Source organism: Nuphar pumila, chromosome 11, assembly GCF_984573655.1.
Source record: "Nuphar pumila chromosome 11, dmNupPumi1.hap1.1, whole genome shotgun sequence".
Taxonomy (NCBI): domain Eukaryota; kingdom Viridiplantae; phylum Streptophyta; class Magnoliopsida; order Nymphaeales; family Nymphaeaceae; genus Nuphar; species Nuphar pumila.
Genome location: NC_143259.1, coordinates 34007400 through 34079488, shown reverse-complemented (window position 1 = coordinate 34079488; position 72089 = coordinate 34007400). Strand labels below are relative to the sequence as shown.

The following is a 72089-nucleotide window of genomic DNA, read 5'->3' as shown; positions in this document are numbered from 1 at the left end:
CTCTGTTGCTCTTCGGCAGGGGGTTCTGTCCCCCTGCCTCCTGCATCGTGCCAGCAGGGGGTGAAGCCCCCTGCTTTCCTGTGTGCATCTTTGTTCTTCGGCAAGGGGCTTTGCCCCCTTGCCTTGTTCTTGCTGCCGGCAGGGGGCTGCGCCCCTGTCTCGTGTTCTGACAGAGGGTGTTTCCCCCCTGCCTTGTTGCGGCAGGCATGGCAGGGAGCCTCTGCTCCCTCCCCTGCCTTTCTTTGTACTGGCAGACAGGGAGCTCCTGCTCCCTGCCTCTGCTGCCCTTGCCAAGCAGGGCTGAGGCCCCTGCCTATGGCACCCCTGTCTGCAGGATGCAGAGTTTCTGCATCTGCCTCCTGCAGGCAAGGAGGCCTTGCTGCCTTGTTGATTCTTGTTTACCTTCGGCATATACTAACGTTCTAAGCTCTCCAGGTTGAACGGTGGATCCAGCTCGCCCTCTGTGGCTCGAGTTCTTGTTTGCCTATGCTGCATGGGTACGAGGACCTGCAACCCCTTAAGGTAGGGGATTCTTGTGTGAAAGGACAATGAACTGATAAATGCTAAAATAAGAAAGATAACTAAAAGAGGACGATATATGTATACGTATAATATATATACGCATGTCTTTACCTTCAAGGACGTAGTTTCGAGATCCTTGTCATCTTTACTTTCTCGCACTTTCTTTTCTATCGTCTCCGCGCTATATGTGCCCAGGCTTTCCATTCCTGTCTTTACATTTCATGTCTTTTAATTCAAGGACGTGGTTTTGCGATCCTTGTCCTCTTTACTTTCCCGCACTTTACTTTCTTGTTGCCCCGCGCTTTGCGCCCTGGCATTTACTTGTACATGTCTGTCTTTACTCCAGGACATCCTGGTCCTCCTTTACGTTCTTGCACTTTACTTCCTGCATTTACTTGTTGCCCCGCGCTTTATGTGCCATGGCCTTGTTTCTTGCTTTACTCATCGTACTTCGCTTTCTGTGCTGTCGTGCTTGCTCTTACCCTTACCTTTTGTATGTGTTTGTCTTTATCTTGTTGCTGCACTTCGTGCATATGCCTTGCTCATGCATGTATTCTATCTTCGTCGTATGTTTTTTCACTTGCTTACGCTTATTGATCTATCGAGGTGCAACCCCATGCCTCGTGAGTCGTCCTTTACACTTGCGTAGTCAGTATAGGATCTCCTACCTCACGAGTTGCTTACGTAGTTGCCTGCTTGTGCGTTACGATGATCGAGGTATGATCTCATACCTCGTGAGTAGCCCTAGCGTTCTACCCTCGCGGTGCAGCTCCGCCCAACGAGTCTTGCCCCTTGTTTTGCCTTTGTATTAGTATGTGCATGAGTTTGCCTCTTGTCAACTTGCACTCCCTGAGTGCAGCTTCGAATGTATAGTGTATATCGTTTCACTTGTCTTACAAGCCACGACACACACTTATGCACTTCGGTTCTCCAAAGACATCGTCTTAGGTGCAAACCTATTTTCAACATGTATAGCTTGTAAAGCAGAGGTAGCGGTCGGACCTCCCAAATCGATGTATTTGGGATAAATGTGTACAACCTTAGTTTACCTATTCGATACGACTTAGATGACCTTGTTTAGGATCCTGTGCACGAGTAGGGCGGGGATCCTAGCGAGGTACTTGCGCCATCACTAGATCGACGTTACCTCACCTCTGATGCGAGACCTAGTTTCTAGGCTTTCTGGTTCAACCAAGATTGTAGCGCCTTCCCTCCTTCATGAAGGTATTGTTGGATCTCTTACAAAGGATCCATGTTCCTTCTCTTGTAGTTGTACCCTTAGTCACGTACGATATGTTTGGACTACGAGAGCAGGATGAGAGGTTTATAGTAACCTCTAAGCGTGCATTGACACGTTAAGCTAATCTTGTTATATTGATTTCGCCTGATAGGCAGATTGCTTGTGATTGTCTAAAGGACCCAAGCACGATCAGTTGGAACTGGAATGAGTTCACTGTGGGGCTTCTGTAGCGTACTACGATGAGTAGGATGAGAGGTCTATGTCTGCATCGAACATGCAATGGCATGTGTTTAAGATCACAAGAGTGATGTTTCCACCCTCACTGAGGATTGACCCTTTTCATCGTGATTATATATTTGAATAGGTACGATGCGTACTGCGGTGAGTAGGATGAGAATTGTGTGGTTGCCTCGAACGTGCAATGGCGTGTATTACTCACCTAAATAATAATCATGCGCCTTCACAGGCAAGATGCTCGATTGGGTTGAAAGACCAGAGCATGAGAATGGGACGGCAGTTAAGAAACCCTTCGTCGTACTCATTCGGGACGGTTCATCAAGAGAGATGATAGATGGTACAAAACTCTGATGGACAGTCATTAATGGCAATCTCGGGCAAAGATCCGACATTCCCCAGTCATCGGAGGTTAGGGGAAATCCTTTAGGCCACTTCTGCAGAAGTTCGGATGCGCATCCATTGGGCCTTTGTTTGCCTTTGGGGATTTACTCTCTTGGTCACAGACCGTCCCCTTAGGAAGCGGACTCAATCAGTTATTCGAAGTATAATAAAATACATAGCATAATAGACTCCCGAATCGATCTCGGTTGTTTCTACGTTTTGCCTTGTGCGTACCCACAACGGCCTGCTCAGTAATGAGACAAGATATAACTTATACACATTATCATGAGATATGCATGTTGTGACGTGCATTGCTTGCTTGCTTGTTAGCTCGGTAGTTCGGTATGCTACTCATTGAGCTAGGTACGTTTGTCGAGGCATTACCCTTGTTGGTTAAACTGCTTACGCAGTTCCTTGCTTAGTAATAACTAGCTTCTCCTACTAATTGATTGTTTATCCTGTGTAGCTTATGAATTGCTTGTGATGCAATAGCTTGTGCCTCACGATTAATGTAATCATTTGTCGATGGACTGAGCCATCCTATGTTACTTGTATATGTATTACGAGTGTTGTTATGAATACTTGTCTTATGCAATTGCTTTGCTTGGCTGGAGGATAGAGTCAGTTACTCTTCACCTATTATATCTGTGGGATTGCTATAGTTGTTTGTTTAGCACTCTGATCCTTATTGCTCTTGTACATAGTTGTTTGCCTTACTAGAGTCTTGCTTACTCTACAACACATTTGGTTAGATCTGCTAGTCTTGCTTGTTCCTCCTTGAGCTAGCGTTTATCTTGCTTATTGCAGCCTTTGCTCTTTTATGTCCTTTGCACCCCTATTAGTCTGTTGTGAGACTGACCCATTTCATAGGCAGGTGGTGAACAGGATTTATAACTTGCGATGGCACGATGACGCGATGCATTCAAGGCAATGCCCTTTCCTGACGTTACACTCCTGGGGACACTTTTGATAGATGTGGTATAAGGTTTCTTGAAAGCATCTCTTCTGGTTTAAACCCTGGATTTCTAAAACTGTATTACCAAAACTTGGTTCTTCTTTTCATTTCAATAAAATATATATTTGAACTGCAAATCGGTTTGTAAGGGGGAATCTGCTTTTGGTTGTAATGCGCCCACGGTCTAGGGACTTGTTGTTTTGAACCTGATCTTCCGCTAAACTTCTGTTTTAAACTCTGATAAATGATTGATTTCAAAGCTTTCAACCTTTTTTATAAAAGGTTTCAAGTCCACGATTTTGGGACGTTGCACTATCGACTCATATTCAGGCGCAAACTGCAAAACCCATGGCTTGTGTGCACCCTGCATCAGTAGTAACAGTGAACACTGGTATAGTGACATATGAGAAGATTTTGAAGTTGGATTTGCCAGCTTTCTCTAAGAAAGCTGACCCTGAAGCCGCTGAGAGTTGGGTCGAGGAAACCGAGCGTGCATTTTGTGTCCTACCTGTGCCAGAGGACCGACAAACTGATTTTGGCATGTACCATATAAAGGGCAATGCCAAGAAATGGTAGGACACCCTGTAGAGGGTAAAGTATGCTACTGTGGAGACCTTCCGAGATGAGTTCTTAAAGACATATTTTTTCTCTTTCGTTAAGAAAAGGATGCAACAACAGTTCCTCAAGCTGATGCAAGGGAACATGAGTTTGGTGGACTACACCACCAAATTCAGGAGCTTGGAGAGTTATTGCCCCAACCTTTTTCTTGATGATAAGATGAGGGCAGTCAAGTATGTGTGAGGTCTCAAGAATGGGCTACGGGTTCATATTATGACTATTCACCCGACGATGTTTAGCGATGCCATTGAGTTGACTTACATCATAAATGAAGAGTGAGGAATTCAAGGGTGGACAGTCGAAGAAGGGTAGCGGCAATGATGGAGCTTACAAGAACCGACATGCGAGTGGCAAGACGAGGGGGCGCAAAGCAAGAAGCAGAAGACCCAGTAGGGAAACCATCAGGGTCATCCTCAGTAGAGGTAGCAGCAGGTATGCAAGAGGTGTAATAAGAGTCATGCAGATGATTTTTGTCTTCTCTTCAAGGGGCTCTGCTACCAGTGCAAGCAGCTCGGACACATTGCCATGTACTGCCCAAACAAGCTTGTAGCTCAAGGTAGGTAGCTAGCAGCAGCAAGAGAGACCTTAGTAGCAGCAGGCATAGAGGAAGACGAATGGGTGGGCATACATTGCCACATCCATAGAGCAGAATGATCAGAGCGACCTGATCGAAGGTATTATCGTAGTTGTTAACCATCTTGCTTGTGTCATGTTTGATTCTGGGGTAACTCATTCTTTTATATATTTTTTTACTGGATTTTTTGATATTGTACCCTCTAGCTTAGAGAATGCACTAGATGTTATGTCTCTGATGGGTGTGTTCACTCGATATAGGAAATACCTTTCTACAGTCTGAGTAGTCATTGAGGGACATGAGTTGTCTGTCGATCTTATTGTACTCGACATAACATTTTACAATGTCATTGTAGGTATTGATTGGTTGTCTCAACATAATGCAACTTTTCAGTATCGGGGTAAAAAGGTCTGCTTGGAGCGCCCCAATTTGTCAACATTGGTGTTTTAGGCGATTAGGTCAGTGGGTGAGGTGAAGATTGTATCAGCGAAGAAGATCGCAAAGTACTGCAAGCATGGTTATGGGGTGTTCTTAGCCAGTATGTTCACTACGAACAGTCAAGAGACACCTTTAGAGTAGTTGGGCGTGGTTCACGAGTTTTCTGATGCCTTTCTAGAGAACTTACAGGGTTTACCACCTCACAGGGAGAACGAGTTTTCGATCAAGCTAGTGCCTAGTACAGCACAAGTGTCTCAAGCGCATATCGTATAGCACCTGTTGAGCTTGTTGAGCTGAAGAAGTAGTTGCAGGAACATTTTAACAAGGAATTTATCAGGCTGAGCGTGCCATCTTGGGGTGTACTAGTATTATTTATCAAGAAGAAGGATCCATGAGACTCTGCATTGACTATCGCATACTGAATTAGGTCACCGTGAAAACTAAGTATCATTTGCTTATGGTTGATGACTTGTTTGACCAATTGTACACCGCGAAGGTGTTCTAAAAATTTGACCTTCATTCAGGTTATCATCAGTTGCAGATCAAGGTAGATGACATCCTGAAGATAACATTAAGGTCCAAATACGAGCATTGTGAGTTCTTGGTGATGTCTTTTGGACTCACAAATATCACTGCAACATTCATGAATTTGATGAAAAGTCTTTCGGTTGTGGCTGGATTAGTTTGTCATCATGTTCATTGATGACATCCTGATATATTCTGAGAGTATGAGTATAGAGAGCATTTAAAGGTTGTGTTATAGACACTCAAGAAACATAAGCTTTAGGATAAGTTCTCTAAGTGTGAGTTCTGGCTCGACAAGGTAATGTTCCTCAGACACGTCATATCAAAAAAGGGTGTTAAGGTGGATCTAGCCAAGGTGAAGGTAGTGTTGTCATGGGAACAGCCGACGATAGTTTTAGAGATCAGAAACTTCTTGAGGTTGATGAAAAATTATTGTTGATTTAACCAGAACTTCTCACATATGGTTTCCCTGATGACAAAGCTATTGTAGAAAGGGGTGAAGTTTGTTTGGTCACCTCGATGCGATGAGAGCTTTCAGGAGATAAAGAAGAGGTTGACCTCAACTCTAGTTTTGACCTCGCCTTCTGAGTCAGGAGGGTTTGTGGCATATAGCGATGTCTTGGGGACCGACCTGGGTTGTGTCTTGATGCAGCACGAGCTAATGAGTGAGGCCCATAGGTCGAAGTATTTTGTTCATCCAGTTAGTACTAAGATGTTCAAAGACCTTCAGAGCATATATTGGTGAAACGGGATGAAACGAGATATTGTTGAGTTTGTGTCGCGATATCTTACTTGCCAGTAAGTTAAGATCGAGCACCAGAGACCTGGTGGACTATTGCAACCTTTGGACATCTCTGAGTGGAAGTGGGACGACATATCGATAGACTTCATCAAGGGTTTGCCGAGTACCCATTGTCATCATGATGTCATCTGAGTCATAGTAGACAGACTGACGAAGAGTAGTCATTTTTTGCCAATCAGGGTGAGTCAAAGTTTGGAGAGCCTGACAGACTTATATATAGACGAGATTGTTCAACTTTATGGGGTACCACTTTCTATCGTGTCAAATCAAGATCCTCGCTTCATGTCTCTTTTCTGATGCCAGTTGCAGAAAGCCTTGGGTACCAAGTTGAAGTTCAGTACATCTTTTCATCCGCAGACCAATGAATAGACAACATATGATCCAAACTCTCAAGGACATGCTTAGAGCATGCATGCTGGATTAGGCAGGAGATTGGGACAGGCATGTGAAGCTTGCAGAGTTTTCATACAATAACAATTATCATGCCAATATTGATATGACCCCGTATAAAACTTTGTATAGTGTGTTGAGATAAGGTTAAAGTTAAAGCAGTGGAGTCTCCAAAAGCAAACCAACATTATTTAAATCAGGTGTGGATGATTCGCATGTGATTAGTTGTTGCGCAAAGCTGATAGAAGAGCTACGTCGACCAACAACGTAAGGAGCTTAGCTTTGCAATGGGAGATCATGTGCTTGTTCGGATATCGCCTATAAAGAGTGTGTTCAAGTTTGGGAAGAAGAGAGTTTAGTCCTCGATACGCTGAACCTTTTGAGATCTTCGAGCGAGTTGGAAAGTCAACATACCGAGTAGTACTTCTGCTTCAGTTTTATTATATCCACAATATTTTTCATGTCTCGATGTTGAAGAAGTATGTACCTGACCCCTTACATGTTATTTAGTATAAGGCGGTTGAAGTATAACCTGATATGATGATGGAGGAGAGGCCGGTGGAGATTGTAGATCGTCAGGAGGGGATATTTCAAAATATAATGATTTTATTCATGAAAATGCATTGGCAATATCATGGGTTGGACGAGTGCACCTAAGAGCCAAGACCGATATGCGTAAACACTACCCACACTTATTCGATACATTATAATTTCGTGGACAAAATTATTTTAAAGGGATAGGGATGTAATATCTCATAGCTTTTCATAATTTATAAGCTCAAAAATATATTTTTAAATTAAATATTTATATTTAATATGACAAAATTATGAAAAATATTTAAATATGGGATGGTCCAGGGTGCATTGACAAAATCTTTATGTGCTAAGAAAAAATTTGCGAACTTATTTATTTTTAACCTTTAAATTCAAATAAAATTTGGTTTAAAATCATGTTAAATTTAGGCAAAATTCAGGAGCGAAATAGATCTAAGACCATAATTAGATCTGTTTCAGAAAGTAGATCATGTAGGAGATCTGTTTTATCGATTTCAGATATTGGTTGGTTTAAAAAATGCATTTTTCTAAAATGAACAGTCTCTGTTTTTTGGTCTTTTTTAGTTTGGATCAAACTCGACCTGCTCCATTGGATTGATGTTAATATAGATCTGGACCCAATACAGGATCTATATTGACTAGTACTCAGTTTAGGTTGAGATCCAATTAGAATTAGATATGGATTTGGATTATGGGTCCAACCCAGACCCATAATCCATCCACACTTTAAAAAAAACTAATATGAATTTAAACTTTAAAAATATAAATATGAATTTAAAAAAAGGATGAGGTAGAGTTCTACATGGGGTAGAACTCTACCCCACTTAATATATCTAGAAGGGGGTGTCCCCCCTAGTGTGGATTATTCTACTGGATCAAAATTTAAACAAAATAATAATAATAATAATGATAGTTAGAGGTAGAGTTCTACCATACCCCTTTGTCACCCCTCCTCTAGAGGCCTCCTTAATTATAAAAAAGGGAATGAGAGTCTCTCTCTAAAAACTATTCATTAGAGAGAGAAAGAGAAGTCTTCCTCTAAATTTATTTTTTTACGAATCTTTGAATCAAGGTACGAGTTTCTTTTCTTTTTTTATAAAACAAGGGTTTAGCATGTCTTAGATCATGTGGGTTTAAGGGCAAATCATATCTAAAAAAAATCATGCATATTTCATGTTTTTTTATGTTTTTGATGCTTAAATTCATGTTTTTGCATCCATCAACATGTCTAAAAATTTTCACATGCATATTTTATGTAATTTTGATGTTCTTGATGCTTCAATCCATGTTTTTTAATCCATGAACATGTCTGAAAAATTTTGAAAGCATATTTCATGTATTTTTTATGTTCTTGATGCTTAAATCCATGTTTTTGCATCCATGAATATGTCTGAAATGTTTTTATGCATATTTCATGTATTTTTTATGTCCTTGATGCTTAAATTCATGTTTTCGCATCAATGAACATGTCAAAAATTTTATGCATCTATATTTCATGTATTTTTGAGGTTCTTGATGCTTTAATCCATGTTTTTGCATCCATGAATATGTCTAAATTTTTTTGCATGCACATGTCATATATTTTTGACGTTCTTGATGCTTAAATCTAAAATGATGAAGCTCTAATCATGTCTGCAAATTTTCAGCATGTATGTTTATATTTGCAATGTCTTGATGTTTAAAAATATATTTTTCTGCATCTTTAACCATGCCTGCGTTTTGGATTTGGTTATCTTTGGGCTATGACAATAATCATGTTGTCGGCATGATGTTGTTCACACTCACGATATGACAGCATACATGCCGCCAGCATGATGTTGTTTACGCGTGTGCAATGACAGCAATATGCTGCCAGCATGTTGCTGGTCATACAAGTATTATCTTTTACCTGTTGTGGTTCACACATGCAGCAGTTATACATGTGTTGATCACACACTTGTGCATTACATGTTATGGTTCATGTACATACTGTTGTTTATACGTGCAACCCATCATGCATAGTATTGTTTATACCTATTATTATTGTTCATGCATATCGTTGTGCATAAATATTATCGATTATTCATGCAAATGTTCACACCTATTATTGTTCACAATGATGTTGTGAATGATGCTGTCCACAGTTGTGTTGTGACAGCGCCAGCATGTTGTCCACGCTTGTGTAGATGTTGTTGTCCACACTTGTGTGGTGGACAGCAAACATGTTGCCAGCATGTGTAGCTCACATGCGTATGCAGCAACAACAGGTGTATATATATATATATATATATATATATATATATATATATATATATATATATATATATATATCATTGTAGTAATCTTTGTGCTATAATTGTGCATTGAGGCTGCAATTGATGCATTCAAAAATATGATTTTTGTTGTATATTCATCTAAATCTGAGATGAATAGATGCTGAAACTGATCGATTCTAAAAGTTGGGTTTTTGGTTAATGTGATGAATTTTGTAAGATTGCATTCATTTGCCAAAAATATGCATTGATGATTGTGCATTGTAAACATAAGTTTGTATATCTGTATGTGATTTATGTTCAATGAAATTTTGCAATGACATGAATTAATTATGAGATTGATTAGTAGTTGATGAGCCTACGTAGGCTAGGAGCATGTATTGCACATGTGTTAATGAATCTGTTTATGCATTGCAAAATAATTTTTTGAAATATTAGTTTTTTCAAAATTAATTAGATTGTTGAATTGTTAGGCCTGAATTTGTTATTGCATATAATTTGCATAACTATTCTTGTGTAAAAAACTTTTAATTGATTAAGATGATAAAATAGATTAGATGGTGTAATAATGTTATTCTTTAATGTTCCTTTGATAGTATGAGAATCTTGAATGACGGTCGTGAGGAAAATTTTGAATGACAATCGTGAGAGACCGTGAAAATACTAAAACTCTATATGCAATTATTGTCCTCAAGAACCCGATGTGAGGTTCTTGTTCTCGGCCACGATTTTAGAGAACTTTCAACCACTTTGCATGAAAGTGATGTTGACTCAATTGTAGTTATCGGTATACCAAGAAAGTGGCATCAATGGATGCTGATGTCTTTGATGTTCCGACATTAAGTGTTGATGCCTAATGTTTCGATGGATGGCACTAATGTCAGATATCGATCCGAGAACAAATGTGAAACTCAGTAATTAAAATACAAATTATGTGTTAAGCTATAACTGAAATTTATCTTATTACTCATAAACGTTACCCGTTTTGAGTATATACAGGTTTGTAAGGCAAGTAAAAATTAAAATTGTGTGCATCTCTGATAATTAACTTAAGAAGTTATTTATGCATATGCATTAATTCATACATCATTTATAATTCAACATTAATTCCATGCATTTCTAAATATTTGATTTAGCATGATATTGTTGAATGCTTGTTTAAAATACTTGAATGATAACTTAGTTATGATAAATTATTGTTTGTAATTTTCTCTTAAATTTGTGCTTGATTTAATTTATATTACTTTGTTACAGTTGGATTCATATGAGGACTTGATTGGCTGGCTAAAAGACTTGAGGTTTTATGATTCAATGGCTTTGATATGCATGGGGTGAACAGAGTTAATTTTTGAATTCTAAATTTTATTGGCTTATTTGATTAAATAAATAAAATTAAATTCATTGTTTTAAATTGACCCTTGAATGGTTGGTAAAATGGGTATATTAAATCTGTGAGAGAGGTTTTTCGCAATTTAAAAAAAAATCCCCATTTTTTAGTGTGGCCGTTACATTGCATGTCCATAATCTATACTTTTAAATAATTCAACTTAGACTAGGAATCAATGTTAAAGGGCGCACCTTATATTTTGACTGTTTACAACTTCAAAAGGCCCAATCCCAGCTGATCTATTTTTCAATCCGCTGAATGCAAAGATTAAATTTTTTTAAACTATTTCCACTTGGTTTGGGCATCCATTTACCCATTGATGAGTGGTAAGCACTACAAAAATCTAGCTTAGTATTCCAAAAACCAACCATACACCACATAAAACAACAGCCACTTTTCTATATGCAAACTTGCTGAAATACCTCGTCAATTTTACAAACACATTTAAAGATGAAGAATCTAAGGGTATTCTGTAATGGACAATTGAATTCCCGGGACTATTTAAGATGCTATTGTCCGAGTCCTAAGGGAAATAAATAGAAAAATACATTTTTAAGGCACAGTTGTATTGAAGAAAAAGGTCTCAAAGATCAAACAATGTCCTGATCACATCTGAAATTATATTGTAGTGATGTGTGATTTTGAGCAATGCATCCAGTAACAAGGTACAGTGACAAGACTGCTGACACAACATGACATGCTGGACATTGTTAATGTGATTGATGGGTTTTTTCACGTTTTTTAATAATTTCGTGTACATGCGTTAATTTGCACATCTATGTTTTTGAGGAATTTGTAAGTTTGATAGTTATAACCATGTTTTTATATATATAAAAAGAAAACAAATTTTTATATTTAATAATTCTCATATTAATCACATACCTATGTCTCATGACTATTTTATGTCTGTCTACATGGCATAGATATGAAAGTAAAGCATATTCTTTCTTAAGGAACATCTTCCCCTAGCATTGCACGTGGTAGCAAAATCTTGCCTCAACTATTAGGACCTATGAGCAATCATGTTGCTACTCATGTATGACACAAGATAGTATCCAATAAGAACTCTAGTGTAAAGAGATGAGATGCATTACATTAGGCAAACCATCCATATCACAACATGGAAACGATTTTTTGCTTAAGCAGATGGTACAAAAAATCTGATACAGGTCTCACCAAGATAAGCCATTTTTAGAACTTTGAACCTTTGCATTGTATGAACCTTCCATCTCAGCCTGCATCATAGTCAGAAATGGTACATGAATGACATAGAAAACAATAAGACCATGAAAGAACAAAAAACAAAAAAAGTAAAAGAAAATATACCATTTCTATCAAACTAGGAACCACTATATTGTTCTATCATGCGTTATGTAGTCCTCTATTATAAGAATACTGTTATGGTCTAACGGTAATGGAAACACAAAATGCAGAAAGACGATGCCACACTTGTTCCAATTTCAAGGCAATATATGCCATTTCCGTACAGCCATGATAATTGGTATATCCTGCCAATGATCATTTAGTCTCATGTGTCACTAGCGTAATGACATGATTTTTTTGGGAAAACATTGGCAGCCAAAACCTCGTGAGATTTTGAAATTTTTATAAATCTCACATTTTTTTCAGAAAAAAAATAGCAAAATATTGAATAGACATAAAAACCAATTTTTAATTAACTTTTACAAATAAAAAAATAAAAATTCAGAAAATTTAATTTCTGCTGATATTTACCGAAAATGACTAGGTAATTTCTCACAAATTTTCACAAATTTTTCCAAAATGTCACCAATATCTATCACACCAGTCACCAGAGCTACAGAGTAATAGGTCAAATGCAGGAGAGACCCACAGAAGGTGCTTTGGATACCATCCTTCCTCACAAGAAGTAGCCCTCAACAAAACTATACTTTGAAAGCCTCTTGCATGGGTCATATCGCTTTGATGGATGTGGAAGGATGGCTCCAAGGCCTTGATATCTTGAGGTGTTTTGGATGGCATTCACTACAAGGAATGGATGGTGCCCAAAGCATCTTGAACAGACTAAATTTGTCCTATGAAATGAAGTGTGCATAAATAGAGGTATTTTTACATTCCAAATTGCAAGCACAAAGAGAGAGAGAGAGAGAGAGAGTATGTTCAATGCAAAACTTAAGAAGCTTCCTTTCTCTGCTACACATTTTTAGTATATCATTCTCTAGAACATTTTATTTAATTAAGCATAAAAAGATATCATTTCCTTTCAACCAAAGTACCCTGCAGCATGCTGAAATAGAAGCATTTGCATCACTAAGCAGATCAAACACAAGAAATTTTTACACTCAAATTTCTGAGAAAACATGTTCACATCTTGCAGCAACATTTTGGTGCATAATATACTCAAATCACCAGCAAGTGCATGCACGCACACACATATACCTTGCACGATTTTAGCAGTAGCTGCAAGAATGAAGATCTGAAAAAATTTATTGACTCATCCAGAGAAGTTCCTTCCCATCCTGAAGAAAGCACACATTAACAGGAAAAAAGTTTAGTGCTGCCAGAGAAGAAAACTCAAGTGGCTATGCACTGAATGGCTACAACGGTGGTACCATTTTCAATATCTGCTCCATGGCCTCTCAAGTTCAGCTCTTCCAAAAGCTGCAGGTTTTCATAATCTAATTTAGAAATTATTATAATGAAATATCCTAAATATGATGATTAGTAATGTACCCATGGATATTTTGTTTCCTATATGTTTGGCAATGTCAAAATGACTGCAGAAAAAATATAAAAACATTGATAAATTGGGAAAAAAGAAAGGATCATCTGGCAGGTAAGCGAAGGGATTTGAAATCTGACAATTTGAACACAATGAAAAGAAGAGATTTCCCTGCACGACAAAGCAAGTTGGGAATTCCAAGAGCATGACCAAATATGAGAGACAGAGAGAGCAGTATGACAAATATATTAAATTTTCAATAATTTAAGATGAAAAAGAGGATAAATCACATGTAATTGAAGGGATTCAAGATTCAACCATCAAAAACCATTTCAAAAGGAAACAAATTCTTCTACAGCAAAGCAAGTTAAACAGAAAAAATAATAATAATAAAGGTGAGGTGGAGAGTTAGGGAGTGCAGATGTGCCGTTACAGATGTAAAACCCAGTTAAAAATAAATAAATAGATCAAACCCGGGTTGGGTCTGGACCGTACCCGGGTCGGGTCTGGACCGGACCCGGGTCGGGTCTGGACCGGACCCGAATCCAACCTATGCCCAGCCCCTCGAAAAAGAGCCTTTGAGGGGCTGGTAGCACACAGGGGGGGGGGGGGTCGCCGGCAACTCAGGGGGCGAACCCTGTGTGCACCTCCCCTTACAAAAGGGCGAGAGAGAGGAGGGGAGGGCTTACGAGCTTCGTCCCTCTTCCGCATCTCTCTCTCTTCCACCCCCGACCCCGAGCTCCCTCTCCCCCTCTGCATCTCTTCTCTCCCCGACTCCATCTCTCTCTCGTTGTCGACGCCGGCGAGCTCCTCTCTGTCGAGGCAGCCCGACGACCTCCCTCCTCTCCGGCAGACCCCAGGTAAGCCCCCCCTCCTCTTTTAAAGACCAGCAGGGGTCGATGGCCCCTGCCCTTTTTCTCCATGAACGACAGGGGCCTTTGGCCCCTGCGCTCCCTCTCTCTGCTCATTTTTCCGGTAGGGGCCATCGGCCCCTGCCCTTTCTCTTTCTGGTAGGGGTCGATGGCCCCTGCCCTTCCTTTAAAGCCAGCAGGAGCCTTCGGCTCCTGCCTCCCTTTTTGGAAACCCAGCAGGGGCCGGCCCCTCTCTTAGTCGTCTGGCCCCTTTTTTTTTATATAAACCCGACAGGGGCCGATGGCCCCTGCACCTGTTTCCCTTGGCGGCATGGGTCATTGGACCCTACCCCGTTCTGTTTCAAATCAGCAGGAACCGTTGATCCCTGCCTTGTTTTGCAGAGAAGCCGAGACCCCAGTCCTTTGTTGTCGTTTTCCCTATTCATTTAAATGCATACTAATAACGTACCTTTGCAGCTTACGCAACGGAGCCCGTTCGCGCCCCGCAAACCGAACAAACAATTACTTACGTTCGCAGGCAACCTCTTTCTCGCAATACCCCGAGGTAGGAGAATTTGCACAAGAACTTAAATAACTGAAGCTAACTTAAATAATTAAAGACCGAAAGAACAAAAATATATATTTATATACGTATAAGTATATAAGTATGTTTTTAGCTCAAGGACGCGGTTTCGCGGTCCTTGTCCTTTACTTACGCATTTTCCTGCTTTCTGACTTTAATTTGCCGCCACGCTTTGCGCCCAGGCTTTTGCTTTCACATTTCCTGCTTTCTGTCTTTAATTTGCCGCCGTGCTTTGCGTCAAGGCTTTTGCTTTCGCATTTCCTGCTTTCTGTCTTTAGCTCAAAGACGCGGTTTCGCGATCCTTGTCATTTGCTTTCACATTACTTGATTCATGTTTGTCGTCGCGCTTTGCGCCCAGGCTTTTGCTTTCGCATTTCCTGCTTTCTATCATTAAAATTTGCAACCACGGTGGATGAAAGGAGTACTTTTGTATCAAACATACGATTCTGCAAATAATGTTGGTTTTGAAGCATCGCAGTGGGTCATCCTGAATCAAGCATTCTGAAGGAGTAGTTTTTCTACTCTGTTTAGTATTTTTGGCGCAGCTCGAGTTTTCCCAAAATCCGGGACTCGAGCAAGCTTGTGAGCGTACTTTTCTCATGTGAAATCCGCATTCACCGTTTATCGTTATCAGTGTCAAAATTGGTGTTGCATGTTGACACTACGATAACGAATGTGAGATTCGAGAAAATCACATGCCATAAGTTGGCACATGATATTGGTCATTTCAAAAGTTTAGAATGATGACATTATATCTTTGCAAATTATGTTGTTGAGGCTCCTATTGAGGACCTAGAACCCTTCCACGTAACGTGCTCATAGACAAGAATGGCATGCGAGTAATACAACGGATGTTGAGACGGTCATTCGACCTCGACCAGTGCTATGAGCACATTGGTAAACCACATTACAGATTGATTGATTATCGCCTTCACAGGTAAGATGCTCGATTGGGTCAAAAGACCAGAGCATGTAGAATGGGTCGTTGGTTAAGTAACCCCTGACACACCCATTCATTTTCTTGTTGTCTGTCAAGGGAGAGGACGAATTGGTACACACAATTCGATGGATAGGTTGTTAACAATCATTCTATGAGCAAAGACTCGGTGTCCCCAGTCATCGGAGTTAGGGGATGAGACTACCAGATATTATCCTAGGTGGTAGATCTTTTGGACTTCTGCAAAAGTAGGATGCATCCGTAGCCACAAACGCCTTTAGGGAATCCTCTCTCGGCTAACAACCGTCCTCTTAGGAACGGACTCAACTAGCTATTCGGGTTATTCAAAATATATAGAATAATAGATGCCCAAACTAGTCTCAGTTGTTTCTACGAATCGCGTTTGCGTGTACCCGCAGGCCAGTTAATGATGAAACATAAAGTAACTTGTGCACTCTACCTAATAAGAGTAGAATTGTTGTTTTGCTTAAAGCTCAATAATTTTCAATTCATTGTTAAATGCTTTGATATAATATGTAGCATGTGCTAGTAAACTACTCATGTTAATTCAATAACTGCTTGGTTACTCATCATGCATAATTAATTGTTTATGCTTCTTTCAGACATTTCTGTCTACTTGTGCACCTACTAGTTTTTCACGAAACTAACCCATTTTATGGGTACAGGTGATGATTAGGTGCTTAGCAGGCGATGGCGCGATTGCGAGATATCTTCAGGATCCACAGTTATCACTCGCAGTTCTTGGCCTGATCGTTTTGGGTTTTGTTACGGGTTTCTTAGAGAAATCCAAATTTTATACAAACTTGAAATTGTTTATAATATAAATGATTTCTTCTGGATATTTGCAAGCTATGCCTTTGTCTTTTATGCTCTTTTAGCTAACGTGCCCAAGATTGTCGACTTGCCCTCTTTTCTTTTAAAGAAATGTTTTCGCTGATTTAATAAATAAACTCTGAAAAGAAAAAAGGATTTTCTAGCCTTTAAACCGTTTTCAAAAGGTTTACAAGTTCGAAATTTTGAGGCGTTACAAGAGAGGGGTGTGAATTGAACCAAAATGCAACCATCTAAATCTCATCTGTAAGACTTAAAAACCCAACCACTAGAACACCATTTGGAAGGAGATGATTTTCCTATATACAAAAGCAGATTAAAGAGGTGAATAGACGCAACAAACTAACTAGTAAAACAATATCTGGAAAACAAACAAATTTAACTATATATAAAGCAATTTTGTAAAAAAAAAAAAAAACCAGAAAAACAACCACAGAATGTGGATGTTATTTGGCAGGGATCAGGTGGATTCTGAGTCAAATTGATGGGGCTTCATCACAAAGCCAAGATTTATTACAGCTACAAAAGTTGCCTTTCAGAAAACATACCCCAGAAAGGGTTGGCACAGCAGTTGGATCAAACTGATCACAATGAGCAGGATCAATTGGAATACAAACACGACCTGAAAAATAAGGCATGATAAAATGAGTAGAGAGCAATACACCTATAAGATAAATATTATCTTTAAAAACTTCCATTTCATGAGATCAATGTAATTTGATATAGAGCAAACGCTTATACAGCAGATAAATTTCATTGAAATTATACAAAATCCAAAGTATTGCCACCACAAACCAGTTTTTGGATGTACACAGAAAGGTGACTTTAGCAGATGATTCATGTGTTTTGAAACCTGGAACAAGGTTCAGTAGAGAGCTTTCATCAGCAGAATATAACCAAAGACTGCACACTCAAGAGGGGGGTGGGAATCACAGACCTCCATGTCAAGTCTGGGGTACGTATGGCAAAAGACAATCTCCTCAATGCATCTACGAAGTCCGTGTACCTGAAAACAATATGATTATTTCAGTTGAAATATAAATGACTTCCTGAAGAAGATTGAAGCTATCAATCTAACCTTTTGCTTTCCAGACTGCACGATATGTTTTAATTGCTTCCAACGAACAACATTGAGGTCTTCTTCAGATGAGGAAGAGCGACAATTTCCTTGCCACTTTGCTTGAAGTTGAGCAGCAACAGCTGTGAAAGTTTCACTCAAATTAGAAAAGAATTTTATTTTTAAAAAAAAGTTGGAAAAAGAAAATAGTAAACAGAAATAAAGAAACAGGAACTGAAAGCCAGCAATCAACATATCTGGTGACTACCAGAATGACATACATTCATCTGGAATCATGTCAAGTATCCTCCGGATACTCTCTTCAGATACTAAATACTTTTGGCTACTCAGTAGTTTCTCTTCAAAATAGAACTTCAAAATATCATAAGATCTCCTGCATGATTGTTAATTAAAAATGACGCAATCAGTTGATATCTCGAAATATCATAAGATCCCCTGTACAAAATGTTAGCTAAAATATGACACAATCAGTTGATGTTTATCAACTTTTCGACAATCACAAACTAGATTAGAACTTACGCTAGAAATGGATGGAGAGATGGGCCACCCAAAGCCATCTTTCTCTGATTGTTTTCATTTCCCTGAAAATAAATCATGTCCTGAATCTATCAGGAGATGTCACCTCAAATAAAATAAAATTAGCATTAATCATGAACAATTACCCTGTGTACACGAAAGTAGTCTGCAACAGCTGCCCTTTGTTCATTGGTCAGCCTGAGTCAAGACAGCAGCTTACACAGTCATGTTTATGTGGGTTTTTGAAATAATAGAGAATGGAGAAAAGTAAATTTATGGCTGCAAAACATTCCATTCTAATGATTAGCAGCATTGACCATGTAAATCTTACATTATGAGCACAATGCCTAGGTTATGTGATATAATATACCTTTACAATAAAAAAAAAGATGTAAAAGGTGCACAAGATCCTCCCTACTCCAAAGAATCTGTATACTTTGTAGTTAAATTTCTGCTCTTACTGAAAAGTGTTTGCATCTTCTATGATGTTAGGTAAGAAAAAATATGAGAAAACAAGAGAAGGTGAAGATGGTGCAAGGAGAAGAAGAAGAAAAGAAGAGAAAGGGAGGAAAAGGAGAAGTAGGGAGAGGCAAAAAGCATTCATTTTCTTTCCTTAGCGTACAACTATACATAGAAGCCCCATTTCTTACACATTGACAAAAATAACCCTGTAAAAGAGAACATTACACATAAAAAATAGGGCCGAATGTACAAAAAATGTCCTATTAAACGAAAAACAAAGGACAAGTATACATGCCTCCTTCCAACACTCTCCCTCAAGTTGGGGAGAAGACATCAATTACCCCCAACTTGTTCATAATCTCTTTAATCTGTTTACATGTTTGGTAAGAATATCTGCTAATTGGAAATGTGATCTCACATGCATTACTTTGAATGGTTAGGTTTCAACCTTCTATCTAATAAAGTGACAATCTATATCTATATGCTTCGTCCTCTCATGGTAAAGCCTATCAGAAACTATTAGTTGTCTTATTGTCACTTGACAAAGTAATAGGAGTTTTCACATTCATTCCCAACTCTGTCAACATAGACACCAACCATAGGCCTTCACACATTCCATTTGCTGTAGCCCTATATTCTGCCTATCTAGATAACTGCTTGTTTTTTTACTTTTTCATGAAACAAGGTTTCCTCCAGCTAAGATGCAATAGCTTGAAGTACACCGTTGATCCTTCAAGGAAGCTGCCTAGTCCACATTTATATATACTTCAACATTTAAGTGCCCATGATTTACATACAAGATCCCTTGTTCAAGATTATGGTTTAGATACCTCAATATGCAAGATATTGTCATCATATATGCAACCATAAGAACATGCATATATATCTGCTAACAACACTCACTGCATAATGCAATGTCAAACCTACTATTGGTAAGATAAGTTTACCTACTAGTCTTTGATATCTTCCTATGTCCAATCATTTCACCATGACTTAAGCCCAACTTGTTATTTTATTCAATTGGACTATCGTTCTCTTTCTTGAAGTGAGCACTTCGATAATGAACTGGTCCAAGATGCTTTATATCCTTTTAACTTGGTGATCTCCTCAATATCATCCCCTATAATCATGATATCATCAACATATACAATCAGGGCTATGTCACACGGATGCGGGTGCGGGTACGGAGGGTACGTTACGGCAAGTTCAAAATTTGTGTGTATGGGGACACGGCTATATATATATATATATATATATATATATATATATATATATATATATATATATATATATATATATATATATATATATATATATATATATATATATATATATATGTGTGTGTGTGTGTGTGTGTGTGTGTGTGTGTGTGTGTTTTAAATGTAAAAGAATAAAAGGGTGAAATGAAATTTTTTAAAACATAAAAGGGTATAAAAGAAAAAAGGGTAAAATGAAATTTCTTAAAACATAAAAAGGTGTAAAAGAAAAAAAAGAGGTAAAATGAATTTTCTTAGAACTTTAAAGAGTGTTTTCCTTTTATTATAAAAAGGAAGGGGTGTAACCCATTCCCACCGCCTATCTATATATATATATGAAGGAGGAGGAGGAGGACCCCATACCTCTCTCTCTTTGTATATGAAGAAGAAAAATAAAGGAGGTAGGTACCTCTCTCTCTCTCTCTCTCTCTCTCTCTCTCTCTCTCTCTCTCTCTCTCTCTCTCTCTCTCTCTCTCTCTCTCTCTCTCTCTCTCTCTCTCTCTCTCTCTCTCCACACCCGACTGGCTGGTTTATCCCTTCCCCACCTCTCTTTTGTTTCCCCCACCTAGGTCAATGGCCCCCCAAAAAATGAGAGGGGGGTAAACCGGAGGGGTGGGGTGGGGGTGGGGTGGGGGAAGGAGAGAGGGAATACAAGGGGAGAAAAGAATACCAGGCTATGTCACCTAGGTACGGGTGCGGGTATGGGTACGAAGGGTACGACACAGCAATTCCAAAAAATATGGGTATAGGGACACAGCTAAATATATACTGAAAATATATATTATATATCTAAAATATATATTATATATTGAAAATATAATATACAAAAAAATATAATATAGGACACTGCAAATGCGGTGTCCAGGTACCAGTACCCGTGTCGACACGAGTACGGCACCCATGGGTACCAGGTCGTCGGGGGGGGGGGGGTATCGCAGTGAGGGGGACCAAATAGTCTCACCCCTTTGACCACAGGTCAAACACCACCAAAAAAAATGGATCGGGTTGGGGTTGGACCTGACCCCACATCGTGCGGTACCCGTACCCATGTCTTGCCATGTCGATACAGGTACGACATCGTGTTTGTATGACATAGAATTAGGGTATCCTAGAAAAATACATTTCATGGCTCTTACATCAAGCTTATCATTAGATTGAGGAATGATGTGATCATAGCAAGTGCAACAAGACTCTAGGAACAACATGAAACATTTTGGCTTTAGGGTCTATGATTCCTAGAGGAGATTTTTCATTAAGAGCTTCACTAAGCAACTAATCAATAAGATAGGCTGCAGTCAACAATACATCTTCCCAACAATATTTGGGAACATTTTTTCCTATCAACATTGTTCGAGCAACTTCAAGCAATTGCCTGTTTTTCCTTTCAACAACTCTATTTTGTTGAAGAGTGTTTGGACAAGTACTTTGAGGTACAATTCCATGTTCATTGATGCATTCTCTTGATTGGTGTCAAGTATATTCACCTCCACTATCTAAGCATAATTCCTTAATAGAAGCATGGTATTGATTTACCAACCACTTATGCACAATGGGAAAGATAGACGCAATCTCATCTTTCGACTTCATTAAATAAACTAAGGTCATTTTGAAGTAGTCATCCACAAAAGAAACAAAATACCTATGACCACCTATAGATGCAACTTGGGATGGACCCACACATCAGATTACAATATCTCAAAAGGATCACTACTCCTAGAGGTGCTACTAGGGAATGAGACACAATGATGGTTTTCCCCTTGGCAGGTGTCACATTGCATGTTTACACATTTTCTATTCTAATATTGCTAGGTAATTTAGACAATGGTTGAAGACCTAATCTATCATGCCATAATTGAACACTTTATACCACAGGAGACAGAACAGACTCTCATGGATGACAATGCATCCGCATCATCCAAAGTGTAAAGGCCTTTATCTTCCTTACCACAACCAATAATCTTCTGAGCCTTAAGATCCGGAAAGACACAATGATCAGAAAAGGTCATAGAACAATTAAAAGTTTTGGTCAAGAAACTCACAGAAAGGAGATCTACAGGAAAAGAAGGAACATGCAAAACTTATGATAAATTGATCCCTGATATAGTTACTTCACCTTACCCAAGCAAAGGAGTGGTGGAGCCATCAGTCAATTTTACCATACTTTTAATAGAACATGAGACATATGATGAGAAAACTTCCTTTTTTCTTGCCATTTCCTTGAAGGTGAAGAAGAAACACCCTTGGCTGGAATGGCATGTGAGGAATGAACTGCGGTAACCAAGAAGGATGTAGCCCTTGGCCTTTCTCCAGTCTCTCTTCTACAACTCTTCAACTCTCTTTTTTAAGTTGGCTAGAGTTTTTGTTTACTCTTTTCACATTTTCATGAGAATGTCCTTGAATTTAACAAAAAGGTCTTGCCACTTTGATGGTTAGTTCTCGCATTAGGACCCCAGCTTTGTTCTCTTGTATGTTGGAGTTTAGTACAATTATCGCTTCTGGTTTATCTATTTTCACAAACAGAAATTCTTCCTCTTACCCAAGTAGAAGCTCCTGTTTTACTCTTTTCCTTCCCAAGAAGCACTTGATGTATTTTGAGACCTAATATAGGACCAGTTCTGCACACTATCTTCATCTCTAAGCTCTTTCACTCTTCGATTAATGTATTTCCACTTTCCTCTTTCATCAACCTTCATTCTTGCAAGTTGCATCCTTTTCATACTTTTATTAACTTTAAAATTTGTTTCACTCTTCAATTAATGTATTTCCACTTTGCTCTTTCATCAACCTTTATTCTTGCAAGTTGCATCTTTTTTATACTTCTTCTATTAAGTTTAAAATTTGTGATTTCAAATCTGTCCATGAAATTATTTTTTTATGAACTCTCCTAATAGGAGTTCCTTCTTTCCTTGATAACACACTGATTTTTGTTTACATCACCTGTCTTAGGTGTAGCACACATTTTTTCACTCTAGGTCCCAGATCTATCACTGTAGGATCTTTAGTTCAACATGCACCAAATTTTAGGGCCTCATTATAACAGTCGGACATTATACCTCATTCTATCACCATACATGAACTTTACAAAAGACAACATGCTTGCTTCATATTTTAGAGAAATCACATTTCGCACTTAATCAACTAGCCATAGGAGAAAAAAAGACATAATACTTATTCACTAGGCTGTTCATTACAGTCAACTGAGAGAAATGAGCCACAAACAGTACAATAATCACATGCAAAGCTGTTGAACACAGTTAATACAGAAGAGAAGTCCCCAAACTGCAACACTACTTTCAGCATATGAACAAAGGAATCCCTACGGCCACTTCCAAAATACACTCAACTTCATATTTTGGTGATTATAAGCATTCATAATCCCTATTGGCCTATTTCTTCAATATCCCACCAAACAAGCAAACTTACAGCAGCCTATATCAATACCACGAAGAGATTGTCCTAAAAAATCTCAATATAGTTGGGAACAGGAAGAGGGAAGGAAAATCTAGGACTCACCACTGTTGTACCCAAAAAATCTTTAAAAGATCATTTCAAATCTTCTAAAATCAACTGCTATCACAATCTCAAAAACCACACTGAACTGTTGATTCTTCATGCCAATTGTTCCTTTTGGCTGACGTTGCACTAGAAAGGGGTTTTGACCTGCTCCATTGAATCCCAAGTACCAAAAAGCTGTGATACCATCTTACATGGTAACTTTGTAAGAATTTATATCTTCAACAATGTTAGGTAGGAAAAAATATGAGAAAACAAGAGAAAGTGAATGGTGCAAGGAGGAGAAGAAGAAAAGAAGAGGAGAAAGAAAGAGAGGAAGAGGAGAAGCAGAGAGACGCAAAAAGAATCCACTTTCTTTCCTTAACACACAACTATACATAGAAGTTCCTTTTCTTACACAATGACAAAAATAACCCTGTAAAAGAAAAAAATAAAATAACACAAAAAAGGGACAAAAGTATAAAAATGCCCTCTTAAAAAGTAACAAAGGACAAATATACATGGCTCACTTCTGTGCAACAATGAAGAGAAGAGGGAAATGCACACAATGGAGAAACGAGACTTCATTAACTAAAAAGAAAAGAAAGGTACATCATATGGGGGTCAACTCTCCTTAACCCAATAATTTATGGACTAAAATGCCCACATTCATATGAATACTTACAGCATTGACCTATACATAAAAATCTGGACTTATTTGACCATTAAAACACACTCTACATTGACTCTATTGTTACAACATTAAATATACATGTATGCTTTAACACCCCCCCTCAAACTCGAAAAGATGTGAAAACAATCATCCCTAGTTTGGCAAGGAATGTTCTAAAGAGAGAAGTAGACAAGCTTTTAGTAAAGAAATCTGTTATCTCTTGTGTTCAACCAATGTAAGACAAAGAAATAATGTCATCCAAATATGCTCTTCTAGTAAAGTGACAATCAATATGCTTTGTACGCTCATGGAACTCTAGATTCTTTGCTATATGAATAACACTTTGATTGTCACAATATAATAGTCAACTTGAATCACATATCTTCAAGTAGCCATCTCAACCATATTATTGCAGCAGTGGCTTGAACCATGAGTCTATACTCAGCTTCTGCAGTAAATAGTGCTACTCTTTATTGTTTTTTTCTCTTTCAAGATAGTAGAGAATCACCCAAGGAAATACAAAATTTAGATGTAGAATATCTTTGGATGATCCTCCAAAGTCAGAGTCACAATATGCTCTTAGTTCCAGCTTTGATGATGAGGAAAAACAATCCATGATGCATAGTGTCACGTATGTACCGAATGATCCTTAGAACAACTCTTAAGCTATGTCACAGGGACTCGGCCAACTGGGTGCCGCACCCGCATCGACGCGATGCGACGTAGGTGCGGGTGCGGGTGCGGGTGCGGGTGCGGGTGCGGGTGCGGGTGCGGGTGCGGGTGCGGGTGCGGGTGCGGGTGCGGGTGCGGCACTTTAAAAAAAACTTGGGTGCGGGGGTGCGACAAGTTGTTTATATACAGTAGGATCCTCCAACAATTATACATCATCATGCTTCAGCTTAGCATTTAGCTCTACGGGAGTATCAACATGCTCATGGTCATCTACCAATCTGGCCATAGCTATGAGTTCAGTTGCATACTTGTGTTGAGTCAAAAGATATCCTCTCTTAGCACAAGCAACTTCAAGACCCAGAAAGTATTTCAACTTTCAAAGATATTTCATTTCAAACACATCAACAAGTCTCCTCTTGACATTTGCAATAATTAGTGGATCATCACATGTAACAATCATATCATCCACATAGAATAGCAATAGGCAATGCCCAATATTAGATGAGGATACAAATAAAGTTGGAACATGGAAACTTTGTCTAGAGACAAGATTTTTCACAATTGCACTGAACTTCTCAAACCAGGTTCGAGGAGCTTGCTTCAACCCATATAACGCTCTTTTGAGTCTACAAAATCTTTCTTCCTTATATGTCACTCCTTGGGGCAATTCCATATAGACTTCCTCTTCAAGATCCTTATTCAAGAACACATTCTTTACATCTAACTGCCAAAAATCCCAGCCTTTTAACTGCAGACTGTCAGTAATGTCCTTATTGTAGTCATATGTGCCACCGGTGTCTATACTAAACTGTTAATTGTAATCTTTGGCCATAAGTCTGGCCTTATATCACTTGCAGCTTCATCATACATCTTAAGCTCATAATAGGAATGAATTAGAGCAAGAAAGGCTTGATGAGTAGCAGAAAATGACTCATAGGAAACAAACCAAGTGGGAGGAACAAAAGCACATGTACTATGATGTACCTATATTAGTGGAGGGTCTTCCGTTGCCTTTTCAAGATCGATGGAAGGAACAATTGGACTTGGATGAGAAGGATCATGCACCTCTTGAGCATGTTGCTCATAAAATGATATGGACTCTTCATGCTCCCTCATGCTATAGATCATGAGTCTATTCTCATTTTCTACTTCAGTACTTTCAAGGAAAGGAATAAAAAATGACAGATCCAATTCACTCTTATCCTCTTCTTTCTCAAAAAAAAAAAAATACGGTTTTCTTCAGCAAACTCCACATGTCTACATATTCATATCTTCTTTGAAACAAGATCATAACACGTGTACCCTTCCTGACCATTAGGGTATCCTAAGAAACAACACTTTTCAGCTCTAGGTGACAATTTATCCCTTTGTTGAAGAGGAATAAACACAAAACATGTACTCCCAAAAATCCTGAGAGAATCATAATCAAGTTACCTACCATACAGTTTCTCAAAAAGAGTTACTTTTTTTAGGACACTTGATGGCATGTGATTGATCAAGTAAAGAACAACTCCTGCAACTTTAGCCCAATATATTTTGGGTACACAACTAGCAAACAAAAGAGCTCTGATGGTTTCTAGTATGTGCATGTTCTTTCTTTTGCAACACCATTTTGCTCATGGGTATAAGGACAAGATTTCTAATGTACAATTCTCATTTCACACAACAAATTATGAAATCCATGGCTAATGTGGTCTAACTGCAGGTTCTTAATTCTGGTTGAGAATTGAGTTTCAACATAAATACAAAATTTCTGAAAATTTCAAATAAATCACTTTTGTATTTCATAAAATATATCCAAGTAAATCTTGTATAATCATCTATGAAGGTAATAAAATAAGTAGAACCCCCTTTAGACCTCAGACAAAAAGTCCCCCAGTCGTCGGATTGTACAAGATCAAGAGGACTATTAGACTAAATCTCCCTAGACACAAAAAGAAGAGCATAACGCTTAGCCAATTTACAACTCCTGCAACATTTAACAATATCATATTCTAAGGGTACATACTCCCCTTGAACATCATGAGACATCACATATTGTAACATAGAACTCGAAATATGTCCTAACCGACAATGCCACAAAACAGTAAGATCCAAAACTGCAACACCAAGACTTGACTCCACCATTCTCTACGACCTCATATCAAGATGGTCCACATAGTAAAGGCATTTCCTTCATGGTTGGCATTCTCGGGACTCGGTATCAGTTCCGCTACATACAACTCTATGACTCGGGTGAGTCAATAATTTTTATTTAATGTATTAAAAATAAATAATAAGTATATAATTTATGATACAAAAAAAATAACATATTAAGTGTGATTTATTATATATAGTAATAAACATAACTTCAAAAATTATATATATATCAAATATATTTTTAAATTATTAAAAAATAACATTTTCACTATTTGAAATTGAAAAATAGTATATTATTTGCAAAATATCATAACAAGGGAAGGAACAAGACAACAAACAGGAGTGACAACAACATCACAATTTTGTTGAGTAGTTTGACCAACAGAAATCATCAAATTCATAGCAAGGGAAGAAACAAGGTAAACTACAAAAATATTCAACTTATTTTTGGAATCAGAAGTAGATGTGATGGAACCAATTTTTGATATATTCATTATAGATCCATTGGCAATGTAAAATGCTCCACCACATGGTCTACAATTGGTTAACAAAGACTCATTGATGGTCATGTGGCATGTGGCATGTGGCATGTGGCATGTGGCATGTGGCATGTGTTAAGACATATGTAATAATACATCTATATATAGAGAGAGAGATGTATTTACCATAATACCCGATAGGGGTATTATGGTCTTTTCACAAGTACCCAATAGGGGTACTTGTTTTATTTCTTTTATTTTGCTGTTTTTTATTTTTTTTATTTTTAAATGTATTTTGGGATACCGAAAAGGGGCCCCACAATGGAGTCGTTGGGGCCCCCAACGGTCACAATTGTGACCGTTGGGGGCTCCCAACGACTCTATTGGGAGCCCCCTTTGGTCTCCCTTCTCTTATAAATAGGGGGAACCCCCCTTGTATTTTGTATGGCTCTTAGAGAGCTCCTCTTCAATAAAAGAAATATTCTTTTATGTGTGTAGCCTTATTATAAGGCCCTTCGTATATCCCTTGGTGGATTTTCTCTCTTGTGCTTGTTTCTTTTTTCCGTGTTGGACATTGTGAATGCTTTGGCATTCTTGAATTCTTCCGCATATTTCATTACATGGTATCAGAGCCATACGATCTTCTAAGGTAAAATCGTGTCTCTCTCTACTTCCTTTCTTTCTCACATCTTCATTTTGTAGCAATGGAAGTCAAGATCGATCTATCATTCAAACTCAATAGGAAAAATTACATGATGTGGGCATCCGCAATGGAGAATAATCTCAAAGGCAAGAAGCTTTGGGGTTATGTAATGGGAACCGTTCCGGAACCCCAACTTAAGCTCACAAAGATGGAAGGAGATCAAGAGAAAGCACTTGAAGGCGATGCTCGTCTCAAGGCCATTGAAGATTATAATCACCAAATGGAAGATTGGGAGAGCAATCATGCAAAAATCCTAGCATGGTTTATGAATAATGTCGAACTCAAGGTATGTGCAAATATTGCAAAATTCCGCCGGGCAAATGAAGCTTGGTTTTTTATGAAGGGTATGTTTACCCAAAAGGATCTTGCAAGAGCTTATTTTTTGCAAGAAAAAGTAAGAACCACAAAACAAGGTGACATGAGCATACAAGATTATTATAGTGCTCTAAATCCTTTGTGGGATGAATTGGCTCTTTTAGAGCCTAAATGGGTGGCTATGGAGGATATGGTACTAAGACAAAAACAAATGGAACAAGATAGATTGTTTCAATTTTTATTTGGGCTTCGTCCCGAATTTGAACAAGTTAGATCCTCACTTCTCCATAGATCTACGTTTCCTCCCTCAGAAGAGGCTATTGCCGAGATTACTCAAGAAGAGACTAGGCATAGCATGGGTAAAAGCATAGAGGAAGTTCTTGCCGTATCTAAATCCGGCAATCATGTTAAAACATACAAACCACCTCATTTTGGCAAGCAAGGGAATGGAGGAAGAAAAATGATTATATGTCATCATTGTTATGAGCCGGGACATATTAAACTTGTTTGCCCAAAGCTAAATGGGGCATTCAAGCCAAAGGTGGCTTCCGTTGAAGAATCATCCACCAAAGAAGATGACGGCAAGAACGGGGATCTCAAAGATACTCTTGGACAAATCTTCTTGGCTCTCCAACAAATTCTAAAGGCTACTTCTTCCACCTCCGGTACCGCCATTGCCTCATCATCACCTCCCGGTACGTACTCTTGGATTTTAGATTCTGGAGCCTCTTTTCACATGACTCCTCATGAAAATGCATTAACCAATGTGCACACCAATTCAAAAATATCTTGTGTCTCTACGGCCGATGGAACTTTTCTCAAAATAAATGGTATTGAAACTCTTGATTCTAAAAATGTTCAAAATTTTCTTGTTCCAAAAGTTAGAATAGTTCCTAAATTAAATCTTAACCTCTTTTCCGTTTCTCAAATAGCCGACCATGGATGTGAAATATCTTTCTCGGGTGCTTTGTGCAGGATCTCCGGTCCGGGAAGCGGATTGGGCAAGGTCATAGGAAGGAAGACCTTTATTTTATGGATAACTTAATACTTCCAAATACCTCATTTTGTACTTATGTCCAAGACAAAAATATTGAAACTTGGCATAAAAGGCTTGGACATCCATGTTACTCTAAAATGTATCTTTTTCCTTTTGAAAACAAGTTTTGTAAAGAAAAAGATATCAATTGCAAAGATTGCATTTTTGGAAAAATGAAGTCTACTCATTTTCCTATTAGAACTTTTGTGACAACAAGACCTTTTGAATTGGTGCATTCCGATGTATGGGGACCATCTCCGGTTCTATCCAAAGGTGGTTATTCGTATTATGTTACTTTTATTGATGATTATACTAGATATGTATGGATTTATTTTCTTAACTTTAAATCGGAAGTTTTTAACTTCTTCAAAGAATTTTATGCAAAAGTTCAAAATCAATTTCAAAGTCAAATATCCATTCTTAGATCTGATTCGGGTGGAGAGTACTTATCAAATGATTTTCAATCATATCTAAAACAACATGGCATTTGTCATCAAAAATCTTGCCCAAGAACTCCTCAACAAAACGGTCTAGCGGAAAGAAAACATAGACATATTTTAGAAACCACTAGATCCTTACTCATTTCTAAAAATATTCCTAAAAGTTTTTGGGCCGAAGTCGTGTTAACCTCCACCTATTTAATCAATAGGATGCCATCTTCAAAATTGAACAATATCTCTCCTTATGAAAAACTTTTCAATATGACACCCGACTACGATCGTCTTCGTATTTTTGGGTGTAAATGCTTTGTTCTTTTACATAAAAGAGATAAATTGTCACTTAAAGCAATAGAATGCGTATTTTTAGGATATGGTGAAAATCAAAAGGGTTATAGATGCTTTGACTATAAGAACAATAAATTATTTGTCTCCAAATATGTGACCTTTTTAGAAGATGAAAATGGATTTGAAATTTTGGAAAAACCAAATGAAATTGATTATATGTTTATCAATGATCTTTTAGAAGACTCAAATGATAACCTTTTGAGTCATCCGGAATTTTTAGAAAATACTCATGATAATGGTGTATCACCAACTAATGGTGACAATCTCCAAGTATACACTCGGCGTGAGGAAGCACAACCTATTAGTGCTTTAGAAAAATTCTTGCGGCTTGATGAACCCCTAGAAGAAACCTCCCTTAGGCGTTCTTCTAGAGAATCAATTCCACCTAATAGGTTTGTCTCATATGAAACTCTCTCACCTAAATATAGAGCTTGTCTAATTGCCTTGCATTCTTACTATGAACCTTCCCACTATAATCAAGCAAAAAATATTCCTCATTGGGTTGAAGCAATGAAAGTTGAACTAGATGCTTTAAATAAGGGTAAAACTTGGGAAATAGTTCACTTTCCTCCAAATAAAAAAGCTATAGGATGTTGATGGGTCTACAAAGTCAAAACAAAAAGTGATGGTTCCGTAGAACGTTATAAAGCTAGATTAGTTGCTAAGGGATATTCACAAGAATATGGCATCGATTATGAGGAGACTTTTGCCCCCGTGGCTCGCATGACAAGCGTTAGAACTCTAATAGCGGTAGCATCATCTAAAAAATAGCCTATATTTCAATTAGATGTTAAAAATGTCTTTCTTAATGGTCAGTTGAATGAAGAAGTATATATGGATTCTCCGCCGGGAATTAATGTTAACCAAGGTCAAACTCTTCGGTTACTAAAAGCTTTATATGATCTTAAACAAGCCCCTAAGGCTTCGTATGATAGATTTAGTGCTATCATGTTAAAATTGGGATTCCGTTCATGTCATACTGACACTGCTATTTTTGTTAAACGTGCAGGTAATAGTATCATCATCCTTCTGCTTTATGTTGATGATATGATCATCACTGGCAATGATGAAAGTGGTATTCTTAATGTTAAAAATATGTTAAAACATAATTTTGATATGTCTGATCTGGGTTTTCTCAGGTACTTTCTTGGTATAGAAGTAGCATACTCTCCTCGAGGGTATATATTGTCACAGATGAAGCTTGCTGCAGACATATGTTCCAAATCTGGGATTTCAGATGACAAAAAGGTGGAGACTCCCGAGGTTATCAATGCTAAACTTCGACTGGAGGATGGAGTTCTGCTGGATGATCCTACGCCCTCCAGGCAACTCATTGGCTCCCTCACCTATCTGACTATCACCAGGCCGGATATTGCTCATGTTGTGCACTCTGCAAGCTAATTTCAGCATGCTCCTACATTTGTGCATATGAGTGTTGTGCTCCAGATCATTGGATACATCAAAAATACTTTGACTAAAGGGCTATTCCTATCCTCACTCTCTTCCTTAGACTTACTGGCTTATACTGATGCTGACTGGGGAGGAAACTCAAATGATCGAATCTCAACTACTGGCTTTTGTGTTTTCCTAGGAGATTCGCTAATTGCTTGGAGGTGCAAGAAACAGCAGAAAGTCTCATTGTCTTCTACTGAAGCAGAATACAGGGCTATGACAACTACTACAATGGAGCTTGTGTGGCTTCAAAGTCTTCTTTAAGATATGGGAGTCGAAATTACCGGTGCTTCGAAGCTTTGTTGCGACAACAAAAGTGCCATCTACATTGTCAGCAACCACACCTTTCATGAGAGGACTAAGCATATTGAAATGGACTGTCACTATGTACGTGATGAATATCTTCGTGGGACAGTTACACTGCCATATGTCACTTCAGAATATCAACTTGCAGATTTCTTTACCAAAGCCTTGCCTGCTCCTCGCTTCTTGTTCCTTCTTGGCAAACTTTCGGTCATTTCCCCGTAAAGTTTGAGGGGGGGTGTTAAGACATATGTAATAATATGTAATAATACATCTATATATATATATAAATATAGATGTATTTACCATAATACCCGATAGGGGTATTATGGTCTTTTTACAAGTACCCAATAGGGGTACTTGTTTTATTTCTTTTATTTTGCTGTTTTTTATTTTTTGTTTTTTATTTTTTAAATGTATTTTGGGATACCGAAAAGGGGCCCCACAATGGAGTCGTTGGGGCCCCCAACGGTCACAATTGTGACCGTTGGGGGCTCCCAACGACTCTATTGGGAGCCCCCTTTGGTCTCCCTTCGCTTATAAATAGGGGGAACCCCCCTTGTATTTTGTATGGCTCTTAGAGAGCTCCTCTTCAATAAAAGAAATATTCTTTTATGTGTGTAGCCTTATTATAAGGCCCTTCGTATATCCCTTGGTGGATTTTCTCTCTTGTGCTTGTTTCTTTTGTCCGTGTTGGACATTGTGAATGCTTTGGCATTCTTGAATTCTTCCGCATACTTCATTACAGCATGAAGCCCCTAAGTCTATTAACCAACCTGAATGTATGCTAAGAATACTTGAAAAAATGACCCAGTTCTCATGTACTACACCATCATGCAGCTTAGATGCACAAGGACAAAATTTCAGCAGATAAATCTGATCTTTGACTGTGACAAAGAAAGTTTTGAGATTATGATATTTTTGGAATACTGAAAAGGATAAAGACTCCATGGTTCTGTTATGATGAAAGATTTTCTTCCTTTGTGGTTGGAGTGTGTAGTAGTGTATATGAGGTGACTTCAGATTTTGTACACACTGTCAATGCAGATGAGGTCCACTCAATTCAAGAACAATACTCATGTGGCATAAGGCTTGTTAATTTATAATACAGTATAGTGTCTAATAATGAGAATTATGTGTTTATAAATGTGAAACACCCCCCTTTTCTGTCGTGTGGTCTTTTTATATTGATACTACAGATCTGAAATAATGAAAACCTAAAAAATATTTCATCTTTTGATGTTAAAGGAATGAAAGGAGCGAAGGAAATCCTCACATAAAGAAATAAGGAATTAAAAAAAACATAAAATGATCAATCAAAGGCATGAAACAAAATATCAGCTTACTTTGTTAAGAAAACTTCATCATTGGACAGTTGGAATAATCTGATACCATATGAATATCATAAGATGGAGAGGTAAGAGAAATTATAATAATAACTAGTCTTTCCTAGTTATTAGATCAATCTGGCTCCATTTTATTATATTCACTATGAATGCAACCTTTAGAAGAGGATTTTCCTAAAGAAGTATTAATGCAAGATGCACACATAAAATAAAAAATAAAAGGTCCTTATAACATGCTAACAGGAGCTGAATGAGAAAAATGAAAAAAAGAAAAAAACAATTTCTAAGCATCTACCTTCTAGCTTTTTTATCACAGACCCAACAATGAACACCACGTCGACCGCTATACACCCAGAGAACATGATTAAAGCCAAAATCCTCTGCATTGAAGATAAAAAAAATTACAGCACCACCTATTAGTTTGTTACACGAACTTCTTTAAATTCAAAATATAGAGGACAAAAAAAATCAAAGATTCCAAAAATAACCTCAACTATCACCACATCCAGGAACAAATTCTAAAAATCATCTAAACCATAAATTTGATTCCAATCTAACACAACACTAAATAATTAAATAATTTAATCTTCTTCAGGGTTTACTGTTGCTCAACCTCGAAGGGAAACATCAAGGACTTTGATAGCGACTGTCATTAATGGCCAACAGTCCAAACAGACATCTGCTCCAGAGCAACAATATCGAACATCGTCATAATCGGAAATATCCTGTTAAACCATATCCAAGATGTAAAATAGACCAGGTTAGAAAGCACTCAAGCTTCATGGCAGTTTTCAATGAAGGCGAAGAAACTCACAATATCAAAGACAAGCTCCTTCTCCACTGGTATGAAGACATTGTCACCAGATTGAGCATATGCACTCCTTTTAGCAGGCTGCAGCAGAAAATAGGATAATGTCTAAGAACTAGAAAAACTCTTATCTGAATCTATCAAAAGATATGCATCACATACATCTACACTGTATACAGGTCCAATATCAATTTTAAAAGGGCACTTTTCCTTCACGGACTTTTCCAGTTCTGATTTGCTATTGAAAGACTGAAAGCGCACAAAAATGTCATTCTCCAAAGTAAATGAAAATTCTCTTCGACCAATGAAAGATGCGTCACATGCCGGATGCTTTCCATCTAAAGACATACATGAAAAGTTGTAAATAAAAACTCATCTATATAATGTAGAATTCTTATGGAAATATTTCATACCATTGCCATACGACATCCATCTATAGAATTCATCATAGGGGAAGAGCCTTCCTGTAATAGAAAGAATTGCACTGGGTAAGAAATATGTACGGAGAAACTAAGCTATAAGAACATTATGAAAACAATATAACATGAATTTCATGGTATAGACTAGAGATTCCAGTCTATAGAAGTTTTTCATATCAAAAGTCATAGAGCAAACAACTAAAAAAAAATCAGAAACTTCCAATTTCCCAGTGAATCGAGTTCAGTTTTAAGCCACTCCCAGTAAAACCTAGTTCAATTTTAAACCAACTATATTCATGAAGATATATATAGTCAAGATATCATCTTTCAATGTGGAAGGCCACCATCTAATTTTTTATAGGTCAGGAAGTGAATACCCAGTGGTATTGGTACTAGAAAAACTAAATTCATGACAAAGATATAGGAAAAGGATCCAAAGAATAAAAGGAAAAGTGAGAAGGAAAATTCAACAAAGGGACTATATAACTTAGAAAATGGTAAATATGAAGTGGTTGCCATATGGCAGTTGAAGATTTCATGATCACTTGGATGAAGAGGCCAAGGACTACCTACTTCATGATGTAGAGGCCCAAATAAAAAAGTGTTTCTGATCGATCAACAGATGCCAACTAGAATCCAAAATTCCATCAGGATTCTAAGAAAACACACTATCCATTTTAAGAATCAAAGCAGGGTTACTAACTTACTAACCAATGAAAAGGTTGTAACAGAATAATAGCAATAACAGTTTGAACTTTGAATATCAATAACAATGATTATATAGGCACTATAAGGAAGTTAAACATGCAATTTAAACCATCGCAAATTAATCATATTTATAAACTGCAGTATTTCAAAAAATGCCACCATGTTCACAAATTATAGTTTGAGGACCCATGAAATACAAGAAATGAAATCGCACTTGGATATTACAGCATTGCACACTTGTGAGCAAGGATGAAGGGGACAGAAACTCTTAGGTGTTCCCTATCAAAACTCCACATTGGTATTGTAACTATTGTTGTTCCTAAATGTACAAAAGAAGGGAATTTATGTAGTTTATACATCTTGAATGATAAGATCAAGAATGGCAGGTATGAGTTAATATGTTTGAATTGCAAACTGAACTATTTATTCACAAGAAACTTCCCAAATTGTTACTATGGAATTTAATATAAGTGAAAATTACACAAGCTGTATGAATGAACAAGAAATTTTTTCCATATTGAAAAGTGTTGTCAAGTATATCATAGAGTATAGTTGATTACCACAATCATGGAATTTCCTACATTAAAAAACAACATAACATTTAGGTGGACAGTCAAATGATGATTGAGATACATCAACAAAACATCTTATCTCATGCTTGCAGCAACTACACAAGACAGTTTCTGAAGTAAATGCTCCCACTATATAACCTTGTCTAAGAAAAGTCAAGGAAAAGAAAGCATCATAAACAGTAATTCATTTCTATTCATATTAGTTCAGGACTCATAATAGCTAGTACAGCTTATAGTTTGTTTGTATCATTTTCTATACAATGCAGTAATGAATCTTACATAGGTTGGGGCTTTTACATGACATTAAACTAAGAATATATTTACAATCATAGGGCCAAATTATCGTAAGATCAAGGGGGTTGAAAAATGAGACGTACAGTTCATCTAATATGGTCATGGTAAATCAATATATCTAAATGCCAAAAAAAAAAAAAAACTAAATAATTTAAAAAAAATCAAAACCAGCTTCTCATTTGGTTGACTAGACAAAATTTCCTTTTTTTCCTTCATTCAAGATTTTTTTTGTTTCATCTAATCCAATAGCCTGATATATTCCACTACATAGATACTATTAGCTTCTGAAGCTAACTTCTTGAAATTATCTTTTGCACACTTTGCAAGCATAGGGACCTTGAAATCACATGTAACACAAGATAGCACTTTGAAACATGCTTTGCAATCACACAAACTAAATTAACATCATGAATCTTAAAGAAGTCAAACACCGAGCTTGAATAGTTACACGCACATATATTCCACCTTTGATCATATCATTTCCTTAGGGCCCTGAACAGCATAATTTATTATTACCGAATTAGTTGCCCATCAAATAGATTACACTCCAGGTTGATCATGTGATGCAGAGTCACCAGTAAAACAATTAATTTCCTGCTTTGCAATAACACAAACTAAATTAACAGCATGGATCTTATCAAACACCAGTACTTGAACAGTTACATGCACACATATTGCACCAATTTGATCATGTAAGTTCCTTAGGGCACTGAACAACATCATTTATTTTTGCAGAAATATACATGCCCATCAAATAGATTACACTCCAATTTGATCATGTAATGCAGAGTCACCAGTAAAACCAATTAATTTCCTTTGTCATTACAAAAGGATCCTGAAAATTTTTAGAATATTGTGGTGACACCGTTGAAGTATGTTTCTAGATTCAGATAGGTAAATAGAACACTACTCATAAAATTAAATGGCGTACTGAAACTATAATAAGGTAATCCAAATATTGTAAAGCCTCAAGTTATAAAATGAGCACTCAAAACACCAACCATATATTTCCTTTTCTTTTCCTTCATTTCATCTACTCAATTTCCCTGATTTACTACTGCAAACTCATAACTTTCTCCAAGGAAGTGTACTCCCACAGCACGAAATAGGTACTTCCAAAGCTAAGGCAGAAGCACATTAATGAGAATCATGAATGTTTCACGTATGTGAAGATCATGCATGCCATTAAATTAAAAGCATGATTGAAATATTAAGGAGATGAAAAAGTTTCCTATGGGTGATTCCCTTGCTTTGAACAGTTTTTAAGCATAGAAGTAACACCCATTTCTGCAAGGGTTTTGAAACAAAAATAGTCTTTTTATAAAACCAAGGACTTTTATATACTAAAATTCTTAGATTCCATGAGACCACCATTATCCTACTAAGCTCCTTTTCATAGGCCTATCTAAGCATGAGCATGAAAACCCTTGCTTACTATGCACAACAACCAGAACATATTATAATTGTTAGTAATCCAGCAACTATGATAAAAAGAATCAACCATCCATTGATAATATGACTGTCATGAAAGCATGATAAATTTTTGGTGCTTATATTCAAGATAATGGAATCCCTTGTACTCGTCTTATAAAAAGATCATGGTAGAGTCTTTTCAACCATCAACATTAAAATGTTATATGTCATAAAGCTGCAACCACTTTTTCCTTTTTACGTGCAAGCTTGAATGGACAGGTGAACTAAAGATAGAAGCCAAAACCCATCAATTTGAATGAGCGGGTATACACGGGTAGAAAGACAAGGGGGCAATCAAATAATTACCCAATTGGAAACTAAATGAAGTAAACAAATGGGGAAAAGAAGGATGTGATAATACCAACCATCTTTGGCCAAAGGAATCAACTTATCACAACTTGCAACGAGGTTTTAGCAACTACCATTCATGGAGAAGCAAGCAACGCTTAATTGGACTATATAAGTAAACAGGGAGAAGCGGGTGTTGAAGAACAACATGGATCAGTTTACAATGCCGAATAAAACAATGACGAAAGCAATAAGAATTCAAAGTTGAAGTTTACCATAGTATGTTTTCAAGTAATTTGCGTCAAATCCACTGGGAAAGACGGTCCTATCAACCTTTCGGGATGCGGATTCATCGATTAGCATGTCATCACCACCATCAAGATTCCCTTCAGCTACCATGATTCCACAGCTTTGTCCAAACAGAGCAAATCGGTCTTCCTCTCCCAAAACGCTTTAACGAAAAAAACAATGGTGTCAGTATGAGATGCAAGCAACGGAAGATTGATTGAAAATTTTTGAACTGCACTTGTTATCTGAGATAAAGTTTTAGAAGCCCAAAAGTGAGTTTTAGGACCCCTCTCCCCACCCGACCCCTCAAAGTCGGACGGGGTATGGGCAGTGGGCCGAATGGCCCTATAATCAATCTTAGCAAGTAAGATGACCAACTTACCTCTTAACCTATGCCTTCCAACTACCTTCAAGTCCCAGCCACGCAGAGAGAGAGAGAGAGAGAGAGATGACGATGATAGACGATGATGATCGACGGAGAGAGGGTGTACAAGACAGAGAGATCAACGGGGAGAACGAGGAAAGGGTAGGGTTTTATAGGGAGGGTGCTTTTCCCGCCAATTCTCCTCACTGGAATGCAGTGGGTGGGCAGATGAAGTCAGATCTCTTTCGAGTTTCTATGAGTCCGGTCTGGATCCTGCACTATGATTTGGGACCCTGAGCACGGCGTGGTCCTTGGTTAAACCAGGAAAATTAACAGGCCAACATTGATAAGACTAACACTTTTAGTATAGCGAGCCCCTGAGCCCATCCCGACCCTTCAGGCTGAAGACCATCACGATGAGCTATGGACTAGGGTTTTACCAGGCTTGGTTACAAATTCATGCCCTGATCCGTTGCACCCTTATTGACCTTGTATGTAAACTCAAGGTTGTCAACAGGTGGATCCCGGGTCAGAATATTCATATCCGATCCAGTTATAGAGTACTTGTGGTCGTAACCGGCAACTAAAGAGAAGTACCAAAACCGACTCAACATAAATGGTCATGTCAACTCATAGAGCTGTAGGCCAAACCAAGAAATTTTATCATTGTTCCACTAATGTTTGATGTGCCGTTTTCAGTGCAATTGGGATGAAAATGTCACTAAAAATGATGATTTTCAACAAACGTTGGATGTAATGGATAGCGTTTCACCATAGCTGTACCTGTATTTTATGGGGCCTGAGGCGGGGGAAAAATGGGCCCCCTATTATTAGTAGGAGGGGGGCAGCGCCTCCATTTTTTTTTAAAGAATCAAAATAACAATAAAATTTGCATTCACATTAAACAAATATAATATTACAAATATTTATATTATATTAAATAAAAATAGAGGAGCTCGGGCCTTAAAAATGGGCCCCTAATTTTTTTGAGGGCCCACGGGCCCTGAGGCCCAAGCCTCATTGGCCTCTTTACAGGTCCGGCTCTGCGTTTCACACGTCCGCCACATCCTTATACACATAACTTTTTCGTTCTACCCTTCTCCTATTACAAAAGTAACAGGGACGAGGATAGCGAAATCTTCTCGATGGGCGCACCTCGACTCTGAAGCGAGGTTGTCATTGGTGCTTCATCCACGTCGAGGGCCAGAGCTGCCACTGCCTCTCCCTTGACTCCTGATCTGAGCTCCGCCCCTTCGTCCCGACACTCTTCTCCCACTTCGACTCCGTCTCTAAGCTCACGCTCAAGGTTGATCGTTGGGCTCGACTCTGTCTCCAAGCTCATTAAGGAGCGGTTTGGGGTTCTACCTTTTGGTCCAACCCGATGGCATTTTGATCCTTATGGATGTCAAAATCCCCCGCCATCTTAGCCACCATCCTTCAAAATCCGACGAACCCGCACCAAATCCTTCCTGCCCATCACCAAATTCCCTCCCTCTGATCGCTCCTCCTATAATATCGTGTATTTTTATACTTAGCTAAATTTAGAGATTTTTGAAATTTGGCTAAGTGTTGTAGAAATATAAGTAAAATGCTCGATATTGGAATGTGATAATTGAGTCTGGGCTTGGCCTAGGTCTCATCGACAAGGTCTAAATGAATCAATGGAAATGTAATAAAAAGTTTTATTTTAATCATTAAATTCAAGCAAAATTTAAGCGAATTTTGAAGGCAAAATTTGAAGTACATACCGTTAGATGCGTCTCGAAATTCTGAATCCAATGGTATTTTACTTTTCTAAATTCGAGCTACAGTTGGCCCAAAAATCATAATTTTATAAAAAAAGGCTCGCCTCAACGGCCCGTGTTCTGATTTGGATCGGACTGGATCCAATCCATTTGATCTAAATTAACATGGATATGGACTCAATCCAAGACCCATATTAATTAGGAATTGATTCAGCTTAGGATCCAAATAAATTTTGGATATGAATTTGGATCTTGGATCCAGATCTAAATCCAAATCCAAAATTTAGATCGAATTAAAATACATCTTTATATTTATTATACAGGTTAAATTAAAATAATTTTAAGGTTTAAAAGACTCACAGAGGGGTAAGGTACCCTATGATTTTTTTTAAAATTTTATTAATTAATAATAATTTTTAATTAACTATTTTAATATAAAAATTAATATATTCCAAAATTTACTAGGAGAGGCAACTAACTAATTAGGGTTTCTATAAGAGTTCATTAGAAGCTTTAGAAGGAGTAGATGTTGGAAAGATTTGGAATTTTATAGAATTAGGAAAGAGTGAAAAAGTCAACAAATATAGAATTTCAAAAAAAATGGAAAGAGGGTGGAGAAGGACTCCCAAATGAGAAGTCCTCCCTCCAGCCCATATTAGAAGGGGCTGGAAGGATAAATGTCTATTTTTCTATATAAGCTAAAAAAAAAAAAATAGGAAAGAGAGAAAGGAAGAAGAAATCTTTTTCCTCTCCAACCATCTGTCAATCCTCTCGATAGCTTTTCAAACTCCAAACAAGGTACAAGTGTTCTCTTTTGTTTCGGATGAGAAAAAGAGTCTAAATAAGCTTTAGGCAATATTTAAAAAAAACATGGATTTTATTTTAGTTTCACCATTTTGATGCATGAAAATCGATGCATGCATGCTTAGAATACGTGATTTTGGTTCCTACTTTAATATACATGCATATATTTATGTACATTATATATATACATATGTAGAACATATGTATGTATATATATATATATATATATATATATATATATATATATTTGGACAGATCTAAACAGATTTGTCCCATATGTTTAGCGAACATATCTGAACAGATTTGAACCCTTATTTGTTCTGTCCATCCTAGATAGATTTGTTCGCTTGACAAGTGGACGATTCTGAACAAGTGGACAAAGGATTGTGATTCTTGAAATCGAACCTGATCCATGAAATATATATATATATATATATATATATATATACATAAAAAAAAGTGATTTTTTTGGATTTTAGGTGCTTTTTGTCTGGGACGGGATGGACAGTTGTCCAGGCTGAGATTGGGCCCTTGTTCAAGAAAGATTTTCTTTATATATATATATATATATATATATGTGTGTGTGTGTGTGTGTGTGTGTGTGTCTGTGTGTGTGTGTGTTGACAATGGGCTAGACCAGGCCCAGCCGACTCTGTCGGCTAGGCAGGATAGGAGCACCAGCTGACTGGGTCAGCTCGGCTCAAATCTGAACTTGTTAACAAAAAAAAAACCTAGTTGCCTTGTGAATCTGATTATTTATTGTACAAACTAGTCTGTGTAATCTGTGCAAAATGAAAATATTTGCCAAATCAGTCTTATTATTTAGTTTGCAAACCAATCCACATAATTTGTGTAGAATGAAATCTATGAACCCTTACATGAAACTAGTTTTGGGGTCTGTATTTTAGTTAGCTTTAGACTCATTGTAAATGTTGTCTTGAACCTGTGTTTTATTTATTATTGTTGGTCTGCAGTGAGTATATATATATATATATATATATATATATAAGTTTGACAGGCCCAGCCGATCCACAATCAGTTGGGCAGTCGAGTTTATTTTTTTTGGCCCCAGCCAATTGGTTGAGCTAGGTAGAACTAAGACCCCAGCCGACACAGTCGACTGTGCAGTATTGTGTAGTGCACCGCCCCAACTGACAAGCTGATTGAGCAGTTTTTGTTCTAAACCAGCCCAGCCAACTAATTTGGCTATGCGACTCAAGGAGTGACTTGCAGTTGCTGACTTTAGGATAACGTTGGCAAGGCAGTGCTAATATGACCAATATTGTAGTGATAATGACACGAGAGAAGAAAAGAAACATCTAAACATGGAACTTTGAAACACTATGGATAGTAGGCAATATGAACAATAAAGAAAAAAAACTAGCTGCAACAGTGGGAAATAAGAGAAGAAATAACAAGAGATTGAACTTTCTAATGATTTGAACAATGTTGATATGAATATTGAAAAGAACTAATCAGTCTGATTTCATTAACCAAGAGAACCTGGTCAAAGATATATGTGCACTATGATCAAGTTTGCCAAACATATATAAAGATCTTGGTTATAGACCCTTCGTCCTTCTAATCAGATTTATCGTTCAGATCTATATGCAAAAGATCGTTACAAATAAAGACTACAAGAGTACTTTAATGAGACCTCTATGGATACAAAACCTAGATCGGAGTAGGTGCAAAGGAAATAAATCTGATAAGACCTTTAACAGAGTTACTCTCAACCTATGGTGGGATGCCCTATATTAATGAGTATTTATTTTAATATATTCTTTTTTGTTACAATAATGCCCTTGTGCTTTGTTAAATTTGCAACTTAATCCATGTATATGTTACTAGGTCATGGATGAGTGCCTCTTAAACTTGAATGACCAGCCTTCCCTTATTGATGACTTGGAAAACACCGTTGCATGCAAATGTATAATTCCCATGTCATTTCCAGTTTAACATATATTAAAAGGTTAGTTTTTATTCATGTAAATATACAAACTTATGCATGCTTTATATGCAATTTTGTATGATTGTATATGTGCAGATTTTTGCATTATCATTACCAGACTATTATGCATATTTTCATGGAAATATTTGAATGTGTCCATGTACCTACTATTGTTGTCCCGTGTGTGGGCAGCATGGTTTGGACTCAGTGGGTATGTGTGTTGTACCTCAAATTTGCAAAAATGGCAAAATAATTTTTGTTATGCATGATTTTTATATACAAAGTGTTGTTTACCTACATATGTATGAAATGAAAATATGAATACTGAAACTTGTGTTTTTGTTATTTTACTTGCATAATCGCATGAATGTTTGCATATCAATTATGAGATGAACTATGAAAAGAGAGTTGTATTTTTGTAATCATGACAACACATGCATATAAAAATTGTTGTTCATGTACATTTTTGTTTAGCATGTATGAATGTGCATTTGAAAGCCTGTTAAATGAATGCATAAGTGGCATACCCATGATGTTTTCTGCATTAGATGCATCAATGGTCAAAAGTGGATCACTGTAGGCTGTGTGGGCCTTGAGCAAGTGTTGTTCTATGTTTACTTTTTCTTATGCATCGCAAAAAATCAACTTAATGTCTATTGATTTAATTGCATCGTTCCATGTTACCACGGGTTGTGGTCCCATGATGAGTTTTGCATGTTGATTTGCGAAATGTATGTTATATTTTGCATGTTGATTTGCAAAATAAAATATTAAAATAAATCATTCTTTTAATAAAAAGATAAAAAAAGAGAACAGTGTAATTCATGTTTTTCTTAGAAGTCTCTTCTTTAGTGTAAAAATCCTAGACTGCGATTTTGGAAAACCGTAAGGATACTAAGACTTTGTGTGCGTTTGTACCCATGAACTCAACTAGGCGGTTCACCTCTCAATTACAGTTTTAGGGAGATTCTGTCACTTTGCCTGGAGGTGGTGTGTAGATATAGTTGTTGTATTTGGTTTACCAAGAAAATTACATTAGTGAATATTGAATTTTCTAGTGTCTCGACATTAAATATTGATTTTTAATGTTTTGATGAATGGTGTTGATTCTTGATATCGGTCGAAGGCTAAGTGTGAAACTCAGTAATAAAATATCAATTATGTGCTAAGCTACAACTAGGAACCTAACTTGACTTCGAGAATTTTGTTTACATGTTTTGAGTATCCGTGAGCAATAGTGATAAAAAAGAAGAACAAAAGTTTAGTTGTATTTAATAGAGACATGCATATAAAACAAAACTATGATAAAAGATACTAAATTATTCATGCATGTGCATTGATATCATGCATATTCCTATTATGCATTAGATTATGTATATTTACTAGCTTTCTTACTTGTGTTATATAAATGGTTGCATGATATTTGTTCTCTAATGCATGATAAATGTTTTCTATTGCTTAATAGTTGTTTCTTATTATTTTATTATTGCTCTTTATTGCATAAATAATTAATTAAATTATGTTTTTTTTGTAACTATAGCCCTAAAAAATATTGCATAAATCTTATTTATATTTTTTTATTTGATTCATTAGAGAGACTCGTACAAAGGATATATGTATCTGACACCTTTATTTTTATGTTTTTCACATCCTCTGAGACCCAGTTAGGGGACTTGCAACTATGAGGAGCTACGAGGGCTACACTACTGTTTGGCAGTTTTACGTAAGAACATATTGGCTCCACGTTTTTTTGTCTATTTATATTTATTTGTACTTGTTCTCAGACTCTATGATTTAATTAATAAAGCTGGGTTTTTTCATTGATGGTAATGTAAGACCCCTTGTGATTGTGGATTGATTATGATTGTAAAGGCCTTGGGTCTTTGGGATTGTTTCCACAAATGTTTAAAAAAATACTACTTTTTAACGGGCATTAGTTGAGGTCGTTCCACCTCCTCCATTCCTTTCTCATATATTCGTGAGTTTTGTAAAGTACTCTTCACATTTTTGTGCCATTTCTGGATGCTAACCATACTATGGTTCTAGTGTGTTCTTCTTTCCTATGAGATTTATAAACATCTTTTGGTGGGTCACTCTTTCGTATTGGATTTTCGGATCTTCGTATGTGTCCTACTTGATCGAAAAAGGTGGAACCCATCATTGTCATTTATTGAATTTTTGATACTCAATGATTTAAACACTTTTTGACGTTGTTATGTGGTTTACAAGTATCTATCTGTGTGAGCAATTCAGCTTTCTAGATGGTTGTGGATTTTTGGAATCTGATTGATTTTTTCAAACATGTTTGTCACACAATTGTTTGAGGTTTTCTTAGTTCAAGTTTCTTATTCACTTGTTTTTGTATTTGTGTCATTCCTGAACTTGTTTTGTGATGATCACTTTTGGTTCTTAGATAGTTAATTAAGAAGGAAGATTGGTATATGCCTGACGTTTACTTGTACAGAGATTTGATAATTTCCTTGGCAAAATGTAAAAGAATGGGGGTTGTAATGTAAGTATGTTTATGACCCTCTTATAGAGATCTTTGGTATGCGTCAATGTATTCATGTCTCTTCTTTACCCTGGCATCCCTTTTGGTATGTTTACTTTCTCAAGAAAAATATTTCATGCATCAAATTTGAGTTCAAGGGAAAAGATTTTAGCATCTTTCTGATAGGTCCTTGATCTGTATCAATAGTTAAGCTAGTCAAGGAATTTCAGCCAAATGGATGTTCTTCTCAGTCTTGCCCATTTCTTAAGGCATGCTTAAGTGGCATGTCCAATTCTTATTTGCATTGATTAATGGTTAAGATTTTGGTTCAACAATATGGAACTTTTTATTCTATATTTGCAAATTCTTCATATGACAGTGATGGCAGGGGTGAATCTGTATTAATTGGGCTATTTCCAACGAATAACTGAACTAATTTGAAAGACGTTCAACTGCAACTATTATGTATTTTGTTTGTGACACACTTTTTCTCCACTTAATTATCAACTTTTTCATTTGGTTAAGTGATTGTTCTGTGTGTTGGCATTAGTTTTTTTGGCTGCTATTTTCTTTTTCAGTTGGATGTTGCTGCCTAACCTTCTGTGTATGATTTGTTTTAGAACATGTGAACTTCATTGTCTGCTACATGTCTGGCTTTTGGAATTGGCAGGCCATGCTCTTTATGAATTTCACTAGTCAATTTTTTGAGAGTTTCAAGTCTAAGTATCATGCTAATGCTGAGGAGTACAAAGGAAAGGGTGTGAGTTTCTTGCTTGGTGATGTTGAGACTAGTCAAGGAGCTTTTCAGGTGGTCATCCTTCTTATCATGTTTCTCTGAGATTATACGCATTTCTACACTCTATTTCTATGTTGTGGCTTTCTTCCTGTGTAGAACACAGTGTTACGACAATGAATCCGTACATGATACTTCAAAGTACAAGGTTTTGATGATGAACAAGTAAATCAACTGCATTTCAGCTAAGGAAATGAAGAAATTGAAGAATTCGATAAAGAATCTTTGAAGACTTGTGTGCAAATGTAAAATTCATTTAAAGTCTTAGATTCTTGTAAGAGCCTTACTTAGAATGCATATTTCGATTGCATTTTACCTAAAAAATCTTTAGAAAAACTTTTCTAAAAGAACCCTTCATGAAAATCTTTTTAGAAAACTCTTTTCTTAAATTTTCGTGTTTATTAGTCGACCAATAGACTCACCAGTCGACTAACCCTTTCGAGCCATATTTTCTAAAAAGTCATTTTTATCAAATTAGTCGATCAAAGGTTTTATTAGTCGACCGGACAGAATGACTGTTTTCTGGAAATTTTAGCAGCAGTCGACTAATGACTTCAGTCGACTGGACAGAACATGTGTTTTCTAGAAATTTAGCAGCAGTCGACTAATGCTTTTATCAGTCGATCGGACATAACTTGTGTTTTTACTGATGATATTATGAATAGACTAACTTTTCTCTAGTCGACTAAGTTTCAAAAGTTCAGATTTTCAAACGGCTCGATTAACAGATCAGTCGACCGACGATAACTGTCAGTCTACTAATAATTAATTATTAGTCGACTAACTACTGTTTCAGTCGACTAATTTTGCCATTTTTCTTGAAACTTTAAAAAGGCGTGTCTTTTCATTTTTCAAACGTTTTGATCATTCAAAATGGACTGTTTTGACACCCTTTCATACCCTCAACGTATGAAAGCTTTCAACTATAAATATGAGTGCATTTTACACTCAAAAGAACTACAATTCAATCAATTTGAATAAATTACTCTTTGTTTTTCACTCATATTCATTTTCTTACTCACGTGATATTTTTCACTTCAGTTTTTCACTCAAATTCCTTTGAGAGATATTGAATTCGTGAGTAGAGTATTTCAACAACCTCAAAAGCCAATTGCATCTCATTTGCATTCAAAAGAAGGGCTCATAGGTTGTACTGTAAGTTGTTACTTGTTTCAATTTTCTGTAAAAGGAAGGACTCCTTGGTTTAAAGGAGTTGTTTGCTTTCAGTAGGTGTGTTACTGAAAGTGGGACCAAATTTGGTCTGTATGATCTTGTAGTTACATAAGGTTAATAGTGGAAATCTCAAGCGGGTTTTGCTTGGGGACTGAATGTAGGTCGGGAAAGACCGAACCAGGATAAATTATTGTGTTCTTTGTGTGTTTGCTTTGTGAATTGCAAAATCCATGAAAATTCCGCAGACAATTTTTAAAAGCACTATTCACCCCCCCTCTAATGCTCATTGTCTCGATCCTACTGCACTTTCATTTGGTATCAGAGCAGGTTTGCTATTATTTTGATTTAACCATCATCTAGCATGACAACTACAACATCTCCGCACAAAGAAGGATGCCCCTCTGTTCATCCTCCTCTCTTCGACGAAACAAACTATGGATACTGAAAAGTGAGAATGACAATATTCTTACAATCCATGGATCTCGAAATTTGGAGAGTCATTTCAGAAAAGTACCAAATGTCATCAACTGATTTCAGTCAATGGATCGATGAAGAAAAGAAGTCTGCTTTATTTAATGTCAAGGCTATGAATGCATTGTATTGTGCTGTTGATAACGTAGAGTTCAATCACATCTCTTAATGCTTTACAACAAATGAAATCTGACATACTCTTCTCGTGACTCATGAAGGTACGTCAAAGGTAAAGGAATCTAAAATTGCTTCTTTAGTTCATAAATTTGAATTATTTAAAATGAAGCAAAATGAATCTATATCGGACATGGTAACAAGAATGACCGATATCAGTAACACTCCGAAATCCCTTAGAAAAGAATATTCACAAGTGGATTTAGTCAGAAAAATCTTAAGGTGTTTAACTCCTGAATGGAAGAGAAAAACTACTGCTATTGAGGAAGCAAATGATTTAAACACTCTCACTCTTGAAGATTTGGTTGGTAACTTAATGTCATATGAAGTTCAACTTCAAGACAGACAAGAAGAAGAACCCAAAAAGAAATCTCTTGCTTTTAAGGCCACTTCTGACTCTGAAAATTCAAAAGAAAATAAAGATGAAGATATTGCCCTCATCACAAGGCAATTCAAAAGATTCATCAAAAAGGGAAGATTTCAAAGAAAGGTAAAGAAAGAAGATTCTTCCAATCCAAATGAAGTCAAGTGCTTTAACTGCAAAAAGGCAAGACATATCAAGAAAGATTGTCCTCTTCTCAAAATCAAGCCCAAGGACCAACTCAAGAAGAAAAAGACATTTCAAATATGTTGGGATGATAATGACTCCTCTTTCGATGAAGAGTCAAATGAAGAAGTCGCCAACATATGCTTTCTAGCACAAGAAGATTTGGTAAGTTAATTTGAATATGATGGTTTATTAGAAGCATTCAATGATTTATATGCTAAATTTAAGAGTCTAAGTTCTAAAAACAAAGAGTTAAAAACTGAGAATTCAAATATTGACTCTCAAAATAAAGTGTTACTTCAAGAGATAGAAGATCTCAAGAAGGAAAACTCTTATCAAGCATTTGAGATAAAAGAAATTGAAATTAGAACCAATCTCTTACAAAAAGAAATAACTAGTCTAAAAAAAATCAAATGATCTTCTTTCTATAGTGACCAAATTCACAAATGGTTAAGAGAATCTAGAAAGACTTCTTGGTTCTCAAAGATGCTCGGTTAATAAAACCAGTTTGGGATATAACTTCTTTGATACTCAAAATAGATTAAACTATGTAGTGAAGAATCAAAGACAATATTCTCAACCATTTGTTCATAGAACTAAATTTTCCAATTCTAATAGAAATGCATTTAATCATGGAACTTATAATGCTTATAAGCCTAGACATGATTACTATATAAATGCTAAATCTTTTTATAGAAAGAATATTTATTATCAAAGGAAACCAAAATCCAAATGGATATGGGTTCCTAAGACTAACTCTCATGGACCCAAAAATAGAAAGGGGTCAAATGCTTTGTCTTCTAATTTTGTTGTAGGTACACAAAATAAGGAGCAAATGGATATTGGATAGCGGTTGTTCCAAACATATGACTCGAAGGCCGGAGTTATTTTCCACCCTCCAAAATAAGGATGGAGGAACCGTCACCTTCGGAGACAATAACAAGGGAAAAGTAATAGGTATTGGTAATATTGATAATCCAAAATTTCCCTTGATAGAAAATGTTCTTTTAGTAGATGGTTTAATGCATAATTTATTATCTATTAGTCAATTATGTGATAAAGGTTTTCATGTTTCTTTTGAACATGATTTATGCTTAATTTTTTATTTTCAATCTAAAAAGATCATTTTTAAAGGTATAAGAAGGAACAATGTGTATGAACTTTATCTAGATGAGTTACCCACTTTTAATGAAAAATGTCTTATTGCTTCAAATGAAATTCAATGGTTGTGGCACAAGAGACTTGGACATGTTAACTTTAAAATTATTTCCAAGTTATCCAAGAATGATCTTGTTAGAGGCCTACCTAGAATACCATATAAGAAGGATCACTTATGTGATGTTTGCCAAAGGGGTAAAGAAATCAAAAGTTCTTTTAAAGCAAAAGAAATAGTTTCAACAAAACGTCCTCTTAATCTTTTACATTTAGATCTATTTGGACCATCTAGAATTCAAAGTTTGAATGGTAGCAAGTATGTTTTTGTTATAGTAGATGATTATTCTCGATTTACATGAGTGATTTTTCTAAAAAGCAAAAATGATGCTTTTTCTGAATTTTCCAAACTTTGTAGAAGAATTACAAATGAAAAATCTACATCTATTATTAAAATTCGTAGTGATCATGGTGGTGAATTTGAAAATGAATCTTTTCTAAAGTATTGTGATTTACATGGTATATCTCACAACTTTGCTTTTCCTAGAGCGGCTCCACAAAATGGAGTTGTTGAAAGAAAGAATAGAACTTTGCAATAATGTGCTAGAACCATGCTTCAAGATAAAAATTTACCAAAATACTTTTGGGCTGAAGCAATAAATACAACATGTTATGTTTTAAACCGTGTTCTTATTCGACCAATCTTACATAAAACATGTTTTAATTGTATTATAATCGTATACCAAAGATCTCATATTTCAAAATTTTTGGTAGTAAATGTTTCTTGTTAAATACCAAAGATAATCTTGATAAGTTTGATTCAAAATCAGATGAATCAATATTTCTTGGATATTCTTCTAGAAGTAAAGCTTATCGTGTTTTTAATAAAAGAACATCTTGCATTGAAGAATCTGTACATGTTTCATTTGATGAGAATTGTGAGCAGGTTATACCTCTAAGCGAAGGAGAAAAAGTAATACTTCAAGAAGAACCTTTGATAGAGAGTACTTCTCAAGATAATGTTCCTCTTCAACCTGTTTGGAAAGAAGTTCCCAATCATCCACGTGAACAAGTTATTGGAGAAATAAAGAGTGGTGTCCAAACAAGAAGGCAATTAGAAAAATATATTGCAAATATTGCTTTCATATCTAAAATAGAACCAAAGAATATCAATGAGGCTTGTGATGATGAGTTTTGACTTTTGGCCATGTTTGAACAAACTTAACCAATTTACTAGGAATGATGTTTGGGATCTAGTTGATAGACCAAAGGATCATCCAGTAATTGGAACAAGATGGGTCTTCCGAAATAAGCTGGACAAAATTGGTGAAGTCATTCGAAACAAAGTAAGGCTAGTAGCACAAGGCTATAATCAAGAAGAAGGCATAGATTTTGATGAAACCTATGCACCAGTGGCTCGATTAGAGTCGATTCGAATGATGCTTGCTTTTGCTAGTTACATGAACTTCAAGTTATATCAAATTGATGTAAAGAGTGCATTATTAAATAGACATCAATGAAGAAGTTTATGTAGAGCAACCTCCAAGCTTTGAAAATGAGAAATATTCAGAAAAAGTCTACAAATTAAAAAGAGATTTGTACGGACTTAAACAAGCACCAAGAGCATGGTATGAAAGACTACGAAATTTTCTAGAACAATCTGGTTTTTCCATTGGTCGGGGAGATTTCACTTTATTTATTAAAAATCTTAATTCAGATATTCTTATTGTACCAATTTATGTTGATGACATAATATTTGGTTCTACTAATGATTCTCTTTGTAAAGAATTTGCTAAAGCTATGCAGGAAGAGTTTGAAATGAGCTTAATGGGCGAATTAAACTACTTCCTTGGACTTCAAATAAAGCAAACTGAAGAAGGAATCTTCATCAATCAGGCTAAGTATACAAAAGAACTTCTCAAGAGATTTGGTATGGACTCATCGAAATCAAGATGGAATCCTATGAGTACAACTACTTCTCTTGATAAAGATGAAAATGATAAAAATGTAGATACTAAGCTCTACAGAGGTATGATCAGATCTCTATTATACTTAACTGTTAGTCGACCTGATATAATGTTTAGTGTTTGTATGTGTGCAAGATTTCAAGCTAATCCAAAAGAATCTCATTTAACTGCAGTAAAACAAATTCTTCGTTATTTGAAAGATACTTCAGATTTTGGTTTGTTTTACCCAAAATCATCTTTCTTTGATTTAGTTTCATATAGTGATGCAGATTTTGCAGAAGGTAAATCTGATCGCAAGAGTACTAGTGGAACTTGTCATTTCTTAGGAAATTCCTTAGTCTCTTGGTTTAGTAAAAAAAAAAATTTAGTGTCATTCTCTACAAGTGAAACAGAATATACAACGACTAGTTTAGCATGTTCACAAGTACTATGGATGAAACAGACCTTAAAAGATTTTGGTTTGAATTACTCCACAACAACCATTTATTGTGATAACACTAGTGCTATAAATCTTTCGAAAAATCCTGTTCAGCACTCAAGAACTAAGCATATTAAAGTTAGACATCATTTCTTAAGAGATCATGTGTTAAAAGGAGACATTTCGTTAAATTTTATTTTCACTAATGAACATGGTGATATCTTCACTAAACCACTTAAAAATGAAGATTTTATGAGAATTAGAAGAGAACTATGCATTTGCTCGTTTTTGGATTTATAAAATGCTGATTTTTTGAACAAAATCTCAAAATCGCACCATATTAGTCGACCGATAAATTTCTAGTCGACTGATGCTTTAAATTTTTTTTGAGTCGCACCTTATTAGTCGACCAATAAAATTTTAGTCGACTATTAATTTTTTTAACTGAAGGGACCCGTACCCCTTGGATTTTTTTTAAAACACCTAATTTTTTTAAGGGCATCGTTTCATTATTTTTTTCGCACCTTTTCATTTTTCTTAAAAACGAAACCCTTTAAAAAATGAAACCCTCTCTCTCTCTCTCTCCTCTCTCTCTCTTCCAAAAAACCCTCGGAGTGTCGTTCGGACCTCTCCTCGCCGAAACCTTCTGGCCGTGACAGGGAGTCGTTGGAATCCTCTTGCAATGACTGGCGTATCTTCAGTTCTTGTCGGAATCCTCTTGTCGTGCTCAGTGCATCTTTAGTTCTTGGAATCCCCTTGTGGCAGCTTTCTCACTCGCCGTCAGCCACCGTATCCTCCTCTATTTCTGTTGCACGACGCACGACAACATCTTCCTCCCGCCAAACGCCATTTGGAAGCCGACATCAACTGTTCTTCTCAACGAATGCATTCTCTGCAACTGAAATTTTTTTGGGTAAATTTGTTTCAACCATGCCTCGTCAAAAGACTGCATCCGCAAAAGGTTCTCCTCCTCCTACACCTTTAGCAAAATACGGATTTTCTCTCAGATTACTCTGAAATCCTCTTTTATATGATACTTTTGGATCGGTTTCTGCACTTCATATTTTACCTGGCCGAAATGTCCTCTTTCACATGTTTTCTCGTTACAAAATCAGAGAATTATTTCCAGGTATTTCACATCTTTTTGATGTCTGTGCAAACACCCTTCATTATCCTTTTTTTATTCACTTGTTTTATACAAATTTACAATTTGATCATGAAACTAGAGTTCTTTCCTCTCTTGTTCGTGATGTTGAAATTGAGTTTGATTCTAAACTACTTGGACAAATCCTAGAAATTCCACCTTCAGACACTCTTTTCAATACTATTGAACTTAATGATGAAAGAATTTTTGAACAAATTCTTCTTTCTGGTGCACCTCATTGCCCTCCTTTCAAAAATACTAATCTTTAAACTCGTGCACGCATTGCTGGACAAATCCTTGCCCATAATGTTTTACCTAAAACTGGTTCTTTTGATTACTATTCCACAGATCTATCTACGGCTCTTTATGTATTATTTAGAAATATTTCTGTAAATTGGGCCAACATATATTTTACAAATTTGTGGAAACAAAAACCATTTCTTCCTTATGGATGTCTTCTAACTCATATTTTCAGACATTTTAAAATTCCCTTAACAAATGAAAAATATATTGAGCAAAAGGAGTTCTTTGATAAAATTATTTTTAAATGAATGAAAATCAAATATCTGCCTCCTTTAAATGTTGATCAAACTGAATCATCTGATCCTACTGAACCATCAATTTCTGAACCCTCACCATCTTCTGCGACACCTTCATCTCAAGCAAAAAGAAAAAAATTTTCTACAAGTCGCGACCATGATGAAGGCTTGCAGCGATTAGAAGCTTTGGAGCTACATCAACACACTTTTGGTGAAGATGTGACTCAACAACTTTCTTCGATTCAGAAAGATATTACTGCAATCAAGGACTTGCTTAATTCACTTTTCTGATCTTTGTTTTCTGTCTTTACTGAACTTTGATACTTTAAGGGTTGTCATATTTTGAACTTGAATTTACATTTTGCTTATATTATTTCTGCCCTTACTCTTTTTTATTATGACAAAGGGGGAGAAAAAGATAACTTGGTGTCTCTTGGTAGACACATGATGAAAATTGCAAGAGTAAAAGATAGACCTTGAATGAGAAAAACCTTGCATGAGAAAAGCTTGCATGAGAAAAGCGAAATTAAGAGAAAAAGATAGAAATTGAATACTGCATTATGACATGGAAATTACATCATGAGAAAACATTGAAAATTGCATTCTTGAAAAAGTTTTAAAAATGCATGAAGTAATGATAGAAATGCAAACCAATCACAAACCAATCGCAAACCAATCAATATGTGATATATGTGCTTTAATTGTACTAACTTTTAATGTTTTACACCATATTGATAGGGGGAGTAAAATCTCCATCTATGCATCTAAATGCTTCATCTTTGATTAAGTTTGTCATCATAAAAAAGGGGAAGATTGTTACGACAATGAAGCCATACATGATACTTCAAAGTACAAGGTTTTGATGATGAACAAGTAAATCAACTGCATTTCAACTAAGGAAATGAAGAAATTGAAGAATTCGATGAAGAATCTTTGAAGACTTGTGTGCAAATGTAAAATTCATTTAAAGTCTTAGATTCTTATAAGAGCCTTACTTAGAGTGTATATTTCGATTGCATTTTACCTAAAAAATCTTTAGAAAAACTTTTCTAAAAGAAACCCTTCATGAAAATCTTTTTAGAAAACTCTTTTCTTAAATTTTCGTGTTTATTAGTCGACCAATAGACTTACCAGTCGACTAACCCTTTCGCGTCATATTTTTCTAAAAAGTCATTTTTATAAAATTAGTCGACCGGACATAATGGCTGTTTTTTGGAAATTTTAGCAGCAGTCGACTAATGACTTTATCAGTCGACTGGACAGAACATGTGTTTTCTGGAAATTTAGCAGTAGTCGACTAATGCTTTTATCAGTCGACCGGACAGAACTTGTGTTTTTACTGATGATATTATTAATCGACTAACTTTTTTCTAGTCGACTAAGTTTTAAAAGTTTAGATTTTCAAATGGCTCGATTAACAGATCAGTCGACCGACGATAACTATCAGTAACTAATTATTAGTCGACTAACTACTGTTTCAGTCGACTAATTTTGTCGTTTTTCTTGAAACTTTAAAAAGGCGTGTCTTTTCATTTTTTAAACGTTTTGATCGTTCAAAATGGACTGTTTTGACACCCTTTCATACCCTCAACGTATGAAAACTTTCAACTATAAATATGAGTGCATTTTACACTCAAAAGAACTACAATTCAATCAATTTGAATAAATTACTCTTTGTTTTTCACTCATATTCATTTTCTTACTCACGTGATATTTTTCACTTCAGTTTTTCACTCAAATTCCTTTGAGAGATATTGAATTCGTGAGTAGAGTATTTCAACAACCTCAAAAGCCAATTGCATCTCATTTGCATTCAAAAGAAGGGCTCATAGGTTGTACTGTAAGTTGTTACTTGTTTCAATTTTCTGTAAAAGGAAGGACTCCTTGGTTTAAAGGAGTTGTTTGCTTTCAGTAGGTGTGTTACTGAAAGTGGGACCAGATTTGGTCTGTATGATCTTGTAGTTACATAAGGTTAATAGTGGAAATCTCAAGCGGGTTTTGCTTGGGGACTGAATGTAGGTCGGGAAAGACCGAACCAGGATAAATTATTGTGTTCTTTGTGTGTTTGCTTTGTGAATTGCAAAATCCATGAAAATTCCGCAGACAATTTTTAAAAGCACTATTCACCCCCCCTCTAATGCTCATTGTCTCGATCCTACTGCACTTTCATTTGGTATCAGAGCAGGTTTGCTATTATTTTGATTTAACCATCATCTAGCATGACAACTACAACATCTCCGCTTATCGTCATACAAAATGTGGATGGTGAGAAGTTTCTCAAGGCCAAAGTAGAACCAGATGATATTGCTTCTTGGTTAAATGACTACAAGGTTGGTAATTGTTCATCTGCTTATCTTATTGTCATTAGGATTTATGTTGTTTGGACTCTATTTTATCTGATTTATCTGATTCAATGAGTAGGGTGAGAGCCTCAGTGTGAACAATATGAATGTGCCAGCAATGATCATGTCTACTTCAGATGCATCTACAGATTACTTCACTCCTTGCCAGTTGAGGTGACTTGGAAAACGCGATACCAAAAGAGCTTAATGCTTGCTCATTTGTCTCAAATTTTGAAAGTATCTCATATTCACTTATCTTAATCTGCTGCAACTTTGCTTAGAGAGCTCATTGAACCCTTCTAAGGTTAGAGAGAAGGTTCTGATTTGTCGACATGCTGATAGTTCTGCTGACTCAATGTTAGCTAAGAGCGTGGTGGTAAAGGCAACTGGGGGTGTAGGAATGATTTTGATCGATGAAGAAGATAAAGTTCTTGCTATTCCTTTCATCATTCCTGCTGCAACTGTTGGCACAAAAGACAGAGGCAAAGTTCTAGCATATATTACCAACACAAGGTTTAAGTCCCTGCAATAACTTGAACAAATAAAAAATTTACTTGTTTAGAACGTTATCATTTGTTAAGATACCAAGCTTTTGATAGAGATAATTTTCATTTGATTGATTTTCAGCTTCTTTGATGATTAATAAAACTTATATTTTCTAGCCATATGGATTTTTTCAGGATTGCCTTGTTATTTGGGCATTTAAACTTGATCGGTTAAAAATCATTTGTTGCTTCTATTATTCAATTTGTTTTCAAGAGAAATTTATGGCACAAGATTCTGTCATTAAGCAAATTTCTTATTCTTTATCTTAATTCATCTGTTTTCTTCCACCATTGAACTTGATACACTTGTTACGGATCTATCAATGCCTCTACATGTAAATAATAATGTCATAACTACAAAAGCATTATTTTCATTAAGACTTAGATATTATAACTTAAAAACAAATTATTATACATGCTTAAATATTTTAATTTTCATACATATACCTTTATGAAGCTAGTTGTTGAATATTTATTTTATAACACTGCACAATTTTTTAGAAGCTCACGCCAATTCTTTTAGAAATTGTAATAAAAAATTTTGAAGTCGTACCGATTATGCATTTTAAGTAAAAATGTATATGAACTTTTCAAACCCTTGTGTGTCATACATATATTTGTTAAACCATCGTTATCGTTTTAAGAAGTGGGTGTGGGAAATGATGTAGAATGTAAAACAAGAAGCAAGCAATCAAGAATATCATGATCCAGAAATAGTGAAATGTTTAACAAGCATAAGGGAAAACAAGCACAAGTTGACATACAAAAGTTGGTAAGACTTGTTTTTTTTTTTACATAAATGTGCCTTTTAAGCCTTATTTACTAAACATAGAAGTCACATATGTATATTGTGTAATAAAAACAAAATTTTTTAAAGAATATATAATTATTTTTTAACATGAAAATATGACTTAAGCATCAAGAAAGTTTGATTTGAAAAGTAAGCTTCATGAAGTTTTGGATGCACGAAAGAAGTACATAATTCTTTGATTCCAAAATGAAGGATGATGTAAATTTCAAGTAGGCTTTATTCTAAAGTTATAGCAGTAGGCTTAAAGGATAAGAGGAAAAAACAGAGCATGCCTATGGTGCACCTTGTTGTGTGTCCTCGGGATATAGCCCATAGGTAGTGCATAAGTGAAGATCCGCATGGGACTCGTTGTGGCTCCACCATGGTTCCAACCTTTTCTCCCTTCCTAACGAAGCAATTGGGGCCACCCTTGATACACTAACATGTCAATATTTTCACAAATGCGACTATTTAGTTACATTCCATCATTGACTATACAAGAGAGATTTAGGGTCAGGTATGATGCCTCTCACAACCGTCAGTGACTACATTCCCAGTCCTCTTCCAGCCATGATGCCTCTCACAACCAGGGATTAACCCCTCATCAGTCAGTCCAGCGCTCCTAGGCCAACGTGGTGGAAGGTCATCCCCTTTTGGTTCATCTCCTAGAGCAACCATGGCCCAGCATGGCCATAAAGTAAGTTTACAAGTCATGATGAGATGCTTGCTCCTTTTAAATGGACATTACTCTTAGAGGAAGCATCTGGAATATCAATATGCTTTCAAAGAATTACGGCCTCTGTGGAAATTTGCCTCTCCGGTTAGTTTTGCATCAATCCACCATGGACTTTTCATGATCAAGTTGAGCAACGTAGATGATATGTTGTGTGTGTTTCATGGGGGTCCTTGGAAAATCGTCAGGCAGAACCCTGGTTGCACATCAAAGGGTTCCTGGTATGAAATTGAAGATCCAAGCGATTAGTCAGGTTCCTCTATAGATCAGACTCCCGGGGTTATCGGCTGAGTGCTAGACAAATAATGTGTTTGAGGGAATTGCGTCATTCTTGCAAGGACACCTCGATATTGATAGTTATATATACCTGAGCCATGGACTGCTGTGTGTTTGCAAGAATCTAAGTGGCAATTCCCATGAACTTTGTTTGGAAACTGCAAATCAAATTAGCTATTGTGAAGGAAGAACCTTCCAACAAGAAATTATCTATGACCAGAAAGTCCATTTCTATTCAAAATATGGATCGACCAACCATTTCTTAGTGACTTGCTCAGTTCGCAAGTCGACTCAACATGACAAGTCCGGTTGCGTTCTCACAGGATGACCAGCAGCAAGTCAAATTGCATAGGAGGTGCAAGGTGAACCTCAACAAAAATCATACCAGAAACCAAACTAATTATTTTTTTGTTCTATCAGGCCCTGACAAGGGCAAGGTTGCGTCCTCATCCAATAGCCATCCAGGCCTGGTCAAGAGAGAAGATAATTAGGATCTTGAGGTAGAGATTGATGGATTTCAGACCGTGGTGTGCATAGTGAGGGTGAGCTCTAGGTGATAGAGGAGAAGGGAATTAGGGTGTGATTAACGACTAGATTCAGGGAGAATTTTCTCGATGCAATTATCGAGCTCAATTTCTATAGAGGCAGAGGTTGGGTTTACTTATCCTCCATTGGGTAGTCGTTACCTAGCCATAACCGTCTCATTGGATTCCCAAATATGCTGAGAATCCAATGTGATGTGAGGCCTACAACTATCTTAGTGATTTATAACTCAATGACCCACTACGCAAGTGGGTCATTGGATTTCTGGCCCACTACTCTGGATCTAAAACTAGGTCCCTTCTTGGACCACAAAATTCATACTAGTGCATTACCTCACACATACCATGAATTATGTGCTCATCGGCAGAAGTTGGTCTATCAAACCAAGCACAACACAAAGCCCCAACTCGAATCCCAGGACAAATAGCCAAAAATCCAAGTTTCATCACAAGAAAACTAATTTTTGCATCTTCAAGAGTCAACCCTTTCATTACAAGAGTCAACACTCAAACTGGGGAGTCAACTCTTTCTCAACAAAAGTCTACCCTCAATACAAATGAGTCAACTCTTGTTCTGCAGGAGTCAACTTTCAACACAAAGGAGTTAACTCCTATTTTCCAAGAGTTGACTCTCTACACAGAAGAGTCAACTCATGTTATGCAGGAGTCAACCCTCAACCCAAACTCTATTGCGAAAGTGAAACCCATATATAAAACCTCCAACACCAATAATATAGGGTCCCATAGACCAAACCACACATATATCAGGTTGAATTCCTTAAATCCCAAGTTCAACAACATCAACCTGCGCTCAAAACACCAAAGGAAACTCACTCACAAGCACTAGAGTTGATTCATACCACTCAGAAGTCAACTCAGGCATTGCATGGGTTGACCTTCACTCAATAGGAGTCAACTCTCAACTGCAAGGGTTGACGTCTCTGACCTAACACGAGTCAACCCACCCTCTATGGGGGTTGACTCCTGAATATCAGAGGTCGACCCTCAGGGCAACCAAACAAAACAACAAGCAGGGAGTCAGATCTTGAACTGTAGGAGTCGACCTTTGACAATAAGATAAGCAGATGAACAATTACCAACCTTGTAGTCATTTAACCAAGAAGCAATATCATCTGGTTCTACTTTGGCCTTGAGAAACTTCTCACCATCCACATTTTGTATGACGATAAGCGGAGATGTTGTAGTTGTCATGCTAGATGATGGTTAAATCAAAATAATAGCAAACCTGCTCTGATACCAAATGAAAGTGCAGTAGGATCGAGACAATGAGCATTAGAGGGGGGGTGAATAGTGCTTTTAAAAATTGTCTGCGGAATTTTCATGGATTTTGCAATTCACAAAGCAAACACACAAAGAACACAATAATTTATCCTGGTTCGGTCTTTCCCGACCTACATTCAGTCCCCAAGCAAAACCCGCTTGAGATTTCCACTATTAACCTTATGTAACTACAAGATCATACAGACCAAATCTGGTCCCACTTTCAGTAACACACCTACTGAAAGCAAACAACTCCTTTAAACCAAGGAGTCCTTCCTTTTACAGAAAATTGAAACAAGTAACAACTTACAGTACAACCTATGAGCCCTTCTTTTGAATGCAAATGAGATGCAATTGGCTTTTGAGGTTGTTGAAATACTCTACTCACGAATTCAATATCTCTCAAAGGAATTTGAGTGAAAAACTGAAGTGAAAAATATCACGTGAGTAAGAAAATGAATATGAGTGAAAAACAAAGAGTAATTTATTCAAATTGATTGAATTGTAGTTCTTTTGAGTGTAAAATGCACTCATATTTATAGTTGAAAGTTTTCATACGTTGAGGGTATGAAAGGGTGTCAAAACAGTCCATTTTGAACGATCAAAACGTTTAAAAAATGAAAAGACACGCCTTTTTAAAGTTTCAAGAAAAACGACAAAATTAGTCGACTGAAACAGTAGTTAGTCGACTAATAATTAGTTACTGATAGTTATCGTCGGTCGACTGATCTGTTAATCGAGCCATTTGAAAATCTAAACTTTTAAAACTTAGTCGACTAGAAAAAAGTTAGTCGATTAATAATATCATCAGTAAAAACACAAGTTCTGTCCGGTCGACTGATAAAAGCATTAGTCGACTACTGCTAAATTTCCAGAAAACACATGTTCTGTCCAGTCGACTGATAAAGTCATTAGTCGACTGCTGCTAAAATTTCCAAAAAACAGCCATTATGTCCGGTCGACTAATTTTATAAAAATGACTTTTTAGAAAAATATGACGCGAAAGGGTTAGTCGACTGGTAAGTCTATTGGTCGACTAATAAACACGAAAATTTAAGAAAAGAGTTTTCTAAAAAGATTTTCATGAAGGGTTTCTTTTAGAAAAGTTTTTCTAAAGATTTTTTAGGTAAAATGCAATCGAAATATACACTCTAAGTAAGGCTCTTATAAGAATCTAAGACTTTAAATGAATTTTACATTTGCACACAAGTCTTCAAAGATTCTTCATCGAATTCTTCAATTTCTTCATTTCCTTAGTTGAAATGCAGTTGATTTACTTGTTCATCATCAAAACCTTGTACTTTGAAGTATCATGTATGGCTTCATTGTCGTAACAATCTTCCCCTTTTTTATGATGACAAACTTAATCAAAGATGAAGCATTTAGATGCATAGATGGAGATTTTACTCCCCCTATCAATATGGTGTAAAACATTAAAAGTTAGTACAATTAAAGCACATATATCACATATTGATTGGTTTGCGATTGGTTTGTGATTGGTTTGCATTTCTATCATTACTTCATGCATTTTTAAAACTTTTTCAAGAATGCAATTTTCAATGTTTTCTCATGATGTAATTTCCATGTCATAATGCAGTATTCAATTTCTATCTTTTTCTCTTAATTTCGCTTTTCTCATGCAAGCTTTTCTCATGCAAGGTTTTTCTCATTCAAGGTCTATCTTTTACTCTTGCAATTTTCATCATGTGTCTACCAAGAGACACCAAGTTATCTTTTTCTCCCCCTTTGTCATAATAAAAAAGAGTAAGGGCAGAAATAATATAAGCAAAATGTAAATTCAAGTTCAAAATATGACAACCCTTAAAGTATCAAAGTTCAGTAAAGACAGAAAACAAAGATCAGAAAAGTGAATTAAGCAAGTCCTTGATTGCAGTAATATCTTTCTGAATCGAAGAAAGTTGTTGAGTCACATCTTCACCAAAAGTGTGTTGATGTAGCTCCAAAGCTTCTAATCGCTGCAAGCCTTCATCATGGTCGCGACTTGTAGAAAATTTTTTTCTTTTTGCTTGAGATGAAGGTGTCGCAGAAGATGGTGAGGGTTCAGAAATTGATGGTTCAGTAGGATCAGATGATTCAGTTTGATCAACATTTAAAGGAGGCAGATATTTGATTTTCATTCATTTAAAAATAATTTTATCAAAGAACTCCTTTTGCTCAATATATTTTTCATTTGTTAAGGGAATTTTAAAATGTCTGAAAATATGAGTTAGAAGACATCCATAAGGAAGAAATGGTTTTTGTTTCCACAAATTTGTAAAATATATGTTGGCCCAATTTACAGAAATATTTCTAAATAATACATAAAGAGCCGTAGATAGATCTGTGGAATAGTAATCAAAAGAACCAGTTTTAGGTAAAACATTATGGGCAAGGATTTGTCCAGCAATGCGTGCACGAGTTTAAAGATTAGTATTTTTGAAAGGAGGGCAATGAGGTGCACCAGAAAGAAGAATTTGTTCAAAAATTCTTTCATCATTAAGTTCAATAGTATTGAAAAGAGTGTCTGAAGGTGGAATTTCTAGGATTTGTCCAAGTAGTTTAGAATCAAACTCAATTTCAACATCACGAACAAGAGAGGAAAGAACTCTAGTTTCATGATCAAATTGTAAATTTGTATAAAACAAGTGAATAAAAAAAGGATAATGAAGGGTGTTTGCACAGACATCAAAAAGATGTGAAATACCTGGAAATAATTCTCTGATTTTGTAACGAGAAAACATGTGAAAGAGGACATTTCGGCCAGGTAAAATATGAAGTGCAGAAACCGATCCAAAAGTATCATATAAAAGAGGATTTCAGAGTAATCTGAGAGAAAATCCGTATTTTGCTAAAGGTGTAGGAGGAGGAGAACCTTTTGCGGATGCAGTCTTTTGACGAGGCATGGTTGAAACAAATTTACCCAAAAAAATTTCAGTTGCAGAGAATGCATTCGTTGAGAAGAACAGTTGATGTCGGCTTCCAAATGGCGTTTGGCGGGAGGAAGATGCTGTCGTGCGTCGTGCAACAGAAATAGAGGAGGATACGGTGGCTGACGGCGAGTGAGAAGGCTGCCACAAGGGGATTCCAAGAACTAAAGATGCACTGAGCACGACAAGAGGATTCCGACAAGAACTGAAGATACGCCAGTCACTGCAAGAGGATTCCGACGACTCCCTGTCACGGCCAGAAGGTTCCGGCGAGGAGAGGTCCGAACGACACTCCGAGGGTTTTTTGGAAGAGAGAGAGGAGAGAGAGAGAGAGAGAGGGTTTCATTTTTTAAAGGGTTTCGTTTTTAAGAAAAATGAAAAGGTGCGAAAAAAATAATGAAACGATGCCCTTAAAAAAATCAGGTGTTTTAAAAAAAATCCAAGGGGTACGGGTCCCTTCAGTTAAAAAAATTAATAGTCGACTAAAATTTTATTGGTCGACTAATAAGGTGCGACTCAAAAAAAATTTAAAGCATCAGTCGACTAGAAATTTATCGGTCGACTAATATGGTGCGATTTTGAGATTTTGTTCAAAAAATCAACATTTTATAAATCCAAAAACGAGCAAATGCCTAGTTCTCTTCTAATTCTCATAAAATCTTCATTTTTAAGTGGTTTAGTGAAGATATCACCATGTTCATTAGTGAAAATAAAATTTAACGAAATGTCTCCTTTTAACACATGATCTCTTAAGAAATGATGTCTAACTTCAATATGCTTAGTTCTTGAGTGCTGAACAGGATTTTTTGAAAGATTTATAGCACTAGTGTTATCACAATAAATGGTTGTTGTGGAGTAATTCAAACCAAAATCTTTTAAGGTCTGTTTCATCCATAGTACTTGTGAACACGCTAAACTAGCCGCTATATATTCTGCTTCAGTTGTTGAGAGTGACACTGAATTTTACTTTTTACTAAACTAAGAGACTAAGGAATTTCCTAAGAAATGACAAGTTCCACTAGTACTCTTGCGATCAGATTTACTTCCTGCAAAATCTGCATCACTATATGAAACTAAATCAAAGAAAGATGATTTTGGGTAAAACAAACCGAAATCTGAAGTATCTTTCAAATAATGAAGAATTTGTTTTACTACAGTTAAATGAGATTCCTTTGGATTAGCTTGAAATATTGCACACATACAAACACTAAACATTATATCAGGTCGACTAACAATTAAGTATAATAGAGATCCGATCATACCTCTGTAGAGCTTAGTATCTACATTTTTACCATTTTCATCTTTATCAAGAGAAGTAGTTGTACTCATAGGATTCCTTCTTGATTTCGATGAGTCCATCCTAAATCTCTTGAGAAGTTCTTTTATATACTTAGCCTGATTGATGAAGATTCTTTCTTCAGTTTGCTTTATTTGAAGTCTAAGAAAGTAGTTTAATTCGCCCATTAAGCTCATTTCAAACTCTTTCTGCATAGCTTTAGCAAATTCTTTACAAAGAGAATCATTAGTAGAACCAAATATTATGTCATCAACATAAATTTGCACAATAAGAATATCTGAATTAAGATTTTTAAAAAATAAAGTGGAATCTACCCGACCAATGGAAAAACCAGATTGTTCTAGAAAATTTTGTAGTCTTTCATACCATGCTCTTGGTGCTTGTTTAAGTCCGTACAAATCTCTTTTTAATTTGTAGACTTTTTCTGGATATTTCTCTTTTTCAAAGCCTGGAGGTTGCTCTACATAAACTTCTTCATTGATGTGTCCATTTAAGAATGCACTCTTTACATCAATTTGATATAACTTGAAGTTCATGTAACTAGCAAAAGCAAGCATCATTCGAATTGACTCTAATCAAGCCACTGGTACATAGGTTTCATCAAAATCTATGCCTTCTTCTTGATTATAGCCTTGTGCTACTAGCCTTGCTTTGTTTCGAATGATTTCACCATTTTCGTCCAGCTTATTTCGGAAGACCCATCTTGTTCCAATTACCGGATGATCCTTTGGTCTATCAACTAGATCCCAAACATCATTCCTAGTAAATTGGTTAAGTTCTTCAGACATGGCCAAAAGCTAAAATTCATCATCACAAGCCTCATTGATATTCTTTGGTTCTATTTTAGATATGAAAGCAACATTTGCAATATATTTTTCTAATTGCCTTCTAGTTTGGACACCACTTTTTATTTCTCCAATAACTTGTTCATGTGGATGATTGAGAACTTCTTTCCAAACCGGTTGAAGAGGAATATTTTCTTGAGAAGTACTCTCTATCAAGGGTTCTTCTTGAAGTATAACTTCTTCTCCTTCACTTAGAGGTATAACCTGCTCACAATTCTCATCAAACAACATGTAAAGATTCTTCAATGCAAGATGTTCTTTTATTGAAAACACGATAAGCTTTACTTCTAGAAGAATATCCAAGAAATATTGATTCATCTGATTTTGAATCAAACTTATCAAGATTATCTTTGGTATTTAACAAGAAACATTTACTACCAAATTTTTTGAAATATGAGATCTTTGGTATACGATTATAATACAATTAAAACATGTTTTATGTAAGATTGGTCGAATAAGAACACGGTTTAAAACATAACATGTTGTATTTATTGCTTCAGCCCAAAAGTATTTTGGTAAATTTTTATCTTGAAGCATGGTTCTAGCACATTATTGCAAAGTTCTATTCTTTCTTTCAACAACTCCATTTTGTGGAGCCGCTCTAGGAAAAGCAAAGTTGTGAGATATACCATGTAAATCACAATACTTTAGAAAAGATTCATTTTCAAATTCACCACCATGATCACTACGAATTTTAATAATAGATGTAGATTTTTCATTTGTAATTCTTCTACAAAGTTTGGAAAATTCAGAAAAAGCATCATTTTTGCTTTTTAGAAAAATCACTCATGTAAATCGAGAATAATCATCTACTATAACAAAAGCATACTTGCTACCATTCAAACTTTGAATTCTAGATGGTCCAAATAGATCTAAATGTAAAAGATTAAGAGGACGTTTTGTTGAAACTATTTCTTTTGCTTTAAAAGAACTTTTGATTTCTTTACCCCTTTGGCAAACATCACATAAGTGATCCTTCTTATATGGTATTCTAGGTAGGCCTCTAACAAGATCATTCTTGGATAACTTGGAAATAATTTTAAAGTTAACATGTCCAAGTCTCTTGTGCCACAACCATTGAATTTCATTTGAAACAATAAGACATTTTTCATTAAAAGTGGGTAACTCATCTAGATAAAGTTCATACACATTGTTCCTTCTTATACCTTTAAAAATGATCTTTTTAGATTGAAAATAAAAAATTAAGCATAAATCATGTTCAAGAGAAACATGAAAACCTTTATCACATAATTGACTAATAGATAATAAATTATGCATTAAACCATCTACTAAAAGAACATTTTCTATCAAGGGAAATTTTGGATTATCAATATTACCAATACCTATTACTTTTCCCTTGTTATTGTCTCCGAAGGTGACGGTTCCTCCATCCTTATTTTGGAGGGTGGAAAATAACTCCTGCCTTCCAGTCATATGTTTGGAACAACCGCTGTCCAATATCCATTTGCTCCTTATTTTGTGTACCTACAACAAAATTAGAAGACAAAGCATTTGACCCCTTTCTATTTTTGGGTCCATAAGAGTTAGTCTTAGGAACCCATATCCATTTGGATTTTGGTTTCCTTTGATAAAAAGTATTCTTTCTATAAAAAGATTTAGTATTTCTAGAGTAATCATGTCTAGGCTTATAAGCATTATAAGTTTCATGATTAGATGCATTTCTATTAGAACTAAAAAGTTTAGTTCTATGAACAAATGATTGAGAATAATGTCTTTGATTCTTCACAACATAGTTTGGTCTATTTTGAGTATCAAAGAAGCTATATCCCAATCCGGTTTTATTTACCGAGCATCTTTGAGAACCAAGAAGTCTTTCTAGATTCTCTTGACCATTTGTGAATTTGGTCACTATAGAAAGAAGATCATTTGATTTTTCTTTTAGACTAGTTATTTCTTTTTGTAAGAGATTGGTTCTAATTTCAGCTTCTTTTATCTCAAATGCTTGACAAGAGTTTTCCTTCTTGAGATCTTCTATCTCTTGAAGTAACACTTTATTTTGAGAGTCAAGATTTGAATTCTCAGTTTTTAACTCTTTGTTTTTAGAACTTAGACTCTTAAATTTAGCATATAAATCATTGAATGCTTCTAATAAATCATCATATTCAAATTAACTTACCAAATCTTCTTGTGCTAGAAAGCATATGTTGGCGACTTCTTCATTTGACTCTTCATCGAAAGAGGAGTCATTATCATCCCAACATATTTGAAATGCCTTTTTCTTCTTGAGTTGGTCCTTGGGCTTGATTTTGAGAAGAAGACAATCTTTCTTGATATGTCTTGCCTTTTTGCAGTTAAAGCACTTGACTTCATTTGGATTGGAAGAATCTGCTTTCTTTACCTTTCTTTGAAATCTTCCCTTTTTGATGAATCTTCTGAATTGCCTTGTGATGAGGGCAATATCTTCATCTTCTTCTGAATTTTCATAGTCAGAAGTAGCCTTAAAAGCAAGAGATTTCTTCTTGGGTTTTTCTTCTTGTCTGTCTTGAAGTTGAACTTCATATGCCATTAAGTTACCAACCAAATCTTCAAGAGTGAGAGTGTTTAAATCATTTGTTTCCTCAATAGCTGTAGTTTTCTCTCCCATTCAGGAGTTAAACACCTTAGGATTTTTCTGACTAAATCCACTTGTGAATATTCTTTTCCAAGGGATTTCAGAGTGTTAGTGATATCGGTCATTCTTGTTACCATGTCCGATATAGATTCATTTTGCTTCATTTTAAACAATTCAAATTTATGAACTAAAGAAGCAATTTTAGATTCCTTTACCTTTGACGTACCTTCGTGAGTCACGAGAAGAGTATGTCAGATTTCATTTGCTATAGAGCATTAAAAGATACGATTAAACTCTACCTTGTCAACGACACAATATAATGCATTCATTGCCTTGGCATTCAGTGAAGTGGTCTTCTTTTCTTTATCAGTCCATCGACTGAAATCAGTTGATGGAGTTTGGTATTTTTCTGAAACAACTCTCCAAATATCGAGATCCATGGATTGCAAGAATATTGTCATTCTCACTTTCCAGTATCTATAGTTTGTTCCGTCGAAGAGAGGAGGACGAACAAAGGAGCATCCTTCTTTGTGCTGAGATGTTGTAGTTGCCATGCTAGATGATGATCAAATAAAAAAAATAGCAAACCTGCTCTGATACCAAATGAAAGTGCAGTAGGATCGAGGCAACGAGCACTAGAGGGGGGGTGAATAGTGCTTTTAAAAATTATTTGTGGAATATAAATGTATTTTGCAATTTGAAAAGCAAACACACAAAGGAACACAAGAATTTATCCTGGTTCGGTCTTTCCCGACCTACATTCAGTCCCCAAGCAAAACCCGCTTGAGATTTCCACTATCAATCTTGTGTAACTACAAGATCATACACAGACCAAATCCAGTCTCACTTCCAGTAACACACCTACTGAAAGCAAACAACTCCTTTAAACCAAGGAGTCCTTTCTTTTACAAAAAATTGAAATAAGTAATAACTTATAATACAACCTATGAGGCCTTCTTTTGAATGCAAATGAGATGCAATTGGCCTTTAAGGTTGTTGAAATACTCTACTCACGAATTCACTATCTCTCAAAGGAATTTGAGTGAAAACTGAAGTGAAAAATATCACAGAAAATGAATATGAGTGAAAAGCAAAGAGTAAATGATTCAAATTAATTGAATTGAAGTTCTTTTGAGTGTAAAATGCACTCATATTTATAGTTAAAAGTTTCCATACGTTGAGGGTATGAAAGGGTGTCAAAACAGTCCATTTTGAACAATCAAAATGTTTGAAAAATGAAGAGACTTGCCTTTTTTGAAGTTTCAGGAAAAACGACAAAATTAGTTGACTGAAACAGTAGTTAGTGGACTAATAGTTATTTATTAGTAGACTGACAGTTATCGTCGGTCGACTGATCTGTTTATCGAGCCGTTTGAAAATCTGAACTTTTGAAACTTAGTCGACTATAGAAAAGTTAGTCGACTGATAATATCATAGTAGACTAAAAAAACCTTTCAGTTTACTGCTGCTAAAATCTTCTGAAAAACATACATTATGTCCGGTCGACTAATAAAAACATTAGTCGACTGCTGCTAAATTTTCAGAAAACACATGTCCTGTCCAGTCGACTGATAAAGTCATTAGTCGATTGCTGCTAAATTTTCCAGAAAACACACATTCTTTCTAGTCGACTGATAAAACCTTCGGTCGACTAATTTGACAAAAATGACTTTTTAGAAAATATGACGCGAAAGGATTAGTCGACTGGTGAGTCTATTGGTCGACTAATAAACACAAAATTTAAGAAAAGAGTTTTTTAAAAAGATTTTCATGAAGGGTTCTTTTAGAAAAGTTTTTCTAAAGACTTTTTAGTTGAAATGCAACCTAAATATGCAATCTAAGTAAGACTCTTACAAGAATCTAAGACTTTTAATGAATTTAACATTTGCACACTAGTCTTCAAAGATTCTTCATCGAATTCTTCAATGTCTTCATTGCCTTAGCTGAAATGCAGTTGATTTACTTGTTCATCATCAAAACCTTGTACTTGAAGTATCATGTACGACTTCAGTGTCGTAACACTATCATGGTGAAAAAGACAATGACACCCCCAACAACCAAAAATAATACCCTCCATGTCCTATCCATACAAAAAAACAACCTTAATCATAATATAAGAAAAGTCATTCCCAACAAAACCAATGTCTTTTTCAACAATACCAAGCATATCTCCATGCCAAAAATATCCTCAACCTTTCTTCAAAATATTGGGCATGTCCCTTGCCCCAAAAAGCCATCAACATTCTCAAAATGACCACTATGTCCCCAAATCACAATGGGTCATATCCAAACACAATTTCGACCATTTTATGATCCAATTTTAATGAGGAACCCCTATTCATTAATATTTAATGTCAATCCCAATGCAAAGGCTTGTAATTATTTAAATAATCACATAAATAAAGGGTATGAAAATTTGGGGAGTTACAACTTCAACACCATAGAAGATGCCCATGTCATAGCAAAAACATTACTCAAATTATACCTTTTCGTATGCTTATAGTTATATTTGCATCGACATAGGCTTATGTAATTTGTGTTTTACATTTTTCATAAAAAAAATAACAGGTATCTAATTTAGATAATTCAATTCGACAACAACAAGTTTCTTCAAATGATGGATTTAAGTAATGTGTAAGGTCTCCAACATGGTGTTAACTATGTGGTGCAAAAAAAAATCAATATGAACCACCTGGATTTTGTTGTATGAGAAAATCAATATATTTGGTTGAGTGATGTTCCAAATGAACTATTTCAGATATTTACTTATCAAACTCTAAAAACAAATGAGTTTTTAAGAAATATTAGATAATACAGCAATGTGTTTTTTTTACATCTATTGGTACACATTTTAATGATGAATTTGCTAATGATCCAAATGGTGCATACACTTTTAAAGTACAAGGACAAATACAACATTATATTCAGAATATGCATTCATCAACATGAGGCCCCAAATTCCTTCAATTGTATTTCCATGATACAACCAATGAAATTAGGAACAAACTATTCTATGTACCTACCTTGAATGCTAAGTTAGTTGGAAAAATAAAAAAATACTCTTGATTCAAATAATCCACTTGTTGCCTTTTTGCAACGGTTTGAAGAAATGTCTTTTGCTGGTGAATATGGAATTCATATAATTGACAATAATGGACTAGATCAAAAGAATTATAATGCTCTAAGTAGCGGTCAATTAGTTGTAATATGGGTTGAAGAGAACAATGAAAGGCAAACATGTGAACAAGATATTCCACTTTATCCTAGACAAGGCAGTGTTATGACAGTATATTGAGACATGTTGGTGTTATGATGCATTGCAATATCCATTGTTTTACCCAAGGGCTGAAGTAGGTTGGAATTCTGATATAAAGAAAACTTGTTTAACTTCATATTCCATTGAGAAGAATGTTACATGTTGTGGGTATTATGTTTATAAATTTCAAATTTGTTTGAACAATAAATTGCTTTTTTATATGGGAAAAATCTCTTTTCAATAATATCTGGATGACATGTACATCAAGATTGAGACTTGTTAGCTTTTATATTTTGAGCTTAATCAAGATAAGTTGCATGTGGATACATACCAGAGTATGGAAGAATTGTTCATTCTAGAGAATGTAAATCAATTAATATTAAATGCCACATTTTTCTTCCCTCGCCATTCATAAAAGGACCCAAATACATATTTGGAAGCTATCAAGATGCAATGGCAATCGTTCTCAACTTAGTCGACCTGATTTATTCATCTTGATGACATGTAATCCTGAATGGTTGGAGATACAAGATGAATTGTTACTTGGGCAATGTATGCCTGATTGTCTTGACTTAGCAGCAAGAATATTTCAT

The 72089-nt window shown here is 36.1% G+C and overlaps 1 protein-coding gene across 1 annotated transcript; it reads right to left on the bottom strand.

Annotated features, from left to right (window-relative positions):
- Positions 1-13118: 13118 nt before the first annotated feature.
- POLA3 (DNA primase POLA3) lies at positions 13119-38468 on the bottom strand. The gene is made up of 16 exons (XM_089980241.1): positions 38345-38468; positions 34729-34779; positions 34478-34653; positions 34322-34399; positions 34121-34232; positions 33803-33887; positions 18541-18592; positions 18398-18459; positions 18139-18251; positions 17879-18000; positions 17738-17806; positions 17596-17653; positions 17349-17422; positions 13468-13516; positions 13295-13374; positions 13119-13142 (listed from the first exon to the last, which is right to left on the bottom strand). Exons 1-16 carry the CDS (start codon positions 38466-38468, stop codon positions 13119-13121), a joined length of 1329 nt encoding a protein of 442 aa, XP_089836367.1.
- Positions 38469-72089: the final 33621 nt, after the last annotated feature.

Coding starts and splice junctions, on each gene's coding strand:
- POLA3 (XM_089980241.1), bottom strand. CDS start 38,468: ATGGTAGCTGAAGGGAATCTTGATGGTGGTGATGACATGCTAATCGAT. Junction 34,400..34,477: donor GACCTGTATACAGTGTAGAT/GTATGTGATGCA, acceptor TTTCTGCTGCAG/CCTGCTAAAAGGAGTGCATA. Junction 18,001..18,138: donor TGACATGATTCCAGATGAAT/GTATGTCATTCT, acceptor AAACTTTCACAG/CTGTTGCTGCTCAACTTCAA.